This window comes from Sphaerodactylus townsendi, linkage group LG14 (assembly GCF_021028975.2).
Source record: "Sphaerodactylus townsendi isolate TG3544 linkage group LG14, MPM_Stown_v2.3, whole genome shotgun sequence".
Classification (NCBI taxonomy): Eukaryota; Metazoa; Chordata; class Lepidosauria; order Squamata; family Sphaerodactylidae; genus Sphaerodactylus; species Sphaerodactylus townsendi.
Genome location: NC_059438.1, coordinates 14,850,210 through 14,920,697, shown reverse-complemented (window position 1 = coordinate 14,920,697; position 70,488 = coordinate 14,850,210). Strand labels below are relative to the sequence as shown.

General features: G+C 48.7%; 2 protein-coding genes across 6 annotated transcripts in view; one reads left to right on the top strand and one right to left on the bottom strand.

The window, feature by feature from the left end:
- Positions 1 to 4,406, bottom strand: part of SNX20 (sorting nexin 20) — an 8,433-nt gene extending 4,027 nt beyond the window's left edge. The window contains exons 1-2 of the mRNA XM_048515971.1: positions 4,298 to 4,406; positions 408 to 577 (exon numbers count right to left, since the gene is read on the bottom strand). Coding sequence (XP_048371928.1) covers positions 408 to 570 — 163 coding nt within the window. The 5' untranslated portion in view covers positions 571 to 577; positions 4,298 to 4,406. The remainder of the gene's footprint in view (positions 1 to 407; positions 578 to 4,297) is intronic.
- Positions 4,407 to 10,217: 5,811 nt separating this feature from the next.
- Positions 10,218 to 39,723, top strand: CYLD (CYLD lysine 63 deubiquitinase). Of its 5 annotated transcripts, none has more exons than XM_048515963.1 (18): positions 10,218 to 10,353; positions 12,008 to 12,052; positions 13,233 to 13,899; positions 15,299 to 15,601; positions 16,797 to 16,902; positions 21,259 to 21,354; positions 22,647 to 22,763; positions 25,531 to 25,910; positions 26,490 to 26,655; positions 28,061 to 28,202; positions 31,205 to 31,327; positions 31,845 to 31,936; positions 32,822 to 32,888; positions 33,603 to 33,735; positions 35,920 to 36,028; positions 37,412 to 37,530; positions 37,707 to 37,923; positions 39,219 to 39,723. In XM_048515963.1, the coding sequence occupies exons 3-18, from the start codon at positions 13,396 to 13,398 to the stop codon at positions 39,401 to 39,403; spliced, it is 2,859 nt and encodes a 952-aa protein (XP_048371920.1). In that variant the 5' UTR covers positions 10,218 to 10,353; positions 12,008 to 12,052; positions 13,233 to 13,395; the 3' UTR covers positions 39,404 to 39,723. The 5 variants fall into 5 exon arrangements, with proteins under 5 accessions (XP_048371920.1, XP_048371919.1, XP_048371922.1 ...); XM_048515962.1 differs by having other exon boundaries at positions 12,001 to 12,052; XM_048515965.1 differs by lacking the exon at positions 12,008 to 12,052 and having other exon boundaries at positions 15,299 to 15,466.
- Positions 39,724 to 70,488: the final 30,765 nt, after the last annotated feature.

The following is a 70,488-nucleotide window of genomic DNA, read 5'->3' as shown; positions in this document are numbered from 1 at the left end:
AGTCTGTCGCTCATGTGGAGGAGTGGGGAAACAAACCTCGTTCTCCAGATTAGAGCCCACTACTGTTAGCTACCACATCATGCTGGCTGGATCTAAATAGTAGGTTGGCAGATTATGAATCTTTACTGTGGAGGAGGGAGTTGTTGTTGGCAAATGTATATTTTGGAGGCAGGACTTGAAACTCACTCCCCCCCTCCCCCCATGGTGAGTCTTGTTACTGGACATGTCATCTGTTTTGCTTGGTATTCATGTGAAACCATTTCCTTTAAGTTCCTATTTTCAGCTGCCAAATGGCAGGTCGCTCAGTGCTATTTCAGTTCTGATGATTTCTATTTGAGCGGAATTCAGTTTGGCGTAACTCAGGGCAACCAGCTGCAAAACCAGCCAGGCATATCTCCAAGGCTTACCTGCGAGATTGCGAGTTTCTCTCTGTTCCTGGTTTGGGTGAAAGAAAGTCAGGGCTTCGTATCCATTGTCGTCATCTGAGTCAGTAGCCGCAGCAGAATCGGGCGTGACCCCTGTTGCTTCTTCTTGGTGGCTTTCTTCACGGTAGGAATGACCTCCCTCCATGGCAGAGCTGTCCAAAAAGGAAGAGGGAATCAAAAGCACCTGTTAGGAAACCCAGCTTGGGAATAATGCAATTAAAATCAAGCAGGAAATAATTTCGGTTGATGGAGAAGAAAGGAACTGAACCTAGAAAAATGAGAACTGTAGCCACATGTTTTCAGCAAAGCCTCCACAAATGGGGAAGAAACACACTAGGGACAAAAAAAGAACAGAGATCTACCAAGCCCAGGAGTTTCCAACTGCGAGTTAGGGAATTCCTGGTGATTTGGGGTGGAGCTTGGAGAGGGTGAAGTTTGGCGTGAAGAGGGCATTCAATTGAGAATGTGATGCCATAGACTCTAACCTCTGAAGCTCCCCATCCCCCCCCTGAATGGATTTCTGTATTCTGCAGATATAATGCTGAGAGGTCCAGCCCTCCCCAGGAGGTTGGCAACCTTTACCAGGACATGTAGCAAAAACATGGATCAGTTAAGAAGAAGAAGAGTTTGGATTTATACCCCACCTTTCTCTCCTGTAAGGAGACTCAAGGTGGCTTACAAGCTCCTTTCCCTTCTTCTCCCCACAACAGACACCTTGTGAGGTGGGTGGGGCTGAGGGAGTTCTGAAGAACTGTGACCAGCCCAAGATCACCTAGCACCGTGGTGGCAAACCTATGGCACTCCAGATGTTCATGAACTACAATTCCCATCAGCCCCTGCTAGCATGGCCAATTGGCCATGCTGGCAGGGGCTGATGGGGATTGTAGTTCATGAACATCTGGAGTGCCATAGGTTCGCCACCACTGACCTAGCAGGAATGTAGGAGTGCGGAAACACATCTGGTTCAGCAGATAAGCCTCTGCCACTCAGGTGGAGGAGTGGGGAATCAAACCCAGTTTTCCAGATTAGAATCCACCTGCTCTTAACCACTACACCACGCTGGCCTCCAAGTTTAGTAAATACAACTGGTATAACTGGGTTGGAGTGGGTGTCGGATACCTGGAAAGACTCACCTCCCCGGAACGGAAGGAGGAACTATAACTCCTTGCAGCAAGTAATAACAAGAACGTATCAAACAAAATAAATAATAACGTATTTGTTAGATTTCTAGGCCACTCATTTCCACTGGGATAGACTCGGAGTGCCTTGCAACATTTCCAAACTCAGTATCACAACAATAAGGCCATTCATATAGCTATAAATTTAAAACCAATTTCCAGATTGGTGCCAATCGATAATCGAAACCCCAACAACGGTGGGGAGGGGGGGCAGGGAAGACTGAAGACAGTTAATATGCTATATTGGCAGCTATCAGCCAATCAGGGTAAAAGCCATGGGAAAGCAGTCAGGGCATAGCAAGTTCTGTAAAAAGCGGGAAGATGGTTGTGGCCTAAATTATGATCGGTTTATATATTTGGGTGCTTGGAATATTTTTAGGCTGCTCTTTCCATTAAAGAAATGCTCGAGGCGGCTAAGAAGCTTAGAAACATAAAACAATGTTAATTACGGCAGATTAAAGGGGGCAGGTCAAGTCCTTGAAAGCGGCAGATTAAAAAAGCGTTCAGTGGTGGAAAATAAACATCAAACGTATGCTGGAACAATTCAGTTCCAGTTCAGAGCGATAAAATGTGCTGTGGGGCGTACTATATAAACAGATGAAAATGGAGGTCAGAAGAGAAGACTTGAAAGAACAACAGGAGGGATGAAGAGCCCTGTTTCCCACTTCTGAGATTCCCCGACCAGCTACCGTCTCTGAAAGGCCACAGGGGCCTTTCAATGATTTATTAAAGGGCCACTAATCCCCACTCCTTTCTCATCACGAGGTTTGGACACTGGGCTGAGAGACACCGGCCCCTTCCGCCCATGCAGAATGATGCACTTCCAATCCACTTTCACAATTGTTTGCAAGTGGATTTTGCTATTCCGCACAGTCAAATCCAGCTGCAAAGTGCATCGAAAGAGAATTGAAAGCGCGTTATTCTGCATGTGCAGAAGGGGCCACAGGCAGACAAATGGACAGACACAGAGAACCAAGTCCCTTAGCTTTAAAAGGGGCTTGGACAGATTTATGGAGGAGAAGTCGATCTATGGCTACCAATCTTGATCCTCCTTGATCTGAGATTGCAAATGCCTTAACAGTCCAGGTGCTCGGGAGCAACAGCTGCAGAAGGCCATTGCTTTCACATCCTGCATGTGAGCTCCCAAAGGCACCTGGTGGGCCACTGCGAGTAGCAGAGAGCTGGACTAGATGGACTCTGGTCTGATCCAGCTGGCTTGTTCTCAAAACATTACAAAAGGTTTTGTTAAAAGAGGGTTTTATGAAGAAGATGAGTTTGGATTTATACCCCTCCTTTCTCTCCTGTAAGGAGATTCAAAGGGGCTTACGAACTCCTTTCCCTTCCTCTCCCCACAACAGACACCTTGTGAGGCAGGTGCGGCTGAGAGAGTCCTGAGAGAGCTGTGACCAGCCCAAGGTCAACTGGCAGGAGTGTAGGAGCGGGGAAACAAATCCAGTTCCCCAGATCAGAGTCCACCGCTCACGGGGAGACAACAGGGTGGGTTTTGTCTGCCTTTTCATTTTAACGCTTACCGGGGCTCAGTGAAATGGAAGTTCCGTCAGCTTGTTTTAGTAGACATAAGTAAAAACATTTTAAATTTTTAATGTATGATAGATATTTATACTGTGCTGTATGTTTTGTATTTCTATCATGTTGGAGTCCGCTCTGAGCCTGAGAGGGAGGGGCGGTGACGAAATTTAATAAAATAAAATTGAATAAATATGGGACGGCACTGAGGTCCCTGGACTCCATTCCCAAATCTCTGAGAGTTTCCCCAACCTGGGTCTGGCAACCCTATCCCGCTCCATCCCTCACTGGTGGCTAGCAGAGACTTGGAAACCCCAGTATGGATTGGAGGCTGGGTGTCCCAGATCTTAGTCCAACACACTAACCAGTATACGACACTGAGACCCCTTCCACACATGCAGAATAATGCACGTTCATGTCATTTTCACAATTGTTTGAAAGTGGGTTTTGCTGTTCCACACAATAACATCCAGCTTCAAAGCGCATTGAAAGTGGTTTGAAAGTGCATTATTCTGCATGTGCGGAAGGGGCCTGAGTAGAACAGAGCAAACGTCCATCTGCTATTTCTAAGTTCCCGTAAGAAACGATGAATGTGTGTGGGGAGGGAGGGAGCAGAAACGTAGCCCTAACTTTGTCCTGCTGCACCTTTGACTTATCTTATGAACAAAGCCTTCACACACACGAAAGGGATCAGTAGAGGCATTATCTCTGTGACCAGGAAGCCTTGCAAATGCGTGATAATAACCCTTGCCTTGATAATCCGTGCCCTTTGTACCCATTTCGGCCAGGTCAGCTCCAACTCCTCCAGTGTATTGCCACCCTTCCCTCGCCTAACGTGAATGCTGAAATCCTGCAGTGAAAACGGTGTGGAACATATTATGGAAAAGCCCCCTACCCCAAACACACGTAAATATGTACTGCTTTCCTACCCCGCTGCCTGTTTCCAGATATAACTAGCCAGATGCTTTTGGGAAACCTACAACCAGGCCATGAAAGGAACGTCTGCACCAACCTATTTGCTGTATTCTGAGGAACTCTTTGCAATATACAAGCCGTCGCTAAGCGCACACACCTCTCCGTTGTCATTTTTTCTTGGCCAGATCTAGCCCACAAAACCCATTGAATTGCCTATTTAATAATCTATAAAGCGACAAAGGAAACACTGACCTGTCGAGTTGAGCAAAATGGCAACGCTGCTTAGAAAGTCCCTAGAATTTGCCGATAGCGTTGCTTCAGGTTCCTCTGCACATTCTGAAAACAGGAGCTTTCGCTTTGCACTCACAGCTCCAGAAGGAAAAAGGAAGTGCCCTAGCAGGCTTCCTCGTTCAATTTATTTTCAGTGTTTTAAAGCGGGTGGTTATGTCATAAACGAGATTGAAAGGGAAAGCTTCCACATCAAGATCAGGATTCGAGGTCTGGTAATCTTTTGTGGGGATCTGAATGCTCTCTCTGTTTAAGCTGCAAGCTGCTTAATCAATCTTCTCTGTGGGCACCAGGGTTGCCAATTTGCCAGGGGTGGCCTGGAGATCTCATACAGAATTTCAAGTAATCTCCAGTTTTTCTGGAGAAAATGGCTTCTTTGGACTCTGCACCACTGTACTGTTCTGAGGTTCCTTTCCTTCTCAAACCCCTCCCATAGTTCCACCTCCAAGTCTCCAAGAATTTCCCCACCTGAAGTTGGCTGAGTTCAGGTTGGATCATTGGTCATCTGAGAAGCAGCCAAAAATGGAAGCAACCCATGGGAATAAAAATACAAAAACATGCATCTGATCTCTCTGATAGCACTCACAGCTTTGGCTACGTAAGTATTTTGAAGAAGAAGAAGAAGAAGAAGAAGAAGAAGAAGAAGAAGAAGAAGAAGAAGAAGAAGAAGAAGAAGAAGAAGAAGAAGAAGAAAAAGAAGAAGACAAAGAAGAAGAGCTTGATTTATACCCCATCTTTCTTTCCTGTAAGGAGACTCAAGGTGGCTTACAAGCTCCTTTCCCCTCCTCTCCTCACAACAGACACCTTGTAAGGTAGGTGGGGCTGAGAGAGTTCTGAGAGAACTATGACTAGCCCAAGGTCACTCAGCAGGAATGTAGGAGTGCAGAAACACATCTGGTTCACCAGATAAGCCTCTGCCACTCAAGCCCAGTTCTCCAGACTAGAATCCACCTGCTCTTAACCACTACACCACGCTGGCTCTCCACACCATGCTGGCTCTCTGGGTTCCATTTCTGCAATTTAATGTATGTCTTTTTGGTGCAGCTTAAAACTCACTTCAACTCAGAAAAGGTACCTTCCCAGCAAGTTCGCTGCTGAAATTATTGTATGTCTGCCCCCAACATTCACAGGCTCACAAATATTTGATATATTTCTGCCTAGAGCCGTGGTGGCGAACCTTTGGCACTCCAGATGTTATGGACTACAATTCCCATCAGCCCCTGCCAGCATGGCCAATTGACCATGCTGGCAGTGGCTGATGGGAATTGTAGTCCATAACATCTGGAGTGCCAAAGGTTCGCCACCACTGGCCTAGAGAAACCACCAATATGAAGTCTATGGCCGTGTACACACTGAAGCACATTTAATGAAAATGAGTTTGTCTTTCCTAAGAAACAATGAAACAAAAATATTGTTTGTGAATATGCCTGTGTAACCCCTATGCCCAGAATGGGTTGGCCCAGAATGGGTTGACCCAGTGGGGGGGTGGAGACTCGGAGCAGCGGAGAGGCTGCAAGAGCTCTTTTGCTGAAGAAGCAAGGCTACCAGACTCGGACCTTGATTTCTATAAGCCCTTAACACCTTGTTAAGGGTTTTCTTTTGTGGTTGTAATGGGTGAGAGTTCTCCTGGAAACCTTCATCATGTTGCAACCTGTTCATCAAGCCCTTGGAGTCTTCAGGAGCCAGCCAACTTGCAAGAAGAAATTGGACTTGGCAATATCAGTAGACTGTAAATAGAAGGACTTGAAATGCAACCTGAACAGGACCTTGAATTGTAACGTTAAATGTTGATGTTTAATGTTAATTGTAAAGAGAAGTAAACCATATTGTTGTTTAAAAATTGTTGTTGCAACGCATTCCAAGTACTGCCCCACAGAACTCACAAGCTGAGGTTACACCTGCAGGATACTTTTTTTGACATCTTGCAAGGTGGGCTTTATTGGCAAAGGACAGAGATGGAACTGTACCAAACAGTAGACCAGGAGACGTATTAGGGAGCAGGCCGTGATGAGTGTGCTTGACAGAGACATTATTTTGGGGTGCTGTGTGTCTTGGATACCTATATTAGGTATGCTGGATGCAAGATTGAGGTTCTTCTGCTTTCAATGCATCAGGAATGCCAGGATTCCTCATACAGTTCAAAAGCAGGGGACAGAAATTAGCTCTTTCCTACACCAGAAAACCTATCATGGTTCCTGATTTCAGGGGATTAAAGTAAACAGCAAAGGTCCAGGACCAGTGGAGCAGAATATACCCCTTGACTCAACATTAAACATGTGTCCATGTAATGAGCAGGAGACAGGGGTACAGAACAGCAAGGATTCAGTCTAGGCTCCCCACCCACCACAAGTGAATATCTCCGATAACCAGTATGACTAGTAGTAGGAGCCCATGTACATCTGTTTCCCGCCGAGAATAGTGTCACCATCAAGAGAATCTCCATTGTCATGTCTCCGCTTGCTGTGTCCTTCAGTGCAGATATGGGTCTTATTGAGAATCTCTGCTTCATTGTTCTCCCATTGTCTTTGCTGATGGTTGAAACTTGTTCTCTGTTTCTTCAACTGCTTTTCTCTTACATCCTCCCTCCACTAGTTTCTCCCTCGCCCCATCTCCTTTCAGTTTGCTTGGTGACAGACGGAATATTTTCCTACCCTCCATGTAACCTTGGCACCGTGGCCCCAGATCTTCCAGGTCTGTTTCTTCTTCCAAACACAGCTCAGAAGTACTGTTCTTTACGCTGTGCATCATAGCTGTGATCTCAAGGTTCTCATCCCTTAGCTCTGGGATACTGTTTGATAAGATATCATGAACCATCACGGGTTCCTGGTTGCGAGCACTCCACCTGGTTCCAGAAAAGAGCCTGTGTGGAAATCAGAACTTTATTATCAGGGGAAGAGCTGAATTGTAAGGAAGCCACTTCACCTTTCTTCTGGTATCTCAGGGTGGGCTAACATCATGGTCTTGCATAGCCTTTTTAGAATCATAGAGTTGGAAGAGACCAGAAGGGCCATCAAGTCCAGCCCTCTGCCATGCAGGAACACACAATCAAAGCACTCCCGACAGATGGCCATCCAGCCTCTCTTTAAAAACCTCCAAAGAAGGAGAATCCTCCACACTCCAAGGTAGTGCATTCCACAGCCCAAAGCCCTTACTGTCAGAAATTTTTTTCTGATGTTTAGGAGGAATCTCTTTTCCTTCACCTTCACCTTGAACCCATGACTTTTGGTCTAAGTCTCTGGAGCAGCAGAAAACAAGCTTGCTCCCTCACCAACATGACATCCCTTCAAATATCTAAACATGGCTATCATGTCACCTCTCCAGTAACACAGTGCTATTATAAACATAGTTAAAGACTTCTAACCCCATTGATTTAGAAGGATATAACCTTCTTTGGGATGGCACTGTTAAATTTCTTATGGGTATTGTCTATCTTAAGGCCTTAACGCCAAAGACAGGAGGTGCCACATTTTGTTAACAGTAAGATAGCCTTTTATTTTATCCTTGGCCCCTTCCGCACACGCAAAATAATGCATTTTCAAACCACTTTCACAACTGTTTGCAAGTGGATTTTGCCAGTCCGCACAGCTTCAAAGAGCACTGAAAGCAGTTTGAAAGTGCATTATTCTGCATGTGCGGAATGAGCCCTTGATTGTCTCTCTTTCCTTACTCTTCATGTGATCCTCCTCTGAAGCCCTGCCCAGGCTAACCTCTGGCTAACCTTATCTCATCAGATCCCAGAAGCCAAGCAGGGTTGGCCCTGGCTAGTATTTGGATAGGTGACCTCCAAGGAATACTAGGGTCGTGATGCAGAGGCAAGATTATGGCAAACCACTTCTGAAGGTCTCCTGCCTTGAGCACCATATTATGGGGTCACCATCAGTCAGCTGCGACTAGATGGCCCTGTAAGGTTAGGTTTTAACAATTCAAGGAACAGAAAGAATGTATACCTTCTTTTTGTTCTGAAACAGCAGAGACAGCAGAGGAGGGCCTCCCAGCATTTAGATATCTTCATCTCCTTCAGCCGCACCCTCCAGTGACTCTTGGGAACGCCAGTCAAGCTCCAGATTTAAACAAGAGGCACTGAGATTGAGGTGCTATGACCCAAAGTAAAGCCGGCCCCTTTCTGAATTGGACTTTTAAAATCCCCTTCTGCCACAGGTTTAGATTCTTGATTAGTCAGTGCTAAGGCTCTGTGATCCTATAATATGATTGTTCCAACTCAGGAGATGGGTGCCATCATTGTGACACCTCTCAGCCAATGCTTTCTTCCCACATGTCTAACTAATTTGCATACTAGCAGTGCATTGGTGGAAAGACTTGATTGCAGAAGAAGAGTGGGAAACCAAGCCAGGATGAATAGTAGAACTACTCCACAGATGTCACAGGATGGTCTCTTTGCATTTGTGATCCCAGTAATGCAAAACCGGTGAGAAAAATGAAGCTTTTTCTTCCTTCAGCCTTATGGAATTATAGACCTGGGAGGCTCATGTTTTAATTCTTCCATCAAAGCTCACTGGGTGATTTTGAACTGTTCTCCTTTTGGCCTAACCTACCTCACAAGGTGGTTCTTGTGATAAAATGGAGGAGGGGAGACGAATGTATGCAGCTTTGGGTCCCCATTGGGGACAGAACTGGCTCACCAAGTGATCTGCCATTGCCAAATGAGAATTTGAACCAAGGTCTCCTAGATCCAGTCTGACCCATTATCCACTAAACAACACCAACCCATTGAACAAGCAAAAGTCAGTCTGGGTTGCTGATAGTTGAGAGACAGCTCTGTTACTAAGTGAAGTATGTCCCGACCACGCCTCTGCGATCCATGGAGGCAAATCTTCTGGAGATTCCCAGCTCCTCCATGATGCGACTGACCTCTACCAGGGCTAGGGCTTTTACTGCCCTGGCCTCTGCCTGTTGGAATGCTCTCCTTCCAGCCATCAGGGCTCTGTGGGACCTTGGACAGTTCCGCAGGGCCTGTAAGACCCTGGACAGTTCCACAGGGCTTTTGGGGGGGGGGGGGAGGCAGTGCGATATAAATGCTAAGATTACATACATTGCATTAAAAATCTAATCCTGCCCATCTATACATGCATGCAATTGAAATATTGTGTAGCTGTTGGTAATATTCTTGTATATTCAACGAATCTTTGGGTGTTTGTGTATTATAGTTTAATTGTATGTGTGTTGCAATAATACTTATTAAAGAGTATATTTATCAGCAGTATAATAAAAATCCAAGTACTTTTAAAATTTAATCAATCCAAAAACCCAAGTACTTTTTAAATGTAATAAATTAAAGTCACTTTTCTCTAAAAATCACTCTTAATTTTGCAAAGTCTTCCCCCCCCCTCCTCCCGCCCAAAGTAGGGCAGTGCTCAATCATTAGACACAAAAATTAAGAAACACATGGATTTCTGCATTCTCTATTTTTCCCCCATGCTTCCCTAACCAACAGCTGACGAGGTAAACTTCAGAGATTTCAACCAATGGGAAAATCTCCTCTCGCTCTTTTCTCTCCGCCTCACCTCTTCCTTCTCCAATCATTTCTCAAAGATGAGCTAAGTGGGCGGGAAGCGGACGACGTACCCAATGAGATTCGGAGACGAGAAGGAGAGGGCGGGACCTGCCCTCCCTCCGCAGGCGCTAAGCGAGCCAGGAGACGAACCAGCGAATTATGCTCTGCCGCTCCCACCGAACTTGCTCGCGGGTGGAAATTCCCTCCCGAGCGCGAGCGGGAAGGGCCAGCGCTTGCTTTGGACGCGGGCCAATCGGAGAGGTGCGTGTCTAGCGCCGCGGGCTGCTATTGGCTGCTGCGGGAAGACCGGTCTGGCCTTGCGCGTCCTAGCAGGGTAGGGTGTGCGCCGCGAAGCTCTTCGTTTGAGCGTCTGTGTGGGGACGGGGAGGTGAGGCGGCTGCGGAGGGGAAGGGGGCGGCAGCCGGAGCTGAAGGGCCCCGAAAGGAAGGGAAGGCGGTTTGATGGAAGATGGTGGCCGGTCCTCAGTCGTTGGGCTGTGGGGGAAGTGGTGAGTAGGGGTGGGAGGGGGAATGCAGGTGGCTCTGGGGAGGACCTCCCCTGGGGAGGCAATAAGGGTCCCCTTGTGGGAGGGGGCAATACAGGATCTCCTATGGGGGCAATAAGGGGCCCCCTGTGGGGGGCAATGAGGACCCCCTGTGGGGAGCAATGAAAACCCCCTGTGTGGGGGCAATAAGGGACCCCCTGTGGGGGGCAATAAGGGACCCCCTGTGGGGGGGCAATAAGGGACCTCCTGTGGGGGGGCAATAAGGGACCTCCTGTGGGGGGGCAATAAGGGACCCCCTGTGTGGGGGGCAATAAGGGACCCCCTGTGGGGGGCAATAAGGGACCCCCTGTGTGGGGGGCAATAAGGGACCTCCTGTGGGGGGGCAATAAGGGACCCCCTGTGTGGGGGGCAATAAGGGACCCCCTGTGTGGGGCAATAAGGGACCCCCTGTGTGGGGCAATAAGGGACCCCCTGTGGGGGGCAATAAGGGACCTCCTGTGGGGGGGCAATAAGGGACCTGTGCGGGGGGCAATAAGGGACCCCTGTGGGGGGCAATAAAGGACCTTCTGTGGGGGGGGGCGTGCAATGAGGACCACTTAGGGTTCTCCCAATATTTCCTCTAATCTATTTCTATTTATTTATTATTGGATTTATCCATCACCCTTCCCTGAGAAAGGGTGGTTTCCACCGTCTGGTAAATATCAGTTCTTTGAAATTACACTGTAAAATATCAGTTCAGTTGAAAATAGATCAACATAGACTCCCGCAGGCTTCGTGACTTGAGAGCTGCAGGCTACAACTAAACAAATGAAGTGTCTTTTAAAATCCCTTTTAAAGTATTGGTTTTTTTGGTTTGTTTTTCCAGTATTTGTGTTGATTGTTTTAATATGTTTTATTGTTTGTCATTTATCTTATGCTGGTCTGATTGTAACAAATATTTGATTGATGATCAGACTTTCCCTTTAGGTTTATTTATTTTGTTTGTGTAATGATGCTCTTGTACCATGGGGATGGGTTGGTTTGAACTGGCAAATATTGCGTTGTGATTTTACATTTTATTATGACTTTTTTATTTTTTAAGGAATTTTTACTGTTATTGTTACAAATTATGTAGCATTTTAGGTTCTAGGGTTTTTTTGGGGGGGGGTGGAGGGATATTACAAACCTATTTCACGCCATATGGGGGTTTAATTATTTATTTTGTTTGATTATTTTATAATACTTATATCCTTTAGTAAGGGATTAATTTGAATTGACAAAAATGTATTTTTGATTGTATTGTGGCTTACATTTTTAAAGGAATTATTATCATTGGTCTTGTAATAATTGTTACAAATTAAGTAGTGTTTTAGGTTTTGGGGGTTTTTTTTGGGTGGTGCAGGGATAGGGATTTTACAAACATATTTCGTGCCTTATGGTGGGTTTGAATCTTTGTGTACTTTTTTATTTGTTTAACGGGGAGTTTAAATTGGGCCTTTGGGCCCTCAAGGATTCTCCTGAAGGGGTTTGAAATGTTATGTAGTCCCTTGAGTGAATTTGAGTGTGTTAATGACGGTTTTAAATTTGCATAGAAGGTTAAAGTTTGGTTTATGGGGAATTTATGTTTTATGCCTTCTTCTTCTGCCCTCCTGAATTCTTGGCCTGTTCGAGAATGAAGTCTATGCCTTGGAAACAATCCTCTTAGCTGCATGAGAGCTGGTTGGTGAGTAAAGTGCTTCCCACATGAATGAAGGGATGTCTGAAATGACTGAGCTATGTGAGTAGGGACAGTTGTGTGGGTCTTTTCAACGGAATGCTGATTCTGTGGGGGGAAACCTGTGTGATCAGTCCCCTGCATATGTTTTTGTCACTTTTTTTTGCATTCTTGCACTGTGTGGGAAGCACTTTCAGATAAAGCAACTCCCGTGCAGCTGGGAGAACATTTAAAGGGCATCAGTTTCTCTGAAAATAAAATTATATAACTAAAAAGTGTGATTCAGTGGATTGAGTTCTGCTTGAATCTGAAGCTTTTGGCTCAGATTCACACACCTGCCAGGGAGCTTAGTTTTCAGTTACATTTGTGGCCTCTTTGGGGAGTTTTTACAAATTCCTTGTTTTCTTTCTCAAAGCATGCCTTACGTCTGCACAATTTATAAGCTTGTGCACGAATCTGAAAAAAAGTAGCTAATGTTATTCAGATATACAGTGTGAAGCCTAGAGTAACATTTTCGGACAGCCCACCTATGTCATCAAAGTTGGATCAATGGTATTATAAAACATGTGTGCCAGCTTGCTAGCTGATTGCGTGCTTACAAGCAATTATATGTTCAGTCCTCCCTCCACCTTTTGTTAATCAGCCCAATTACCAAGTGCACTTTCCCCAGCTTAGCTGATTTCTGGTACTGTTGATTGGGATTGGTGGCATCCATTTATGGGGTAGGAGTTCAGGAAAGGAGTCAGAATTGCCAGTTTCACTTTTTGTTTGTTCAAAACATGTCATTTCTTTCATATAGCAGATATTGGATTCATCTTGCTTTATAGCAAATACTTGCAAGCTATTTTGTGATTTCTCATAGCATACCAGATGTGCATTTGTTCAAGGTTTACATATAGGCTGCACAGGTAAATAGTTTGTACTGGGCACAGCCAGTTGTATGAAATTACTGTTACAGAGATGGTGAATAAGAAGTTATAGGAGTCAGTGTTATCTGTCGGAGAAAATCCTCAGTGTGACCTTTCTGGCTACCTTAGAGGCGTTCTCGCTCTTGACAGCTGTTTGCTGTCATAGGTCTATAAAAATCAGTGATGATGTTTGCTTTCAAAATGGGTTTGTTTTCTTGTAGTTTACTCTTAGTACAGGTCCTTCAACCTCCAGTGATGCCATCTTTATTTTTGTGTCCCAGATCATCCGCTCCAGATTTAGCTCTCTCGAATATGAATGAAGAATCTTTAACTCGTTACTGGGGCCAGGCCTTCTAGTGGAATCTTCCAATTCCTTTGCAGCCATGCTGGCCTCTCGCCTGCCTTGAAGATCTCTCTTTGTATTTGTGTAAAGTTGGTGCCGCAATGAATTCAGGCTTGTGGAGTCAAGAGAAAGGCGGCTCGTCTTATTGGGAAGAGCGTATATTTTATTTGCTTCTCCAAGAATGTAGTGTTATAGACAAACAGACCCAGAAGTTATTGAAGGTACCCAAGGGGAGCATCGGCCAGTTCATTCAAGACCGTTCCTCTGGAGGACATACCAGAAGTATCCCTAAAAGTAAAAAAGTGCAAGTCGGAATCAAGATTTTGGAGCAGCCTCACGCCATCCTGTTTGTGGACGAGAAGGAAGTGGTAGAAATAAATGAGAAATTAGCAGAACTGCTCTTGGCAATTACCAATTGCGAGGAAAGATACAGTATATTTAAGAACAAGGACAGACTGGCTAAAGGTCTCCACATAGAGGGTGGTTCACCAGTGAGAGTGCAGCTGAGATCAGGAGATGAAAAATATCCTGGAGTTGTGCGGTTTAGAGGACCATTATTACAAGAAAGATCACTGTCTGGGATTTTTTTTGGAGTTGAGCTTCTGGTAAGTTCTTTGTGCGTATGTCTTAATTTTACAGAGGAAAGCATTTTGAAGAATGGACATGAGTCACAATTTTTTAAAAAAGTTTCTTCCTCATGGGGTGTGATATATTTAGTATTCCCCCCCTTCTTTTTTTTTTAATCTTTTCAACTTCCCTATGAATTAGGTTGTGGAAGAATAACTAGCGCAAGGTCACCCAGAACTGACCAGAGGTATGAATCTGGGTCTCCTCATCCTAAGAGGAGAATTACATTTCCATTGATAGAATGGATTTTTCTTGCCTTCTCCCTATTGGATTTTTTGGTGAATGTTAACGGTTTGCCTGGACACAGAAGCATGCGATTGAGTTCAGTAAAGAAAATCTTCCAAGAAATATATTGCAAAAAATAATAATAAAACTTTGCATTAGTCAAGTAGATTGTTCACATGCTCACATTCCGGTTGCAGTTGAAAGGAAGCAAGAGAGCCCTAATCCAAAGAGTACTTTCCTCTGTTTCAAGTGACTAGGTCCGTGGTGGCGAACCTATGGCACTCCAGATATTCATGGACTACAATTCCCATCAGCCCCTGCCAGTGGCCATGCTGGCAGGGGCTGATGGGAATTGTAGTCCACGAACATCTGGAGTGCCATAGGTTCGCCACCATGGGACTAGGTAATCTGGCATCATGTGTATAGAAGTATGAGGCATTGTTCCTATAGGAGAGACCTGTGACTTTATGAAGGCCCATGTGGAGAATGGAAAAAGAAGAAGAGTTTGGATTTATATCCCCCCTTTCTCTCCTGCAGGAGACTCAAAGGGGCTTACAATCTCCTTGCCCCCCCCCCTCACAACAAACACCCTGTGAGGTAGGTGGGGCTGAGAGAGCTCCAAGAAGCTGTGACTAGCCCAAGGTCACCCAGCTGGCATGTGTGGGAGTGTACAGGCTAATCTGAATTCCCCAGATAAGCCTCCACAGTTCAGGCGGCAGAGCTGGGAATCAAACCCGGTTCCTCCAGATTAGATACACGAGCTCTTAACCTCCTACGCCACCGCTGCTCCAATGAACAGAGAGAGAGAGAGAGAGAGAGAGAGAAGAGGGGGGGTCAGAGGATAGCTCCCAGTTGTAGACAAAGAGAGGCACATCCTATTCAAGGAAATGACAATTATACATCTTAGAGTTATGTAGTGTTCCCTCCACCCAATATCCTGGCATTCCAATTCTGCCCACTGATCTCCACAAAGTGCTGCTCCTTTGACAGTAGAGCACCTAAAAGATTGGCGTGAGAGGGTCTACAGGCAGAATCATTGGAAATTGCCAGTGTAGTCTGGATCCAACCAGTATCCTAGTTGCTGCTAATGTCAGTCCTGAATTAACTCCCTGTGTGGCTTTTTTACCCTCCTCGCCCCATGCTGAAATCTAGGAAGAAGGTCGCGGTCAGGGCTTTACCGATGGACAGTACCAAGGCAAACAGCTGTTCAGATGCGACGAAGACTGTGGCGTTTTTGTCGCCCTTGACAAACTGGAGCTGGCGGAAGACGATGACAATGAACTGGAGAATGACTATGCAGCTCCAGTTGATTCAATGCAGGTAGAACTTCCTCCTTTGGAGCTCAACTCCAGGGTTTCTGTGAAGATAGGAAAGAATATAGAGTATGGGACAGTTATATTCTGTGATGTCTTACCAGGAAACGAGAGTTTAGGATACGTGGTTGGAGTGGACATGGTAAGAACTTCATCTGATTCTTGTGATATTTTTTTTTTGCATGTGTGTTAAATGGAAGTACATGCAATACTGTGGAGGGTGGGTGGCGGGGAAGGGATCTGCCAGCTAGTCCACTTTAGGCTCATAACCAGTTATTCTCTTTATCGTATGCACTTGCTACATGCACTCACCATCCAGCAGCTTTTTAAAAACCACATGGAGTCAGACTCGCAAATAGCAACTTGCCTGATTTCTTGGGGGGTGAGTAAACCCTCCTCCATAGAATGTCAGACAACTGACCAAAGTTTTACTTCCTTATTGGTTCACAAATGATTACAGTGTAAACAGAGAGGCTAGTGAAGATTATTGTGGGCTGCTAATCTTTTTTGTTTAAGTCCCTATTAAGCTTAACTTGAAAATGATCATGTGAGGTTTCTGTATTCATAACTGCTTCTATGCACCCGCTTGCTGAGCAGGGTAACATTTCAGTTGGCATTACTGACTTTTTTCAGTTTTGCTCCGAAAAGGTCACCGTTCTGAGTTTTTTTTCCTCCTTCCAGTAGGAAGTCTATGAGGCTCTTGTTTAACGTGAATTCGCAGTTCCCAAAAGCACTTCAGTAACCCGTGCTATTCCACAACCTTACCCTTAGCTTGACATTGGAGTGTTTACTGGGGCTTTGTGATGAATGAAAATGAAGCCAAACTGTTAGGTTTTGATAGTACTAGCAGGTATTCAGTGTGGGAAAAATTATTTCTTTTGCACTTTTTAAAAACACGTGAATGAATGTGCTTGTTTCCCATGGCTGCTTAGCAAAGAAGCAAACGAGTCTTCTTTGTGCTGAAAATGACTCTCTGATACTGCAAGTATGAGAGCCATTCGTGTATCCGTTGTGGGGCTTCTGTGTTGCCAATGGATCTTGCCTGGCTTTTCTACTTGAATGTTGTAATTGTTGGTCCCTGAGTATCTGTGGCAAAACAAACAATATTTGCAGAATGCAATCCATCTTCTGTAAACATGGGAGATGGAATGATGCCCCTGATAGCTCTGCTCTTGAAATTCTGTTGCGAGGCAGTTGTGAAGAAGCCTGTTCTCGCCTCATCTAGTCTGCATGTCCCTGAGGCCTTTTACCAAAACCCATAGGTGCTGCTTGAATATCGTGTTGTCGGGCTTGACTCTTGGGGCAAGATGTAACCGAGTTTCTAAAATAATTTTTAGGACAATCCGATTGGAAACTGGGATGGAAGATACAACGGACAGCAGCTCTGCAGTTTTGCGAGTGTCGAAAGCACACTGCTCTTGCATATCAACGATGTTATCCCAGGTATTATTTGCATATGGTACTTAGAAAGTCACAATTTTAAGCAATCTTGAACTGTAATCTAATTGCAACTGTAATCTTGGTTAGGAGTTATGTCCTTTTATCTGTGTTCCAAACATAGCGGCTAGGAGGAAGGCCCATATGTCTACTGGCCGACTGCTGTTATGTGGTATGGCTGTGTCTCATTTTACTGGAATAGTATCTTTCATACCTGATGTTTTGTGAGCCTTCTTCAGGTGTGTGCACTGTCTGTGCTGGAGGCTGAGAAGGAGCTTATTAATACAATAGTCTTCATGCAGAGCTCAGACTTCTCAAAATGGCCAGAGGTTTTTTTTTTGCCTTAGCTAAAGGTCGCTGCCTTCAGGGCTCCAGTATTTTCAGCTTTGTACGGCTTGAAACGTGCAGGCTGGAATCACCATTGTCTGCAGGCGACTGGGAGAGTCAGGGTTCCAAAACTCAGTAGCAGGTGCCTCTATGGTGCCTCTGCCCCCAGATGCCTACATGAAAGAAAGAGACTCCTAAAGTTACTTGTTTATTGCCACTCACTTGGAAGAAGGGGAAGTCTCATTTTCCTTGTTCAATGGCATCTTGAGGAAGGGGTCGTTCTCATTTCATCCTGGGCTGTGGAGGCATTTGGAGTTGAAATGAGCATGGCAGTGGAAGAGCTGTGATAACATTTCCGTAGCCTACAGGAGATCTTACTAGCCTCTGGCTAGTTGGAATATATAAAGGACAATGTTTCAGTGGCAGAACATCTGCATCCAGGAAGTCCCAGGTTCAATTACGGCACCTCCAGTTAAAACAGGACCAGGCGTTCGTTAGATGTTATGAAAGATCTCTGTGTGAGATCACGGACAACGTTTGCCAGTTTGAGTAGACAGTACTGACTAAAACGGACTAATGGTTTGATTGCGTAGTTTGAGTAGACAGTACTGACTAAAATGGATTAATGGTTTGATTGCGTAGTTTGAATAGACAGTACTAACTAAGATGGACTAATGGTTTGATTGCGTTGTTTGAGTAGACAGTACTGACTAAAATGGACTAATGGTTTGATTGTGTAGCTTTAGACAGTGCTGACTAAAATGGATTAATCGTTTGATTGCGTAGTTTGAGTAGACAGTACCAAGATGGACTAATGGTTTGGTTGCATATAAGGCAACTTCCCGCGTACATGTGTTCAATTGAATCATGGGGTTGCAAATCTGGGGTTTATATGAGTGGAAATATCAACCCAGTCCCTCCTCCGGCTCTTTTGTATGAGTGAGAAAACTTGCATAGAGGGCCAGAGATGGTAGCAACCATAAACAGTTGCAAGACCTGCCAAAATTAGCAGACCCCAAGGGCAGCATGCTACATATAAACGGTAAGATACGGACATTACACCAGGAGAATCTGTCTGCAGGTCAAAAGGCTGAGTTCTGCAAGTTCATTGTAATCAAAGATCAGTTTCATCAGTGATCTTTCTGCGTAAAACCTAACCTGGCTGTGAACAGTGATGAGCCATTCAGTTCTGCTGTATTGATTAGGAGTGTTCCTGATCACTGTTTGCTGAAGGAAAGAGTTAGGGCGTCCCTTTCTTTGGGAAAAATTTGATGGAAAGTTTGCAAACCGGGACGTATTTTGGGAGGAAGTGGGGAGAGGTCTTGTTTTCTGCAAGGTCAGCGAGACGCTTAGACAGGAAGAAGAGGTTGAAGGGATAGGAAGTTAGACATGGAAGTGGAAATGTCTAGTCGGCGAAAGAAGACCCAAACTAGCCCTGCGAGGCTGAGCGGCTTCAGGAATTGTTGGCAGTGGGGAAAGAAAAAGAAGCGAAAACTCATGGGAGCGGCATGAAGTTCTTGTCATGATAGGCAGCATCACTGAAATAGCACAATGACAGAGCAGCAGTAGGTCAAGAAGAGTTTTGTGGTCAAGGTGAGTAGTAAGCCGAGAGCCGAAGGGACAGGGAACCATGGGGTGTGAATCGATGGTGAGGCCTGCCTCTCAGGGTTGTTGTGAGATGATCTGAAACCCCCTGCTAGAAGGGAGGGATAGAAACAAAATACTTTCTTTCAAAATAAAAAAAAGTAGTTTTATAGCTTTAACTGTACTTTTAATTGTTCAAGCGGTTTAATGTTTACATTTAGCACCTCGTGATCCTGATGCTGCGGGGAAGTTGCATAAAAATGTTTTAAATAAAATTAAAATGTGAGAGGGGATTTTCCTTAAAAGCATTTGAGAATGAAGGGGAATAGGCTCCTGGGGGGATGGAGAATTGCAGATGCAATTAAGGTATTTCCCTCTAGGTGGGACAGCAGTTTGTGTGGTATAAGGGCCAGGATCCAGCAAAGGATGTCAATTTCATGATCTATTAAAACATATAGGAAGATGAAAAAAATAAATAAAGCACTTGATGGACACAGAACTTGAAAAATACGCTTGGTGATGAAATGGAGCCCTAATTGTAAGACAGACGATAGTGTTTTCCTTTTGAACGTAATTCGCAGCTTCTAGCACCTTGAGGCGATGCTTTTTCAAGAAACAAAAAGTACTACTAGTACTTTTTTTTTCTTCCTTTGAAAGATTGGGTTTTTTTTTTCCAAGGGATGTGTCTTTCGCTGGCTGGGCAGAGATAAGCTAATGCACTCCAGCAAAAGTAACTGAAGTGTGCTAATGGCGTTGCTCCCAAGGGACAAGTTGGTTAAAATGTAATTGAACAGCTATATTCCGATTATGAAAGATGAAGGGACGTTTTCATTTGAGCACTGTTAATGGATATCTCGCTTGGCTAGGAATCCTCAGATGTTATGCGGAGGAAAAGGCAATTTTCTCTATACAGAAGTTTTGGTGAGGAGTCCCATTTACCAGCCAGCAGAAGAACTTTCATTGTTTACATTGAAATTATTGGCTATTATGTGTGCCAATTCCCACCTCCCCTTAAGATCCTTTTAAATTTTGCTCAAGATCTGACTACAGAGGGGGAAAAAAAGAGTTCTTTTATGCTGGTTATTAAAAGAAGACCTTTCATCTTGTTTCCCATTTGCTGACTGTCAGGCAAATTATGAGCCATAAACTAAACAAAAGGCTGAAACTGATTTTTGTTTTGAAGCATGTTAACTTGCTCTCAAACTGTGTGGTAAGCAAACAAAATAAATCTGAAGTGAAGGCTGGCTTTTGGACGTCTTGTACCTGTGGGGTTTTTTTTTTAGTGTTTTCATTTTGAAATCTCTGCCACAATTGACTGTTGGAGGGGGGATTATTTTAAACTTCTGTTCTATGTAACTTCACTGTGAGAACAAATTTGGCGTGTTTATATTTTGTACGGCTCCTTGGTTTGTGTAAATGTGGGCATATAATATTTAAAATGAAAAAAACAACAACAACCCTAAATGTTTTTGTTTCTGTGCAAGCAAAATAGTATGTTAGGATCTAAAAAGCAAGCCAACAATATCTGGCTTAGTTGTGCTTTCCATTAAAAATAAAAGGTGTAATTTTTAATTTTTAAAAGGTGTAAAAGGAAGAATTAGGACTAATAAAAGGAAACACTTCTTTACACAATGCATGATTGGTGTTTGGAATATGCTGCCACAGGAGGTGGTGATGGCCACTAACCTGGATAGCTTTAAAAGGGGCTTGGACAGATTTATGGAGGAGAAGTCGATTTATGGCTACCAATCTTGATCCTCTTTGATCTGAGATTGCAAATGCCTTAACAGACCAGGTGCTCGGGAGCAACAGCCGCAGAAGGCCATTGCTTTCACATCCTGCATGTGAGCTCCCAATGGCACCTGGTGGGCCACTGCGAGTAGCAGAGAGCTGGACAAGATGGACTCTGGTCTGATCCAGCTGGCTTGTTCTTATGTAATATGTTAACATGCTTCCTTAAACCCTACAGGGTCACTGTAAGTCAGATGGGACTTTGTGTTAAAAAAGGGGAAAGACAAACAGATTACGTCTTTTCCCTTTCCTGCATTTTATCCTCACAACAGTCCTGTGAGGTGGGTTAGCCTGAGAGGGAGTGGCTGGCTTAAAGTCAGCCAGCACGCTTCCATGGCAGAGCAGAGATTTGAACCTGGGTCTCCCAGATCTTAGTCTGAAAGTCTTACCACTGCCCTTACTACTTGCTTTCCCAGAATGGGATCCAGGCTTCCTACAGTGCAGTTCTCAGTCCTGAGAACACCCTTGCAAGAGGTGGTGGCTTGTGCCAGTATGAACGCTGAACCACAGGTGCATTCCTTGCAGGGATCTGCAGTTCTGTTACCTTGCGCTGAGCTGATGCTTTGAAGCAGGCCTGGGGTTACTCAGGGTCTTCTGTGGCACGTGCTTCCTTCTTTTGTAAAAATGTGAATGCAATTCTGTTCCTCTGCTCTGTTTCAGAAGCCGTGTCTCAGGACAGGAGACCTCCCAAACTTGCCTTTACCTCTAGAGGTGGCTGTGACAAAGGATTCAGTCACAGCAAGACGAAGTCTACAGGTACTTGTCCTCAGTTCGCTTAGTGAAGCATCAGTGGTTGGTTTGTCCTTTTTTCTGTAAGTGAGAATTGCTACATGCAGTCTCCCCGAGGGGATGGAGGTTGTAGAACTGGCTGCATGCATAGGTCCCTGACACTTGGGGGTATATAGCAAGCTGCCGCCTTGGTCTGCATCAAGGTCCCCAAAACAGTCCCTGTGTGTGCCGTGGTGCTCATCAACCCCTCTCCTGGTCTCTTCCTCCCACACACTCCCACACACGCCAGCTGGGTGACCTTGGGCTAGTCACAGCTCTACAGAGCTCTCTCAGCCCCACCTACCTCACAGTGTGTTTGTTGTGAGGGGGGAAGGGAAAGGAGATTGTAAGCCCCTTTGAGTCTCCTACAGGAGAGAAAGGGGGGATATAAATCCAAACTCTTCTTCTTCTTCCTAAGTATTTTAGAAAGTGGGTGGAGCCAGAGGGGGCTTATGCCCAACAAGGCTTCTGAGTGACCATTAGAAAATTGACCGGCTGTGCAGATTTTTAAAAAAATGTTGCTACGGCAGCAGCTGCCCCTGCAGCAGAAGAATCTTCATTGCGCAACTGGAGGTTAGCCGAGGTAACTATTTTGTGGCTGTGCTTACCATGCTATACCAGAACTCCAAGGGTGCCTGCACGCTCAGAAAAGGTTGGGGACCCGTGTCCTACATCGGCAGGCAATATTGTGCGCATGTGAACTTTGAGGTGTAAAGATTTCCTGGTTGGATAAAATTTTAGGAAGGGTTGCAAATTGCCAGATTCTTTCTCCTGCCCCCGGCAGGAGAAACTTAATTGCCTCTAACTTAATTGCCTGTAGATCTTGGGAGGGTGTGCAACCCAAATCACAGAATGTTAGACCCTGATGTGGGAAACGTGTTTACGTGATTTCTTGGCCACTGATTGTCCTTTCCTTAACCCCATCCCTCAACTTCAGCTACACATCCGTAACAGCAGTTATATACCATGGGGTAGCACTGTGTAGATAAACAATAGTTAAACATGTTGTGGAAATTAAGAGAGTCATTTAATTCTACACTTTGAGAACCACTAATTGATTTGGCTCTCTGATTTACTATCCTATCCTGACCAAAGCAGTTATAGGGTTTCTTTGTTTGCTAAAGACCGTAAGTTACTAGGGTTCATCTGTAGACTTTGCTGAGTGTTGAACAACAATAACAAGTCCTGTTTTAGAGGGCCTTGGGGCTGGCTTTTCATTAGTGTGACAATGCCTCCTTGCATGGCTTCTCTTCTTTTTACAACAACGGTTTGTGTCTTAGGTGCACTCTCTGAGCCTGGAAGCAGAAACAGATCAGAATTCTTCTACGCCTTAAATGGCTCTTCGGTGGATTCCCAGTCGCAGGCGAAATCGAAAAACTCATGGTATATCGATGAAGGTAACTAGAGGCTCGATGCCATTGCGTTCGTGTGCCTGTCCGCAGATTGTGGTCACGAACGAATACCTTGTTCGGATCATTTGGCGTTTGTACTTTATATAGGGAGTATAAAGGAAGTTTCATTTGGGGGCCCTTATGGCGTTGTGGAACAGCCTAAATAGCCCAGACGAGTCTGATCTCATCAGAGCTTGGAAGCTAAGCAGAGTTTGGCCTAGTTAGTACTTGGATGGGAGCCTATCGAGGAAGACCAGGATTGTAGTTCGGAGGAAGGAAGTGTTTAGCCATCTCTGCTCACCTCTTGCCTCGAGAACCTTGTGGTCCATCCGGGGTCACCATAAGTCAATTATGTCTTACCGTTAACTGTGTGGTGGATAAATAGCACTTCTGATGGACACCGTAGCATTTCATGATCTGTTTGTGAGGCACTGCATCTTTTAATGTAGTTGTCCTCTGTATTGACTAGAGTTCAAAGATCCTCTGAATTTAGGGGCTTTGTGCTTGACCGGGGGATGTGCTAATGATTGCTTTGAACAGTTGCACTCCCCCTATTGCAGTGATGGCGAACCTATGGCACGGGTGCCAGAGGTGGCACTCAGAGCCCTTTCTGTGGGCACGCACAGAGTTGCCCCCTCTCCCCCACATCTAGACTGACCTGGGCCTCCGGGCTCGATTATTACCATTAAACCTAAGACCAAGTTTTGGGGAAGCAGTGTAGGTAACCCTGTTAAGTGCTGTTAAACCCCACTGATTTTCATGCGAATAACTAAAGCGTGACCTGGGAGTAAGCTCGGTTGCTGGCAATGGGGTTTGCTTCTCAGTAAACCCTCCTAGGGTCATGATTCACCCGTTGGAAGAGTTGCATGGTTGCTTCAAAGCAAAGCCACCGACTACCACCAAGCTTATTCCCAAGTAATGCACGCCTTGGAGCCAACCGGTTTTTCAAAACTAAAACCTCAGTATTCAGGTTAAATTGCCGCATTGGCACTTTGCGATAAATAAATGGGTTTTGGGTTGCAATTTGGGCACTTGGTCTCGAAAAGGTTCGCCATCACTGCCCTATTGTATTGCAGAGTGTGTCTGAGACCCTCGGGTTCAATTGCAGTTGGCTGGGTTGGGAGAGACAGGGCGCTCTGTGAAAAACAAATCCCCCTTGGCTCAATGAGCTACTTCCCTGGTTCTTTGGATCGTGGCCAGCATGCGAGGCATTTTATTTGGCACATCTTCCCCTGTTAACTTGGGCTTTTGAGTCATCGTAGAGAGAATGTCTGAGGCAACGTTCTGTGAAAACTTGACTTTGCCCTCCTTATTAGACTATCTAGGATGCAAGCTGCTTATAAATAGCAACTTAGTCAGTGTGACCTCATGCGATGAACGTGACTCATGATTTATTTACATATCTTCAGGTAAGAGTGACTCAATGTTTTCCTGAACCCTCAGAGACCGTCCCTGTCTAGGTTAGATGTAGATGGAACATCTTGAATTGCAGATTTTTAAAAAACGGATTGCAGCAGTCGTTTTCAGATATTCCGTCTTCAAGGAAGCCTTCTGTCTGCTCAGCCTGTGAAACACACACAGGCTGTAGAAAGGGGAAGTTTGTGTTTCCTAGGCTACACACGCAGCTCATTCAGATCACTGGCCAATCATGTCTGGTCTTGTTGTCCTCTTCATGAACTGCAGCTGCAAACAAGTTTCCGTGAAAATGATTTTGGAGTGGAAGATGGGAAGTGGTAGACAAGTTGTCTTTCAAGAAAGCTTGCTTTTTACTACTGATGTTCTCATTGAGGAACCCCTTATTCAGCTCCCACAACTATTACATTTTTACGTACTGTATTAATTGTGTGTTATGGCGATGTCCAGTGTCACTCTGGTTTACCCCATAGAACATCAGACTGCAGACACAAGAATTGGTAGGCTGGGAAATGTACTTTGAGGAGCCATCCCAAGTAGAATTGCACCCTTCAAAACCTTCAGTGGGATGTTGTGGGGTTTCTGGGTTATATGGCTGTATTCCAGTAGCATTTTCTCTTGACGTATCTTAAGATCTTCAGAGGATGCCAGCCCACAGATGCAGGTGAAATGTCAGGAGAAAATGCTACTGGAACACAGCCATGCAGCCCGGAACCCCACAACACCCCAGTGATTCCGGCTATGAAAGCCTTCGACAATACAACTCCAGTGGGCTTTATTCTCATTTCAGGCTCATGTCTCTATTTACTGTCTTCTAGTCTGATGTTAGAAAAATGGCTGTCCCTTGTTGGTTCATATATCATCTGAGAAGTGCCCAATATATTGTATAAATGGGCCAATTTTCTTCATAGGATCTCAGCTAAGAGACTGATTGGTTGCTTATTTATTCTCTCTTTGCATGAAAATCAAAGGGCATTAGTTCAGGTACTTATTGATAGCCTGTGTGGTGTAGTGGTTAAGAGCTGGTGGACTCAAATCTGGAGAACTGGGCTTGATTCCACACTCCAACACCTGAGTGGCAAGCCCTTACCTGGTGAACTGATTTGCTTTCCTGCTCTTTCATGTGAAGCCTGCTGGATGACCTTGAGCTAGTCACAGTTCTTTGGAACTCTCTCAGTCCCACTGACCTCACAAGGTGCCTGCCTGTTGTGGAAAAGTGATGGGAAAGGAGTTTGCAAGACACCTTGAGTCTCCCTACAGGAAAGAGAGGGTGTGGGGATCCAAACTCTTCTTATTGTTTTTATTAAATGCTTATTAAACTCCCCAGATATGCTGATTTTTAAAATTTTAATTTCAACAGTTGCTGAAGACTCTGCAAAATCCCTTAACGACTCGTCTCCCGGGTTTGGGCATTCTTCGCCACCACTCCAGCCTCCTCCGACAAACAGTTTATCTGCCGAAAACCGGTTCCATTCTCTGCCTTTCAGCCTAACAAAGATGTCCGGCAGTAACAATGCTATTGGACACAGCCCTCTTTCTTTATCTGTTCAGTCGGTTATCGGAGAGGGGAATCCCGGGAACCCCCAGGACAGTCCGCCATCGACAGTCATGCCCGTCAACATGCATGGGCTCGAGGCAGGTTCCTTGGCCGAAGTGAAAGAGAACCCCCCTTTCTATGGCGTAATCCGTTGGATTGGGCAGCCGCCAGGATTAAATGAAGTGTTAGCTGGACTAGAACTGGTAATTAACATTTTTTAAAAAACTTATTGTTCTGGTCTATTTGCTGCATGGTATCTTTTGAAAACGGGACACCTTGTTTGGCTACCGTCCAGGATTTTGGAGCAGATGTCATTAATGGAATGGGTAATGGAATTGGGTATTAGGCAGTTCAAAACAAATTGGCCAAGTTGAAACTGGCAGGACAAATGTACTTTTCCCTAGACTTGTGGCAGTAGTGGAAGATACCATGTATGTTTCACTAGAGCAAGCAGACCTGTGGCAGCCCTGTGTCTGCATCTCTTTCCCTTGCTGCTGCTTCGTCAGCTCTGTATCTTTTCTCTTGGAAAGAGCTGTGTGGCCTTATCCCAGCCGCTTGTTTCGTGGTTTGGGGGGTAGAATTGGAGTTGTCATAGGTGGCACTCATCACAGCTGCTGTCCCAGCTCCATTTGCTTTGGTCAGAAGCACCACAGCGGATGCACCAGCAATGGCGCCTTGGTTTTGTGGCAGAAACTTGGTTGCTTTCCATGTTGGACATGGGATCGGGGTCCCTTCGTCCTCTGTGCCTTTTTGGTTATGTTCTTCTGTTTTGCTTCTTCCAGGAAGAAGAATGCGCCGGCTGTACAGACGGTACATTTAAAGGGACTCGATACTTTACATGTGCGCCCAAGAAGGCTCTCTTTGTTAAGCTGAAGAGCTGTAGGCCAGATTCCAGGTTTGCGGCGTTGCAGCCTGTATCCAACCAGATTGAACGCTGTAATTCCTTAGGTATTGTTTTGTAGCTTTCTTGCTTCTTTTTAAAAAAAAGTTCTTACGTTTTATTTCTTTCTAGATTTTTTTGGGCAGGGATGAGATGGGATATAGGGTATTTCTGTCCAGTCATAAAATTACAGTGACCTCTCTTGAAAAGAAAATGAAGAAGAAGAGTTTGGATTTATATCCCACCTTTCTTTCCTGTAAGGAGACTCAAGGTGACTTACAAGCTCCGTTCCCTTCCTCTCCCCACCACAGACACCTTGTGAGGAAGGTGAGGCTGAGAGAGTTCTGAGAGAACTGTGACTGGCCCAAGGCCACCCAGCAGGAATGTAGGAGTGTGGAAACACATCTGGTTCAGCAGATAAGCCTCTGCCACTCATGTGGAGGACTGGGGAATCAAACCCTGTTCTCCAGATTAGAGTCCACCCACTCTTAACCACTGCAGCACTCTGGCTCTCTTCTTCTTCATAGCTGCCATTGTTTCATAAGTGTCAGATATTATTTGGAATGTTATTTCTTACGATAGCGGTACGAACGGTGATGACACCAATTGCGAAGTTTAATGAATAAGGAATTCATGATCACGCAGCAATTGGCTGAAGCAATTTTCTTGCACAATTTTGAATGAGGAAATTTAAAAAATTAGACTGAGAATCCTGGCTTTGTTTTTGAACGGCTGGTGGCTCAAAGAACTTGCTGTGAAATATAAAATCTTCAAAATGTATTAATTGTAGGTGGGGTTTTGCCATTCCTGCACTGGCTGGAAGTCACTGCTCATAAAGCAAGGACTTATTTACGAAACAAACTGAAGATGAAAGTTAGTCCTAACACATAGCACTGTGCTTTTGTCATGTAAGAGCTATCTTGAAGTGGGCTTAATATCTGCAGTGTTGCTTCTTTCTAGGAAGTAACCTTTAGTCTGCATATGGAGAAAAGGTTATTTTCACTTTGTTGTGGTTTAAATCCAGACTGAGCTTCCACAGATGTAAGGATTTCTGCTTGCGGGGCACAGTTTTCCAGCCTCCCCTCCTGTGGCAGCCCGAAATCTTTTTTTCTGAGGGGGTATCTTCTCAAGAAAATTATTTTGAGTGGCATTTTGGACTGCAGGGTGAATGGGAAAATGGTGCTTTGTGAGCAAAGGTCTTTGTGTCTGTTGAGTGTGAATCCAGCCCACTATCCCAGGTGCTGCCAAGTTATTCTAACTGGAAAAGGAATCAGTGGGACCGAGACCACTGATATGGGAGAGATTTTTCTGCCACTTTTGTAGCCTCTAATGCTGGGCAGACCTGAAGCAGGGAGATCATGCCCCTCATTCCAGCACTGTGGGAAGAAGCTATCCCTATAGCGGAGCCACCCCTTTATTTCCCCTCTATTGTTACGGAGACCCTTGTGTAACTGTTCATATGTTGTTCTTCAGCTTTTGGTGGCTATCTGAGTGAAGTGGTTGAAGAAAACACCCCTCCAAAAATGGAAAAAGAAGGCTTGGAAACCATGATCGGAAAGAAGAAAGGAATCCAGGGTCATTACAACTCCTGCTATTTAGACTCCACATTATTCTGGTAAGTTTCTTGAAGCCCCATGGCTGAGAAAATGACACAAGTGTGCTGAACCTGCGCTCAGTAGGTGACTGCTAGCCGGGACATGTAGCCATGTACAGTGTGGAATTAGTCTGAACACAACAGTCTGCAACTGTAAATGTTCCAAATTCTCTCTCAGAAGAACTTATCCGTTGCACTAATTTTCAGTGAGGCTTGAATTCCGAAGTGTGGTTTGGGGCAGTGAAGGGGATGCTGGGAGAACACCTTGCTGACATCCTTATTGTTGGGTGAAAGGGTGAAAAAGTAGAGAGAAGACCATGAAACGTGGTGGCAGCACAGTTACCCCTATCTAGAGCCTGCTTGTGTGACATAGGAACCAACGTGGCTACAGTGTTAGTCTAGAACCTGGGAAACTCAGGTTTCAATCCCCACTGGTGCCATGGAAACTGGCTAGGTGACCTTGAGCCAGTCACACACTCTCAGCCTAGCCTAACTCACAGGGTTGGTGTGAAGATAAAATAGAGAAGAGGAGAACGATGGAAGCTGCTTTTGAGTCCCCGTTGGGGATAAACGCAGGATACAAATCAAGTAAAGATCTCTGTGGCAAGCGGCAATCAAAGCTCTGTTCACGGCCTGAGTTCAATCCCGACGGAAGTCTGTTTCAGGTAGCTGGCTCAAGGTTGACTCAGCCTGCGGTCCTTCTGAGGTCGGTAAAATGAGTACCCAGCTTGCGGGGGGAAGTGTAGCTCTCTGGGGAAGGCAACAGCAAACCACCATGTAAACGGAGTCTGCCTAGCAAATGTCATACTTTGATGTCACACTAGAGATCAGTCATGCTTGTACAAGGAATTACCTTTACAAATTAAGTAAAATAAACAATAAAATGAAATGCCTAGAGTCCGTCGCATGCCTCGACAGATCTAAAACCTAATCCTAACCGCTTCAGTTTCTTGCGGTGTCATGAAATCTGTGACAAAAGTATTGTGATATACAGTTGTTATCGCCACAACAAAAAGTTGACCTGGTATCCGTAAAACAAGCTTCTCCCCAGTTTCTGATAATGTTGTTAAGAATTTTAAAAGCTCCATTTGATTGAATGCTGGAACCAGCGTAGAGAGCGACCAATTCATTTGCTGCCCCGAATGGTGTGAAGTTAACAAATAAACAGGGACAAAACAGCTTGACTGGCATGTATTTTTATGTCATGTGACGAGACATTCTGAAAAATTATAGATAAGCTTTGTATTTCTACAGGGGATTGCTGAGTGGCTCTGCAATAAAGTGAACGCTGGAAAGACTTGGCACCAAAATGAAACTTATAAGCACCATGCTTTGCTGGCATCTGGGATTTGTCAAACCCTGGGATAGGGTCCTCTCTGAGGGTCCTCTCTGAGGGTCCTCTCTGAGGGCTTTCCATCTGTCAACTCATGAGCATACGAAGCTGCCTTATGGTAGTTTGGGCAAGCCAATATTTCCTACTCTGGGAGACAGTCATTGCCTGGGGTCTTAGGCAGGAGCTTTCCCCAGCATCTGCTGCCCCAGGTTCTTCTAAGTGAGAGATGCCATAGATCAGTGATGGCGAACCTTTTTGAGACCGAGTGCCCAAACTGCAACCCAAAACCCACTTATTTATCGCAAAGTGCCAACACGGCAATTTAACCTGAATACTGAGGTTTTAGTTTAGGAAAAACGGTTGGCTCTGAGGTGCGTGTTACTCGGGAGTAAGCTTGGTGAAGCAACTGTGCAATGCTTCGAATGGGTGAATCATGACCCTAGGAGGGTTTACTCGGAAGCAAGCCCCATTGCCAGCAACCGAGCTTACTCCCAGATCATGCCCAGGCCAGCCTAGGTGTGTGTGTGTGTGGGGGAGTGATTTTCCACCCCCCCAATGACAAACTCTCTGCACGTGTGCCCATAGAAAGGGCTCTGAGTGCCACCTCTGGCACCTGTGCCATAGGTTCACCACCACTGCCATAGATGGTGCTTGGGACTTTATGCAGGCAAGTCTCGTGGTTTTACATGGAACTGCACATTCTTTCCACACGTGGAATTAGTCCTGCAGGTGTGGGAATGGGTGGGTATGAAGTCCTCTCTTTTCCTTTGAGATACATATTAGTCCAGTTTGGTTTCTGTGTACCAAATATGGTAGCTGAAACATTGCTGATCTATTGCTGATACTCTACTTTAGACCCTCCACCCCCACCCCATCTTTGAGAAGTGAAGTTCTGTGGCTAAGGGACACGGAGCCTCTTCTGTCATAGCTCCCAGAAGCTTAAGTACCATTCTCAGGCCTACCATTCTCCCAGAAGCTTAAGTACCATTCTCTGTTGATCAGATGTTTGTTTGTTTTTTGTTCTGCAAATACCCAGGCTGAATTCTGCCCTTTACTGTTGTTCAGTTAGCGGTTCTTCATTCATTGTTAGCTCTGCATATTTTGTTTTATCCTGTAGGAGTTTTTCAACTTCAGTTTGTGGCTTCCTTGGAGGAAAGCTGGGTACTGATTTCTATTAAAATGCTATGAAACATATGCCGCTACAATGGTAAACTTGAGTCCGAAAGAGCTCCAAGCTGATTCTTCAAATCCCGCTATCACCCGTGAGAAATGGGTTGGCAATTTTTGTTTTGCTAAACATACAGTTTGTGGTGGTAGAAATGAATGATAATGACCTTGTAGGGTTTTCAAAATGAGATGTTTGGACATGGCTTGCCAATACCTGACTGCGACCCTGGATTCTTTAGTGGCCTCCCATCCCATTTGGAGGACATTGATTCATAGGGCCTCCATGAGTCGGAAATGACGTGACGGTGCTTAACACACAACACTCCCGTCCCGCTACGAACCGGGGCCAACCCTTCTTAAGCTTCTGAGATCTGACGGTGTCGAACTTGCCTGGGCCATTCAGGTCAGGGCAAACTGTGAGAACCAAATAATTCACCACACTTTTATATTCCTTTTTTAAAAAAAACACAAAAAACCTTCCTGCCAGCTTCCAGGGTTGAAAGTATTTTCTCCTTTCTTTCAGCCTGTTTGCGTTTAGCTCAGTTTTGGATACTGTTTTGCTTAGACCAAAAGAGAAAAACGATGTAGAGTATTATAGTGAAACTCAAGAGCTTCTGCGGACAGAAATAGTCAATCCTCTCAGAATGTAAGTAAAGGAAAATGAATCCTACTAAAAAATTTTTGCTAGGAAACTCATCTTTGCTCGCTGCTACCAATCATCCCCATGTGATTGCCGTTGCGTGTGTGTGTGTATCGGTGGGAGGGTGTAGGAAGTTTAGAATGTGCTCTCAGTTCATGCAGCTTAGGTTGACGGTCCCTAAAACGGTGGCCTTTCCACAGCTTGGTCCCACTGAGGGTTGAGTTCCACCAGACTGCAGTGATGTGACAGGAAGTCATGTGCACACAAAAAAACCCCATGTGACAGGAAGCAGAATTACAACCTCAATAGTGTTCAGAACATGATTGCGGGTGGCAGACCAAGAGAGGCAGGAAAAGAAAATACACCTGGTGAGGAGAAAGCTGAGGGAAAGAGCCTTGAAGGAACCTCTAAACTGGGAAATTTGTATGATGGGAGGCTCATAGATTATCTTTTGACAATGTGTTGCCTTTATGAGCAGCCTCCCTTTTTGGCTCAGCCTGTTTTCTCCATCTTTGTGTTGTAGATATGGGTATGTGTGTGCAACAAAAATAATGAAGTTGAGGAAGATTTTAGAAAAAGTGGAAGCTGCTTCTGGATTCACTTCTGAAGAGAAAGGTAATGAGAAGTTTTTTGGAGCTTAGCTCTGTGGATGGTAGTAATGAGAAGAGCGTGGAAAGGAACTTTGGCTCATTCCGCGCATGCAGAATAATGCACTTTCAAACTGCTTTCAGTGCTCTTTAAAGTTGTGCAGAATACCAAAATCCACTTGCAAACAGTTGTGAAAGTGGTTTAAAAACACATTATTTTGCGTGTGCGGAAGGGGCCTTTGTTTCATGTTTCTCATTGGGGGAAGGTTAACTAGTGTCATGGTGTTTCCAGACTGTAAGATGGGAATTGACTTTGGACATGTTTGAGGGTTTAAAATAGCGATCTTTATGAAAAGGTAAATCTGTGTCTGGGTGCATAAATATTACATGAAATGTTCTGAACAGAGAATGCTTCTAGAACACGGCCACACAGCCTGGAAACCACACAGCACTCCAATGTTCTGAATGCTGGCATTTCATCTTTCCTTACAAATAAGTATATTTGTATATGGAAAAGACGAGGTTAGAACTGTGCGCCTCCCCAAAACAGCTCCACTTCTCCTTCTTTTTTTGTGCTGAGAGCAATGTATACTCATTTGATCAAGTGATCCTTCTTTGGTGAGAAGTGAGCTTTAGCAAGTGGTTTAGTTTGCCTTCAGTTGTTTGAGAGGTCTATCTGCAGAAACCTTTTGCGGAACTTCTGCAGTATTCCAATAGAATTCCAGTTACTTTTGGATATTGTAGCTGTTGCACATTGGGTTAGCATACTGGGTTAGTAGATGACCCATTCAGTGCTTTGGGACCAACTTATCAACTTTTTTGATAACGTGAGAGATATTTGAGCTTAAGAAGTGTTTTTGCAGAGCGGCTTTGGTTGGTATCCTGATATAACTTCTGTTTTCTTTCCCTACAGATCCAGAAGAATTTTTGAATATATTGTTTCATCATATTTTGAGAGTTGAGCCATTATTAAAAATCAGGTAACATATTCCTATGCTATGTAATTTTATAGTGAAATCAAGAGGGTCCTTCTTTCTTATGTGGTGGATGTGTAAAGAAGCTAAGTTTTGGGGGGATATAATATTAAATGATAAGATTCTGAAGGCAACAGTCTTGATAAAACCTGAAGCTTTGGGAGAAGATATCACTAATCAGTACTGATCTCTATTTATGTACATGTCTATGGCAGCAAAGATTTTATATACACAAAAATGGAGAGGCGAAGGAGGACTGGATTTTGAAAATCACAGAATACTCAGAAATGGCAAAACTGACGTCACTATTAAGGGACAATAGTATAGACAACTTTTTAGAACATTGGAAACCTTTTACAGAATACCTTTTGGAAACCTATTCAAACAGAGAAACAAGAGCAGAGTTTGGGATTTTAAAAAAGGCAGCAGAGTGTAAATATTAGAATACTTTTGAAGCAAAAATAATTGAGCTAATGTTTTTAATTATGGGCATGAATCTTGAGTTAACTTTCAACCAAAGATTAAATAGCCTGAAGTCATTGTAGAGTGTGTAGTGGGTTATGATTTGTTTTGTGTGTGTGTGTGTGTCTGTTTTTAAAGGAGAAAAATAAAAATCATTTATATTTTAAAAAAAGCATCTCTTGCCTCACATGTCTGTGAAGTGCCAAGCCTAAATGCTTTTCACTGGAAACTGTTTTTAAAATGTTCTCTTTTCCTTAGATCAGCAGGTCAAAAGGTACAAGACTGTTACTTTTATCAGATATTTATGGACAAGAATGAGAAAGTGGGCGTTCCTACCATTCAGCAGTTACTGGAGTGGTCTTTCATCAACAGTAATTTGAAGTTTGCAGAGGTTTGGAGGATTTGCTTGTTTTCACTTTTTATTAATTGGATTTTTTTTTCACTTGTTCTGAAGAAAGCTGAGGCATACTGTTGGAAGCACTGGAGTATTCTATAAGGTGCATACTGGAGTAGGAGTCAAAAATGTTTACTTTTCACACCTATGCTATTTCACATAACAGCGTGGTGTAGTAGTTAAGAGCAGGTGGATTCTAATCTGGAGAACTTGGTTTGATTCTCCATTCCTTCATCTGAGTGGCAGAGGCTTATCTGGTGAACCAGATGTGTTTCTGCATTCCTACATTCCTGCTGGGTGACCTTGGACTAGTCGCAGTTCTTTTCAAACTCTCTCAGCCCCACTCACCTCACAAAATGTCTGTTGTGGGGAGAGGAAGGAAAAGGGGCTTGTATAAATCCAAATTCTTCTAAGAAGAAGGGCATCCCTGCTTCATATTATCAGTGGGTACCTGTTTGTGTGAGTGATGCTGTGTGAGTTGAGACCTTTTGTGATGCTGCCGTTCAGCTTTCAAGCCTGATTAAAAGCCATACACCTGAATACAGCATGGTATAGTGATTAGAGTGTCAGGCAAGGATCTGGGAAAGCTGGGTTTGAATCCTAGCTTTGCCTGGGAACCTCACTGGGTGACCTGTGGCCATTCTCCCACTCTGAACCTTAGCTACTTCACAGGGTTGCTGTGAGACTGAAATGGAGGAAAGGAGAAGGATAAGAACATAAGAACAAGCCAGCTGGATCAGACCAGAGTCCATCTAGTCCAGCTCTCTGCTACTCGCATTGGCCCACCAGGTGCCTTTGGGAGCTCACCTGAAGGATGTGAAAGCAATGGCCTTCTGCTGCTGCTGCTGCTCCTGAGCACCTGGTCTGCTAAGGCATTTGCAATCTCAGATCAAAGAGGATCAAGACTGGTAGCCATAAATCGACTTCTCCTCCATAAATCTGTCCAACCCCTTTTAAAGCTATCCAGGTTAGTGGCCATCACCACCTCCTGTGGCAGCATATTCCAAACACCAATCACACGTTGTGTGAAGAAGTGTTTCCTTTTATTAGTCCTAATTCTTCCCCCCAGCATTTTCAATGAATGCCCCCTGGTTCTAGTATTGTGAGAAAGAGAGAAAATGTTCTCCCTGTCAACATTTTCTACCCCATGCATAATTTTATGGACTTCAATCATATCCCCCCTCAGACGTCTCCTCTCCAAACTAAAGAGTCCCAAACGCTGCAGCCTCTCCTCATAAGGAAGGCTTCTAGTCCCTCGCCAATCATCCTTCGTTGCCCTTCTCTGCACTTTTTCTATCTCTTCGATATCCTTTTTGAGATGTGGCGACCAGAACTGGACACAGTACTCCTTGGCGCGGTCACGCGATCCAATGGCTTTTATATAAGGGCATGACAATCTTTGCAGTTTTATTCTCAATTCCTTTCCTAATGATCCCCAGCTTTGGGTGCCTGCTTTGGGGGGTGGGGGGAAGGTGGGGTATAACTGAAGTAAATAAATAGTGACCAAGGTGTGAGTTCCTGTGGTACTTTTTCAAGCATGCTTTTGGAAAACTAAGGCTGCAGACATCATTTATAACAGAGTAAGTCCACTGAACACAGGAGGAACTGCGTTCCGCATAAAAAAGCACAGGATCTGTGTCTATGATGCCCTGAGCTCACAGCTCTTTCCCACTTCCAGATTTTCTTGTCGCTGTTGTTAGATTACTCTGGAGGTCATCCAGCTGTGCAAGTTTCTGCTGGTTTCGTTCAAGGAGGTCAGAGTAATGCAGACTGGCGACACCTGTTTCGGTTTCTCTTTTTATCTCGTACATTTTTGAAAACTCCTCCTTTTTCCACAAGGTCGGGGGGTGGGCCTTGTTCTCTGTTCCTTTTGTGAAACAACTCTGGGAAAGTAAGTTGCCTTGAGAAAGGCTATCCAGTGAACTCTAGCCCCAGCATGTATTCTAATCGGAGTCCAGCATCATCACGGTACTACTTTGGTTCCTTCTGTCCATCTGTCCCATTTGTACGAAATAGAGATCCAGTTGTGTCCCTCTTGGGTTTGAAATGCCCTCCTTGTCTTTGAAAAGCCCTCTGGTTGCTTAGCACCACTGCCCTCAGCAGTACCTGGAGGTAAAACTACTCATCGGTCTGTGACTGAACTAAGCAATGTATTTCCTCTCTCTGCCTTCTTATTTTCAGGCACCCTCCTGTCTGATCATTCAGATGCCTCGATTCGGAAAAGACTTCAAAATGTTCAACAAAATTTTTCCTTCTCTGGAGTTGAATATCACAGACCTGTTGGAAGACAGTGAGTATAAAATAACTTGGCAGACCTGACCATCTGTGGAAACTTCATCCCATCTGACATTTGGGTAGGGATGAGGCATTTTGATTATTTTAAGAGGCCATCTGGTTTTTTTTATACATTATTTATTAATCTACGGTTTTAACATGTTATGGGCATTTTTATAATTTAAATGTTATTGCGGTATTTAAATGTTTTATTGTGTTTAATTGTTGTAACCCGCCCTGAACCTTTCTGGATAGGGCAGGATAAAAAAGTGACAAAATAAAAATAGATAAACAAACAAACAGTCAAGCGAACAAACTCAGGGCAAATTGTATTAAGCTCCCCCCTTCTCCTAGGGCAAAATGAATTCTGCTTGTTCGTTCTTTTCTCATTCTTTTCTCCTCACTCCTGGAAAAAAAGTTTGCAGAAAAGAGGAACTTTTTGGAAGCAGTAGGTGGAAGCTCCTTTGTTTGGGTTCAGCAATCTCTCTATATAAAAATCTATCAGTGCGTTTTCCTGCTGACAGGTAATCTCCCAAACTACTGGACCGATTGCTTTGAAATTTTCACACAACGTCGCATTTGCGTGCAGCCAGGTTTCCATACTGTTTCCACACCACCTGTTGTGTACATGTCACAATTGTGCCAGTTATTGTGTACATGCCACACCTCTGACAGTTGGAACCACAGTTCTGTTACGTAACAGCGCCATCTGCTGGCCGTCAAAGCAACACCCTCTGATACAAGGGAAACAACCATGCCTTCCTTGAAAACCGCTGCCATCTGGAGTGAAAAAGATGGGGTCTGCCATCTGGACATGGCCCACCCATGCTAGCGGGGGAAGATGAGGGAGGGTCTAGGGGTTTGCTGGACCAAACGCTCTGAAATTTGAACACAACGTCGCTCATGCCTCCCAGCGTGTTTTAAGCTAGGTAATTCGCCTGCAAGGGAAGGGAGTGAAAGAGACAGGGTCTGCCACCTGCACATGGGCCACCCACCCTAGCAGAAGAAGGGGAACGTTAGGGAGGGATGGGGCGAGGGCCATGCAAGGGAACGGGAGAGAGGGAGGGTAGTGAGGGGCCCCTTGCCCCTCCCCTCCCTTGCAAGCATTGTGCAATGACACATGTTCGAACCGTTCGCTTCCCCCTTTCTTTCTTTTCCACTTCACCAGACTGAGCCACAGCAACACGTGGCTGGGCCCGCTAGTACTTTATAAATGACATGAGGTTTTTTTGCTTTCTACACAGCAAACATAAAATATTTGTTACCAAAAGCAATTCTGATTAATGTTTGGCATGTGGAAGTTTGTAGGCTGGGGTAGTCGAATAGATCTGGTCCCTGTTTAGGGGATGGCTTTGCTTTACTGAGTGATGATCTGTGACTTTGTTTTTACACCACGCAGCTCCTCGGCAGTGCCGGATATGTGGAGGGCTCGCATTGTACGAATGCAGGGAATGCTACGAAGATACAGACATCTCTGCTGGCAAAATCAAGCAGTTTTGCAAAACTTGCAATACACAAGTAAGCTTGCTCTTTCAGAGAGGTCCTGGCACTGGCGTGGGTTCAAATTTGGTGGCAGAAACCTTTTGGGAGGGGGGGGGTTTAGGAAATTTAAATGCCTTTAAGGGACAGAATTAAGATGCCTTTACCAAAGGGAGGGATTCTTTAATCACTGTTTTTAACCCTTTTGGCTGTAGGTTCACCTTCATCCCAAAAGGCAGAGTCATAAATTCAATCCAGTGTCTCTTCCGAAAGACCTACCTGACTGGGACTGGAGGCACGGCTGCATACCTTGTCAGAAGATGGAGCTGTTTGCTGTTTTGTGTATAGAAACAAGCCACTATGTGGCTTTTGTTAAGTATGGCAAAGGCGACTCTGCCTGGCTCTTCTTTGACAGTATGGCGGATCGGGATGGTACGTCTTTTTCTCATTTGACCCTCTTTCTCTGTTTCGCGTTTCCACCCTGGCTTAAGGGATCTTATAATGCTGGCTCAGCCTCTTGGGCTTTGCATGGTTGCAGCTCTTCTTGCCCCATATTGGGCCCTCCCTATTTTTGGAAACGATGCCTATATAATAGCATGGAAATATTACAAAGTGATCATCCAAAAAAGAGGAGTCTATTGAGATAACAGAAGCTCATTTGTGTTTCCACACTCCTACATTCCTGCTGGGTGACCTTGGGCTAGTCACAGGTCTTCAGAGCTCTCTCAGCCCCACCCACCTCACTGGGTGTTTGTTGTGGGGGGGAAGGGAAAGTCTCCTTACAGGAGAGAAAAGGGGGTGGGTGGGATATAAATCCAAACTCTTCTTCTTCTCTATTACATTGTGTCCAATATAATAAAGCATGATTTACCACTCAACAGTTTGCGGTGTGTTCAGTGGTAAATCGTGCTAGTATAATATAGAAATCAGCCCTTGATTTCTTTTCTGTTTAAAATTCGATCCATTTTACCAGTCTTGCTATATCCCATAACTTTTTATGGGGTAGTTTGCCATTGCTTTCCCCGACTATTCTTCATCCACTAGCTATGAGCTAGGTACTCATTTACTGACCAAGAAATGGATGGATGGCTGAGTTGACCATGAGCCAGCTTCCAGGATATCTGATCCACAGGGGGCTCGAACTCCTGACCGTGTGAGTGGCAGTGCAAGCACTTAACCACTACACCACGTGGCTCCTCTATATCCCATAACTTTTTAAAGCCTCTCTATCTTCGTTTGAACATGCCTTGATTTCCACTTGCTTGCTAGTGTCATCCTCGCCATCATTAATAGATTTAAAATCCCTTCTTGCGCCATTGGGCCCACCTCCTTTGTGTAATTAAGCAGAGAGGCCTCAGATGAGCCTGCTGTTACCTCAGTAGCCCCATTTTTTTGGATGATCATTTTTTAAATATTTCCATGTTATTATATAGATTGGAATGGAGTCAAATCCCTGCTGTTATCCATTCTGATGTACTCACAGCAATCTTGGGTCCACCTAGTTCAGGGGTCTGCAACTTGCGGCTCTCCAGATATTCATGGACAACAAATCCCATCAACCCCTGCCAGCATGGCCAGCTGGCCATGCTGGCAGGGCTGATGGGATTTGTAGTCCATCAACATCTGGAGAGCCACAGGTTGCAGACCCCTGACCTAGTTTGATGAGGTCAATTATCTGTACTTGCCCTTCTTTGTAATGTCAATCTTTTCTTCCTTTCCCTCCAAAGGAGGCCAGAATGGCTTCAACATTCCTCAGGTGACTCCATGTCCAGAAGTTGGGGAATATTTGAAAATGTCTCTAGAGGAGTTGCATTCCCTGGACTCGCGGCGGATTCAAGGGTGTGCGCGAAGGCTACTTTGTGACGCTTACATGTGCATGTATCAGAGCCCGACCATGAGCTTGTACAAGTAAAAACTTGTCGTCTGGGAAAGGAGGACTCGGGCTTTTCAGTGGCCCCCGACCCTGGCGCAAGAAGGCTCTGCAGCGCTGTCCGTTCAATTGCTGGCACGTCTGTTGCTGGCGGTGGATGCTTCACGACGGTGGAAACAGAACGTCTGCAACGAAAGAAGCGAATATTTAAAGAGAGGAAGAGATCTCCTACCAGTGACGTTCTGTTACTGAAGTACTTAAGCATTTTGCACTCTAGGAAGTGTGTCTGTGTGCGTCCGTGTGTGTGTGTGTGGTGTTTTTAATAAAAACGTCTAAATGAAGCTATGAAAATATTCAGGCTACAGTTTGGAGGCACTGCAGTGTTTGTGGAATAACGTGTACTTGTCTAAATTGCCATGTGGCTCATGGCATTCTCATGTGAGACATTTAGGATAGATGACCTTATATTCCAGATACTTATTTCCCCGCCAGCATGGCCAATTGGCCATGCTGGCAGGGGCTGATGGGAATTGTGGTCCATAACATCTGGAGTGCCAAAGGTTCGCCACCACGGATCTAGGAGAACCACAAAACCTTTCCAGGGTGCATGTTTCTTAAACATTGTGCAGGTCAGACAGTTAAGGAACTTCACTTTCCTGGGTCGCTGAATTGTGATCTACATCTCAACACCCACATTTTTTTTACTGGCTTTAAAAAAAAAGCAATCATTGTTAATAAAGCTAAATCGCGGAAGTTTTAATTTTTTCTGCCACGCTTTTATGAGAGTGTGTAAAATGCACATCGGTGGTGGGATTTCTCTGTTCCATTCCTGTGGACCAAGAATGATCTGTGTTCTTCGTGGGCCTAATGGCTGCCTTCAGGGAAATTTGCCAGAGCTAAGTTGCAGGGCCTTTCCAAACAGTTTCCCCACGAGGCCGACGCATAGAGGGGTTTCATCGCAGGGGTCCATCCAGTCCGCAGAATATTCAAAGAAGCCATCTGCGAACAGGTGGTGTGGATGCGTCATTTTTGGGAAAACAAGTTTGCAATGCGTGCACCTGCACGGAATCACTCTGAAAGGCCGTTTAGCAGCCGCAAAACGTTCTGTCAGCACTTTCTCCAGGCTTGGTTTAATCTGTTGGTGTCTCTTCCCCCAGCCCCGTTCTCACGTTCAAAACTCCTCAGCAGATACCCCGCATGCCTTCTCTTATGAATTTCTCTCCTCTTTTCAGAAGCTGCACCAGAGTTCCAACTCCATAGTTTTGCTTGCTTGGAGACCGAGGCAACCAAGGCTAATTCAGGTTGCTTCAAGAATATCAGTAGAGTTTTGCGGATGGCTCTGTTTTTAGTGTCTTTTTCTACATTTGGTTGGATGACTGTGTATGCATGTGAAACAGAATGTGTGAATGCTTGCATAAAGGAAAAGTCTGGGGCGCAGAAGGAGTCAGCCCCTTAGAGAACATGAATTGTGGGTCCTACTTGAAGGTGGCAGTGCTTCACCCATTTGACTGAGTTGTTAGCCACTTGGAAACTCTACTGCCAGTTTCTCTACTGTTTGGGAAATCAGTGATCCAGGTAGCCCAGGCCCCGCCTTGTCTGCTTTGCTTATTCCACTCACCTGTGGATGGCATCCAGGTGCAGTGTGCATCGGGGAATAGGTTTTGGCAGCATTGTGCAGGGCTGATTTGAAAGTATAATCCTCGAAATACCTCAGATTATTGGGGTGAGTGGTCCCCTACAAACCGTAACTCCTGTCTGTGCCATACACAGATTTCTGGGACCCAAGAGGGCAACCTTAATGTTGTGTTAGCTTTTTGCCTCAGGGAAATGTACCGTAATTGAAGGAAATTGCTAGTCTGTTCAGGAGAAGCTGTTGCGTTTGACCCCCCCTCCCCCCAAATCCCAATCGGAGTATATATGCTGTGTTGATCATTTTGGACTTTGTTTTTTTTAAGTATTGCTAATGTTTTTTTTTAAATCTTCCAGGATTAAATCGGATCAGTATGTAGTTAAATCGGTCAACCTGCCTTTCAGTTCATATTTAAAAAAAATAACTTCAAGTTTCAGTTTGAGTTAGAATATTGAGTGCGTTCTTTTTTAAACAAACCTTAAATCCAGTAGCTCTTTGCAGTGGAGATAATCAGAGGTGGGATCCAGCAGGTTCTCACAGGTTCCCGAGAGTAGGCTACTAATTATTTGTGTGTGCCGAGAGGGGGTTACTAATTGGTGATTTTGCCACATTATTTTTGCCTTAGTTACACCCCTCCTCTCAGCAGTAGCGTGCAGAACTTGAAGCAGTCTAGCAGGAGGTGCACCGGTGTGCGTGGCAGCCTCCGGGCCATGCAGGCATCCCTTCCCTCAGTACCCAAGGACTTACATGAAATGGCCAAGCGCCCTTGCCACAGCCCTCGCCTAGGAATGCCCTGCACCCCAGAATGTCTGCCACGCCCCCCCGTCAGGCTCCCCACCCCAGCCCCATTGGCGCTACGCCACAGTTTGAATCCCACCACCATGGGAACCTGTTACTAAAATTTTTGGATCCCACCACTGGAGATAATCCTGTTGCAGTTGTCTTAAGCATCTTTTAAAATAACTTTTTGAAAGAGAAGTCAAATCATACATCCAGTTGTGAACTAAATGTGGCTGTTAGATCACGTGCTATGTTGCAATAGCATGCCAATAGCTTTCCATTCATGTGGATGTGGGAGGAGGCAGGTTTTTGTGAGTAGTTGTGTCTTGATCGCCTTGCTGTGCGGATCATGATGGAGAGAGTAGCAGTTAATACATCCAGGGCTTGTTTCTATGAGCTGCATCCAAAGTGTGCAGTTGCAACGGCACATTTAGTATCCCAGTGTGGATCCAGGCCTGCTGTGTTGAATCCTGTTACTTTCTTATGAGACTGCTTCGCTCAACAGAAGGGAGTCATTGCCATCAGTCTGAAGTTCCTGTTGGGCTTACATGCATAAGGTTCAGTTTGTTTGGACCAGAACTGGCTGGCCTAAAAATGCTGTCAGCATCTTTGAGGAGTGTTGTGCTTTACATGATAAATATTATAGGCCTGTCGCTTACAGATCTTACAGTTTAAAGTTTGAAATGTAGAAGACAAGAAAAGGTAGAGGGAAAAGGTAGGGATGAACAGGAGAAGAATACGTATGCACTGCAGTTATGCATCCTGGACTTAGTTTTAGTAGGGAGGAGAGGCAAGGAAGTATGCTCAAAGCCTTGTGAAAAATCCAGCATTTTGTTCTTCTGCATCATGTTACGGGATCCTAACCAGGCCTTGTTTTGTCGCAGTACAGCCAAGATGCACCAAGGTCTGGAGACTCGGAGTTGAAAAGCGGCAGGCACTCATTCCTAAGCCCATAGCATCTGCTGATCTACTAGCATTCCATTTCTGAACTACTCCTGGACAGCCCCTGACTTCTACTCCCTTCCTGAGAGCCAGCGTGGTGCCGTGGTTAAGAATGGGTGGGTTCTAATCTGGAGAACTGGGTTTGATTCCCCACTCCTCCACCTGAGTGGCAGAGGCTGATCTGGTGAACTGTACAACACAGTTTATGGAATCAAAATGACTCGATGGATGACCCTTCCTCTCAGCTGGAGAAATGGTGAAGTTGTGTGTAAAATCTTGCATGGTTTTCCAATGGTGAGTTTGCCCGACAGGTCATTGTGGGTTAATGGCTCTTGATGCTTGTTGCTGAACTTTGCTGGAGGGACAAAGCAGGCAGCCATTTCTACAGATCAGCCAGAAATGGGTTGCCTAGTACCCGACTCCTCAGTCTTTTGCCAACAAGCTCATCCTTCACTAACAACTCTGCCACTGGATTCTTCCCCAGACTATAGCTGCACCGGCTATGTGTGATTGCTTCTGTTTCTCTGGGATTTTTGAGATCTGTCAATATGGTGTTCCCTTACCTGGGTAGCCCCTCCTCCCAAGCAGTGTTGCGTTGCTGCATTTTCACAGTAATTTGGTTAGTAATGCATTTTACCAAAGAGCCAACATGGTGTAGTGGTTAAAAGTGGGTGGATTCTAATCTGGAGAACTGGGTTTCATTCCCCACTCCTCCACCCGAGTGGCGGAGGCTTATTTGGGGAACCAGATGTGTTTCCACACTCCTACATTCCTGCTGGTTGCCGTTGGGCTAGTCATAGTTCTCTCTGAACTCTCTCAGCCACACCGACCTCACAAGGTGTCTGTTGTGGGGAGAGGAAAGGAGCTTGTAAGCCACCTTGAGTCCCCTTACAGGAGAGAAAGGTGGGATATAAATCCAAACTCATCTTCTTATCAGTTTAACAGATCTGGGATGCACAGTAGAAAATTTTCATTGCAAATGCATATATTGACAATGAGTCAGTTATCTCTAGTGCACAGGTGTCAAACTCGCGGCCCTCCAGATGTTGTGGACTACAGTTCCCATAATCCCCTGCCAGCATGATGGGAACTGTAGTCCATAACATCTGGAGGGCCGCAAGTAGCGGAAGTATCTCAGTTGTGCTATGAACAATGGACCTTGCCAAATTCTGCCTCCCCTTCTTTTCTTTTAAATTGAAAGCCATGCCATCTCCTGAGTTTAAACTTGTGTATGAATGCAAGAATTGAATCAAAAGTGGATCAGTGTAATCATGTCTTGTCAGACCAGACATGTGAGGGAGGGAGAGGAGAATCTGTCTATTGGATGGTGTCTTGAGAATTGTCTTTGGTGTGTTCTGTATTCTACATGATGGGACACTTTAGTTCTGTTTTTGTTATCGATCTGAGGCCTTGGAATGCAAAATATTGCAAATTTTCGATGGCCCTTCATATCAAAAGGAAAGCTTTATAAACTGTTGAACATGAACAGGGGTAGGTGTTTGTATATGGGTGAGGTTCTGAGCAACAAAACTCTCACTCAGCTCTCACCCCCACCCCACCTCCTCTGCTGGAAGCCCGTAGCGGCGAGATAATTCCTTCCTCATAGATGTAGGGTCACCTCAGTCCGCAGGTAGTGGAGTTTCCCTTCTAGGAACAACTCTTTTTAAAAATTTATTATTTTTTCACAAAACATAACAAAAACCCAGGAAGACAGATGAGTGTCTGAACACACAATAGGTGGATCTGCATTGATTATCAGTTATAGTAAAGGAACATAAAGTACAATCTAAAATAAAGCTAGGGACAAATCTGGAATTCTTTTCCTTGCACTTCCAGTCCTAGTGAGGGAGGAGGAGGAGGAGACTTTAGTCTGAAAAGTTTAGCCTGATGGTTGCCTCTTGTTCTGAGGTCGTTGTAACATGCCGTGCTTGCAGTTTTAAAACACCGGTTGCATTCGAGTATCATTAGCCAGTGGTGGCGAACCTATGGCATGGGTGCCAGAGGTGGCACTCAGAGCCCTCTCTGTGGGCATGCACAAACAGAGGCCCCCCCCCCCCCCACATCTAGGCTGGCCTGGGCCACTGGGCTCGATTATTAGCATTAAACCTAAGACCTAGTTTTGGGGAAGCAGTGTAGGTAACCCTGTTAAGTGCTGTTAAACCCCACTGATTTTCATGCGAAGAACTAAAGCGCAATCCTTTACCTGGGAGTAAGCTTGGTTGCTGGCAACAGGGCTTGCTTCTGAGTAAACCCTCCTAGGGTCGTGATTCACCTGTTGGAAGAGTTGCATGGTTGCTTCAAAGCAAAGTCGCTGACTACCACCAAGCTTACTCCCGAGTAACGCATGCCTTGGAGCCAACCATTTTTTCTAAACTAAAACCTCAGTATTCAGGTTAAATTGCCGTGTTGGCACTTTTCAATAAATAAGTGGGTTTGGGGTTGCAATTTGGGCACTCGGTCTTGAAAAGGTTCGCCATCACTGTCATAAGCCGACTGAGACTGAGATGGAAAGTCCTTAAGCTTGTGTGCTCCACTAGCTTGCTGAGCTGAGAGTGAAAATTTTGAAGAGCTAAAAGTAATTGCAACTTGGGGGTGGTTTCCAAATCCAGCATTTTTTAAAAATGTGGCCTTTTAACCGGCAACCGGGGTTCTAAGCCAAATAGTCTCAGATTCAGATGTCATACAAACTCAGTTCTAAACCAGCAAGTCTTAACCTTTTGGCCCCGTTACTGCCCCATTATCATAACAAAACAAACCACAATTCAAATAGCTTTTTGTACTTCTGGAAAGTATGGCATTTCAGCTGGAAGGAAATCCCACCATTTGGAAGTTCACTCGATGCTGTTCTTCCTGGTGAGGTGGTGATGGCCACTAACCTGGATAGCTTTAAAAGGGGCTTGGACAGATTTATGGAGGAGAAGTCGATCTATGACTACCAATCTTGATCCTCCTTGATCTCAGATTGCAAATGCCTTAGCAGACCAGGGGCTTGGAAGCAGCAGCAGCAGCAGTAGAAGGCCATTGCTTTCACATCCTGCATGTGAGCTCCCAAAGGCACCTGGTGGGCCACTGCGAGTAGCAGAGAGCTGGACTAGATGGACTCTGGTCTGATCCAGCAGGCTAGTTCTTATGTTCTATGTTCTTGCTTGTGTGAACTCAAATGCAGAACGGGCTCCATCTTTCTAATACTGTCCCTCTTTCTGTTTTGTTTGGCATGATGTTCTGGCATTCTGATAGTGTGCTTAATGCTTTCACGTGTTACTCAACAACATTAACCTGAATCGAGCAGAGCAGATATTGATAGGTATAAAATAGTTTAGTTTTAAGGTGGTAATTCACTCTACAGTAGCAGGACATCTGAACGTCAGTTCTGTGTTTCGGGTGTGGGATTGAAGAACTGTGGTTGAGTGCATGGGAAAGCTGAACGTTATTTTTTCCTTTAAATCTTAGATTGCCTGTTTTAAGGGTTGAATCTATCTGTTTGCCACTGTAATGAAGTGTGTTTTGCATTGGTTTGCACAGTTTGTGGTATTTTATTAAATAAACTGCCTGTGTCTGTGCAGTGTGTCCTCAATAGATTTGCTTCCACCAGGATTGGAGGGAGGTCTTCGATAGCAGGTTGCTGTAATACAGCCTTAATTTTCCCAGAGAAGGAAATTACCATATCCTGTTTCTGTATTGATATTTATTAAACGTTCTGTTTTTATGACTCTTTCATTTCTTTGAGAACTTGGAAGGCCCACAGGTGACTGATTTGTTAGGGCTGTCCATGGTGTCTGTGATACCTTTCCAACAACAACTATACTTAACACCATTTCAAATTGCCACTTTTCTTGAAGCCCTTACATTTAATTTATCTTCCTGGAATTAGGAAGATTTGCATTTGTGTTTCTGCACGAGCCGCTTCAGGTTGAAATGTATGTGTAAGCTGCCATCTTGTGGCAGATGGACACAATTTCCAGTTCGCCTCTTTTTTAAACAACCCATAATTCTGTAAAAACAGTTAATAATGTAGCTTTTCATTCATTTATGTGCCCTAAATGAATCTTATATGTTGTATACGAGAAAAAGTTCTAAGTGCAGATTTTAAAGAAAAGATATTCAATACCTTTTGTTTCATTAATGTCCTAAGGCAGTGGTGGCAAACCTATGGCAAGGGTGCCAGAGGTGGCACTCAGAGCCCCCCCCCCCCCAATCTAGTCTGGCCTGTACCGCTGGGCTCGATTATTAGCATTAAACCTAAGACCTAGTTTTGGGGAAGCAGTGTAGGTAACCCTGTTAAGTGCTGTTAAACCCCACTGACTTTCATGTGAAGAACTGAAGTGCGATCCTTTACCTGGGAGTAAGCTCAGTTGCTGGCAGCGGGGCTTGCTTCTGAGTAAACCCTCCTAGGGTCATGATTCACCCGTTGGAAGAGTTGCACGCTTGCTTCAAAGCAAAGTTGCCGACTACCACCAAACTTGCTCCCGAGTAACGTATGCCTTGGAGCCAACCATTTTTTCCTAAACTAAAACCTCAGTATTCAGGTTAAATTGCTGTGTTGGCACTTTGCGATAAATAAGTGGGTTTTGGGTTGCAATTTGGGCACTTGGTCTTGAAAAGGTTCACCATCACTGTCCTAAGGTGTTCACAACTTTACATGGGTTGAAAGAACAGGCATAGCTATTTTTGAACACATGTCTTTTCTGAGAAGGGTTCATGGCAGAACATAAGCTTTGCTTGTCTCCTAACCTGAAGAGTCATTGTGGCATAATATGGAGGGCTGAGCTAAATTCCATGACTTGACTGTATATATTCAAATAATCTTGGAAGTTAGACTATAGTAGAATAATAATTTGGAGAGGCCAAGTAAGCAGAGATATGAATACAGTTCTCTTCCAGCAAAGTCCAGAGATGGCTCCCTCCTGCACGCAGACATTATTGCTTTTTTATTTGTGTTATTCTAAGGAGCAGTAAGAAGACATCTGGAAGACTTTGCTTATAGAAGAAGTGGTTGAAAGCAGGTATGTATGAGACAACTAGACCCCTCTGTACTTGAACATCATGCAGCTCTGGTGTACCTTCCTTTAAGCACTGTTGTTCTCCCCAATGACATCCAAAATGGCTTACATAGTTCTCTTATTGTCAAAACAATCTTGTAAGGTAGGTTAGGTTGAGAATGTGACTGGCCCAAGGTCACCCAGCAAACTTCCATATCAGAGTGAACTTGGCTCACTAAGATCCTACTCTGACACCTTTACACCATACTGGCTCAGTAGTCTAATGCTCTTCAGCATTTCCACACCTGGTACCGAGTTCCAAACATGAGATCAGGGTCATGTGACAGGAAGAAGTGGGAGGCCTGGAGTTGTGTAACCACCAGCATCAGAACTAGGATTGTGGGCTAGGACTAAGAAAACTGGAGATGGAAAATGAAAGCCGAGCAAATGGAAATGACTTACAGTGAATCGCATTTCTGCCTAGCCCTTTAGGAACTCTTTAAAGCCCACTGTTCCCTTCTAGAAGAAGATGAGTTTGGATTTATGTCCCACCTTTCTCCCCTGTAAGGAGACTCAAAGGGGCTTGCAATCTACTTTCCCTCCCCCCACCACAACAAACACCCTGTGAGGTGGGCGGGGCTGAGATAGCTCTGAAGAACTGTGACTAGCCCAAGGTCACCCAGCTGACATGTGTTGGAGTGCACAAACTAATCTGGTTCACCAGATAAGCCTCCACAGCTCAAGTGGCAGAGCGGGGAATCAAACTTGGTTCCCCACATTAGAGTGCACCTGCTCTTCACTACTATGCCACGCTGGCTCTCTAGTTACAAATGCTTCTACTTCAGGTATCTTGCGCTTTATCTTTTGAAGACAGAGTTAATGAATGGAGCTCCATATCGCAGAATACCTACCGGTATATTTTCCTTGTACAGTGTGGATTCAGCAAGTCCTTTTGACCAGTTGGATCTTCTACAGAGTGAATGCTTGACATGAACCCGTAATCTGATGTTCACATCCCATACCAAACTACCTAATCGTTCACAGATTGATAACGCTGTCATCTTGGAAATGAAGTTTGCAATCAATGTGAATGTAATCTCTGTTGTTCTGGTGCCACCCTGGATTAGTCATGTCACCCACTGACCAGTAGGAGGCAGGCAATACCAAAGAACATTCTGGAAGGCACTGCTTAGGACACGCCCCTCTCTTCAGGATCCAGGTGGGTTTTTACCTCAACCATACTGTTCCAAAGCAAAGACTGATGCTTTGTTCTGCTCCAAAGGGGAGAGAGGAGCATGCAATGCAGGAACACACAATCAAAGCACTCCTGACAGATGGCCAGCCAGCCTCTCTTTAAAAACCTCCAAAGAAGGAGACTCCAACACACTCCAGGTAGTGCATTCCACTGTCAAATAGCCCTTACTGTCAGGAAGTTTTTCCTGATGTTTAGGTGGAATCACTTTTCCTTCACCTTAAACCCACCTTGAACCATGACATACCTACCAGACCACGGCCACACAGTTCGGAAAACCAACAGCAACCCCACAAAGAAGTTGACAACACTATCAGGAGCAGCAGCGGCGTAGGAGGTTAAGAGCTTGTGTATCTAATCTGGAGGAACCGGGTTTGATTCCCAGCTCTGCCTCCTGAGCTGTGGAGGCTTATCTGGGGAATTCAGATTAGCCTGTACACTCCCACACACGCCAGCTGGGTGACCTTGAGCTCTCTCAGCCCCACCCACCTCACAGGGTGTTTGTTGTGAGGAAGGGCAAGGAGAAGGGGAAGGGCAAGGAGTTGTGGGGAAGGGCAAGGAGATTGTAAGCCCCTTTGAGTCTCCTGCAGGAGAGAAAGGGGGGATATAAATCCAAATTCTTCTTCTTCTTCTTCTTCTTCTTCTTCTTCTTCTTCTTCTTCTTCTTCTTCTTCTTCTTCTTCTTCTTCTTCTTCTTCTTCTTCTTCTTCTTCTTCTTCTTCTTCTTCTTCTTCTTCTTCTTCTTCTACTACCACTACTACCACTACTACCACTAGTAGTCGTCGTCGTCGTCCTTAAGATCAAGGGCTGTTTTGAGGCCAATTTTAGGCTGGCAAGATTTGGCACCCAGATTGCCAGTTGCGGCTTTCACTTATTTCCCCGCATGAGTGTTTGTAAACACATGTCTGCCTTGCTCTTTCTCGTGTGTAGTTTTGCAAAACACTGGGGTCTAGCAAGTGAACGCCCTGCTCCCAACTAGCCTCTGTTTCCGCGAGCGAAGCTACGCGGGTCAAGCGAGAAGGCTTGTTTTCGAACGTCTGGTGAGTAAAATTAATTAAAATCTCGTTTCGGCGTCCAAAATGCATGTTGATTCAATTCATAACCAATTATGCTGGAGCCGAGGGAGCGTTAGTCCGACGTGAAAGGAAAATCGTTTTTATTGAAACAGTAGGCCTTGGATATGCGCCGTTGATTCTGAAAGCAGCAGAGGCCTGTAATGAAGCAGCGCTTCTGGTAGCCCTCAATGGCCGGGCTGAGGCTGTTTTGTACTCGCTGCGATTGTATTGATTGTTTGACAGACGTTTATTTTTGTGTAGCCCTCCCCCTACGGCATCTCTGCCAAGAGGGCTGTACCTGTTGGACTGCTGCCTGTCACATTTGTTTCTAATAGCACAGCAGCTTTGCCAAGCAAAAAGAACAAGAATAGATTTTATTTCTATTTTTGGTTGGAGAGTGTTGTTCGGCTTTCCCGTCACTTCGGGACGGCTGGTGGACGTCTGGATTGTATTTGTTATGACCCGAAAAGTGGGGGCTGTCTGTTGGCATCTGGAGCACACATGCTTGGCATGTGGAAGGTAGGGTTGCCGAGTCTGGATTCAGAAATACCTGGGCATTTTGACGGTGAAGCCTGGGTAGGGTAAGATTTTAGGAGGGGAGTGACCTCGACCGGGTACAGTACCATAGAGTCCACTCGCCAAATCAGCTGTTTTCTTCAGGGAAACTACCCTTGGTTGCCTGGATATAAATTGTAATAGTACTGGCATATCTTGGGGGGAGGGTGGGGGACTCATGACATATACTCCTATTGATACAGCCCAGAAAGCCAATGCGATTCTGGGATGTATCAATAGGAGTATAGTGTCTAGATCAGGGATCTTCAAACTATGGCCCTCCAGATGTTCATAGACTACAATTCCCACGAGTCCTACCACTTGGCCATGCTGGCAGGGGCTGATGGGAATTGTAGTCCATGAACATCTGGAAGGCCATAGTTTGAAGACCCCTGGTCTAGATTGAGGGATGTAGTTGTACCTCTCTATTCAGCATTGGTTAGACCTCACCTAGAATATTGTATACAGTTCTGGGCACCGCAATTCAAGAAGGACATTGACAAGCTGGAACAGGTCTGGAGTCCATGCCCTACGAGGAGAGACTTAGGGAGCTGGGTATGTTTAGTTTGGTGAAAAGAAGGTTAAGAGGTGACATGATAGCCATGTGTAGATAGTTGAAGGGATGTCATGTTGGTGAGGGAGCGAGCTTGTTTTCTGCTACTCCAGAGACCAGGACAAGGAGTCATGGGTTCAAGGTGGAGGAAAAGAGATTCCACCTAAACATCAGGAAAAACTTCCTGACAGTAAGGGCTGTTCGACAGTGAAATGCACTACCTTGGAGTGTGTTGGAGTCTCCTCCTTTGGAGGTTTTTAAAGAGAGGCTGGATGGCCATCTGTCAGGAGTTCTTTGATGATGTGTTCCTGCATGGCAGGGGGTTGGACTGGATGGCCCTTGGGGTCCCTTCCAACCCTATGATTTTATGACCCAGGCACCACTTGGATTCATCATGGATGGAACCAGTGGTGGGACTCAAATAATTTAACAGCCGGTTCCGGTGGTGGGATTCAAATAATTTAACATCTGGTTGTTTACAAGCACCATTTTAACAACTGGTTCTGCCAAAGTGGTGCGAACCTGCTGAATCCCACCACTGGATGGAACACATTTGGTCACTCCTCCCCCCCCCCTCCATCTGCCCATTGCTTTGGGCTGCTGCTGCAATGCCCACCAGGCACGGCTTCTTCCCCCAGTGGCTGGCTTGCCTCTTCCCAGCAGCAGCAAGCAGAGAGGCCGAGGACTGCATTGAGCTCCAGGAACGTCCCAGCCAGGGGGACTCCTGGCGAGTGGGAGGTGAGCGTTGCCTCGGACTGAGACATTCAGCATCTCCTGTTGCTTCCTGGCAGCCACATCTCTGGCTGACTGGGCTGGAGGAGCTTGGTGGGAAGACCGAACATTATTATGATCTGCCTTTGTGGGAAGACCCAACATTATTATGATCTGCCATTATTGAGATCTGCCAATCTTGAACCAATCTTGATCCTCCTTGAGCTCAGATTGCAAATGCCTTAGCAGACCAGGTGCTCAGGAGCAGCAGCAACAGAAGGCCACTGCTTTCACATCCTGCACGTGAGCTCCCAAAGGCACCTGGTGGGCCACTGCGAGTAACAGAGTGCTGGATTAGATGGACTCTGGTCTGATCCAGCAGGCTAGTTCTTATGTTCTTATGTTCTTATGCCTCTGAAGATACCAGTCATAGATGTGGGTGAAACGTTTGGGGTGAAAACTACCGGACCACAGCCACACAGCCCGGAAAACCCACAACAGCCAGTTGATTCTGACTGTGAATGTCTTCGGCAATACCTACGGAGCAGTTTTGCAAAAGAGAAGCCTGTTTCCCAGCCTTCTATTACGACAAATCAGGGACTCGAGAGTGTACATAATGCAGTGTTTACAGGGGTAATGAGATGGGCAGCTGATCCTAATGAATGCAGAGTGATATGCCCAAAGGTGAACGAGCTCTTCCTATCACCCTCCCCTTCCAAGCCAGGTGACGATCTTTGGAGGATGGTGAAACCTACCAGCTGCTGCTCATGCAAATGAACCCCCTGACGGCTCCTACCCAGCATGCTCTTCTTCAAGTCTCATTAGCACAATTGCATTATTGGCTGCTCCCCGACTCTCCCCCCCCCCCCCGAATATCTAAAGATGTAGGAATGTTGTGGTATTGATTATCTTTAAAATGCAGTTTCCCGTGAATGAACTGCTCCTTTATTGATTGCATTTATTATATATAACACACAGACGTCGGCCTAAAGTTATATTCACGCCACCGTGCAGCGACTGGTTCTTGGGAGTGGGCCGGAGAAGAAGGCATCGATAGGATGGTTGACCTATTGCCCTAGGGAGGTTTTGTAGCTCAGTGGCTCAGTAACTGTTTTTGCTCCCAGAAGGTGCCAGGTATCTCCCGTGTAAAAAGGACCAGGTGATGAGAAAAACCTGTGACCACGGAAACCAATTGTCAGTCAGGCTAAGGGGACATTGATAAACTTTGGTATAAAATAGCTCCTTGTGTTCTGAGCAAACGGATCAGAATGGCTGCTGCAAAAATAGGGTCTGAGATGCAAAGCTATTGCATGAGAGCATAAGAACATAAGATGACCACGGCTGCCTCAGACCATTTGTCCATCGATACCCTATTCCACATAAAGACCAAATTAAAATTGTAGCTTCATCCACCATTTCCTCCTGCCCCCCCCATATGTTCCACACTGTCCATATCTTCCATGCCCCGCCCCCCACTGGACAGCCAGCGTGGTGTAGTGGTTATGAGCAGGTGGATTCTAATCTGGGGAACCAGGTTTGATTCCCCACTCCTCCGCCACTCAGGTGAACTGAGTTCTGGTGAACCAGCTGTGTTTCCGCACTGCTACATTCCTGCTGGGTGACCTTGGGCTAGTCACAGTTCTCTCAGAACTCTCTCAGCCCCACCTACCTCGCAAGGTGTCTGTTGTGGGGAGAAAAAGAGAAAGGAGCTTGCAAGCCACCTTGGGTCTCCTTACAGGAGAGAAAGGCAGAGTATAATTCAAACTCTTCTTCTTCATCGCAGCCTGGTCTGGACTAGATGACGAGTGGAAGGTGTGGAGCACATGGGGTGGGGGCAGAAGGTATTGGTGGATGAAGTTACAATTTTACTTAGGCCTTTATGTGGAACAGGGCATAGTGCTGCATCCTTGGGAAGATGGGAAGCAACAAAGGAAGGTGGTTTCTTTGGCTGTTGTCCCAAGGGTGAGAGATTAGAGAGGGGCAAAGAGGAGGGAGAAAAGTGCCAGAGGCCCACAGGTGCCACCTTGAAAAGGCATCTGCTGGGCGGGTAGACCAGGCCTCTGTAGGAATTCCCAGGAACGGCACAACGAGGCAAAGAGCACACTGCGAGGCAAAGAACTCCGGTGATAAATAGACCCGTGCATATTTCTTTCGCCTCATTCCTCACTTGCCAAGTCGGATGCTATTTTCATTAGGTCATGTTACCCATCCATGTCATTTTATACCAAGGTGCCGTATATCACAACTTGGGGGTGGAGGTGCTTGTAGCAGAACACGAATGAGCTTGTAATGGTCCATCTGCTTTGATTTTATTTAGTGATCCCTCAAGGGCTGAGAGCTGAAGCGAGAATAACAATGCTCCATCCCATCTGCTATTGTAGTATCAGCTCCAGTTTGAATTATCACATGTTCCGAGTGGCTGGCATATGCGCTCACATAAAGCTACCAGGAAGTGGGGCTTTCCAGCTGCTGTGTTGACATAGTTTTCAGCCAGCCGTTAACTTCAGCTCAATAACTGGGGTGGGGAGAGACGGGAAGGGGCTGCCTGTGAAACTTGACTACAACGGTATATGGACGACCGATCGCGACAGAAAGTTCACGCTTCGGTGGGAGGTTTTGGGACCTGGACGAGTTCGTTGTTCCTCACTGTCTCTCATTGAAACTGTCAAATCATAGCAATAAATCAGAAGCAACAGGGTCTTATTCCACCTGTGGTATTTTGTGGCTTTTTTGTTTTTTTAAAAAAGGGTGCCCTGCAGGAATTGGTGTTCAGAGTGAATAGTGGTCCTGGAAACCAATCATTTGTAAACTAGGCGCTAGCGAGGAGCTCTCAAACTGAATGCAATCCTTGTAAAGAATGATGAAGAAGAGTTTGAATTTTTATATCCCACCCCCATTTTCTCCTGTAAGGGGCTTACAATCTCTTCCCTCCCCCCCCCCACAACAAACACCTTGGGAGGTGGGTGGGGCTGAGAGAGCTCCTAAGAACTGGGACTAGCCCAAGGTCATCCAGCTGGCATGTGTTGGAGCGCACAAACTAATCTGGTTCACCAGATAAGCCTCCACAGCTCAAGTGGCAGAGTGGGGAATCAAACCCGGTTCTCCAGATTAGAATGGTGAAGTTGAGTCCTGGAGTGGTTGAATAAAATGCCTTTGAGCATGGGTGAAGTGTATTTCATTCACCAAAATGGCTGACTAGATGGACCACTGGTCTAATCCAGATGAACTATTTTTAGGTTCTTATGTCTAGATGGACCACTGGTCTGATCCATTAGGACTCTTCGTATATCCTTATGACTAGATGGACCACTGGTCTGATCCAGATGGACTTTTATCACATTCTTATGACTAGATGGACCACTGGTCTAATCCAGATGGACTACTTTTACATCCTTAAGACTAGATGGACCACTTGTCTAATCCAGATGGATTCTTTTTAGGTTCTTATGACTAGATGGATCACTGGTCTGATCCAACAGGACTCTTCTGATATCCTTATGACTAGATGGACCACTGGTCTGATCCAGATGGACTTTTATCACATTCTTATGACTAGATGGACCACTGGTCTAATCCAGATGGACTACTTTTACATCCTTAAGACTAGATGGACCACTTGTCTAATCTAGATGGATTCTTTTTAGGTTCTTATGACTAGATGGACCACTGGTCTGATCCAACAGGACTCTTCTGATATCCTTATGACTAGATGGACCACTGGTCAGATCCAGTTGGACTTTTGCCACATTCTTATGACTAGATGGACTACAGGTCTGATTCTGCTGGGCTCTTCTTATGTCATGATAATTTGATGAACCACTGGCCTGATCCAGTAGTGCACGTCTCCATGTAATTCTATTTATGGAAGCACTTATGAAATGTAGTAATTGCTAGACTGTCATAGTAGGAACTCTACTATGGTATCAACTCTACCATGAAGCTTCTCATTAGCTCTCAGGCTGAACTAACTCACAGATGTGTGGGGAAATCTGCACATTATCCTGAGTTCTTTGGATGGAGGATGGGATAATTAATGTTCAAGAAATTTATGAATGGAAACGTGCGTCTCAAAGAACGTGTCAAAAAACGGACCGGAAAATATAATACAAGACACACGTATGCTGCTAAAGTGGCATTCAATGTATTACCCTCTTATATTTCTAATCTTACAATACATGAAATACAAGTGCAACAATGCTTATAATATTACTATTCCAAGTGGACTTCCTTAAAAGGAGCGCAAGTTCTTCCTAGATGTAAGCCTAGATGTAGTTCTTCCTAGATGTAAGCCTTCCCCCTGTAGTAATGATTTTGTTAGTATAATGAAGATTTTGTTAGTAAGTGTATACCTATATGGTTTTACAACTATGGTCATCCTGGGAATGAATATTTTCCCAGATGACATTCAGGTCCATTCCAGCCCTACCTCTTTGGACACCTTGAAGCAATCCAGAGAAAGCAGACACTCACCAAGCTTCCCATTTCACAATCAGCAACAAATGTTTGCCAACAGAAGCACAGCTACCATAATCTGTTTCACATAAAGATGCTACTTTGGTCAGTTGAGGTTCAGCGGTTGAGAAAATCGTATCCTTCCACTTTGGAATATAATTCCAAATGAATATGAGAATCATCATTCGTTTTTATGCACTACCTTTGTCAAAACCATTATTCTGTCCATTTTGGAACATGATACTTTGATACCAAAGCATTTATGCCAAAATGTTTTTTTTTTTACTTTCAAATGGATGAGGGGAGCAGAGCTAGGTAAGCACTAGGACCCAGGCCGAGCTTCTACAACAAAGGAGATCCGGCATGCTTTGTTCCGTAGCGGAGGCAGAGGTGGGATCCAGCAGGTTCTCACAGGTTCCCGAGAGTAGGTTACTAATTTGTGTGTGCTGAGAGGGGGGTACTAATTGGTGATTTTGCCATGTGATTTTTGCCTTAGTTACCCCCCTCCTCTCAGCAGTAGCGCGCAGAACTTGAAGCAGTCTAGCAGGAGGTGCACCGGCGCGCAGGCACAGCCTCCGCGCTCAAGGCGCAGACTGGCTCTCACTAAGGACCGCCATGAAATAAGCCAAGCATTCCTGCTACATCCCCTACCTAGGGAATGCCCTCACCAGGAATGCCCTCACTGAATGCCCGGACACGCCCCCATTATGCCCCGCCCAGCCCCATTGGCACTATGCCACAGTTTGAATCCCACCACCATGGGAACCTGTTACTAAAATTTTTGGATCCCACCACTGAGCGGAGGAATATACAATCTACTAACATCTTTATGTGAAACAGAATATATTGATGTGTTCCCCCTCCCTTTTTTGCTTCCTGCGTTCTCTCTCATTTGCCTGTCATGTGCCAAACCATTGTTTTTGTTTTGTTTTGCACCCCTTGGCATGTAAGGTTGCATGACTTATTGTGAGAGTTTTAAGCTAAGCGCCAGGGCTTCTGAATTCTTAGATATTACATACGCTTCTGCTTCTCTTGCAGTTATAAATAGAGGCAAGTTTATGTTGAGGAGTTGCAATTCAAGAGGTTTATGTTTCTCATTGTGTCCCAAGACCTGCGGGTACCAGCTGTCTATGGGGCTGGTGCCGTATTCCGATCCCTTGGCTAACATATGAATTGTTGATTAGATTCTCTTTTGATTCAGTTGATTACCATGAATAATAGGGCCAGGAAGACCGTCAGCATTTTGACTTTAACTATAACTGTTACAATTAATTATGGGTTTAATTAGCATACATGTCTGGCGGCAGAGAATATAACACTTCATAGTTAACAGATGACCCTGCAGCTGTACCGCAAAGTATGATACAAGGCCCAGGGACAGAGAGAGTTATTAATAAATGGCTCCCATTGTTTGATGCCCTTATTTATACAAATTAGTAGGCACTACATAATCAACTTAAACTGTATAATTTATAATAATTGATTTCATTTTGACTGACCACCGGTCAATTCCTGGAAGAAAAATGGCCCTATTAGGATAGGTTTAATCCTAAACATAGCTAATGAATCCTATTACTTTAAGGTCATATTTGAAGCTTTTGTTAATTGTCAGAACCATTTTAAATTGATTAGAGTTAAATTAAATCAATGTAATATTTAGAAAAAACAATATTTCTAATGGATGAGGCTGGGCTGACCTCAAATAAACATATTTATCAACCGATTTCAGTGAATGAGAAGGCTAACAGCTGAGCTCATAATTCACAATTGTCTATAATATGGGAAATGTCACAATCGAGGCAATTAATTATGTCAGGTTATAAATCTGTTGCTTACCGTTAACCATTTGCCAGTTGGGGAGGTTGACAGGCCTTGGAGCAAGTTGAAAAGGGGTTAGGAGCTATCCTAGCTCAACCTTTACTTAAGAGAAATTATTGAAATATAAATGCAAGTATAAGAATGAAATCCTCAAGAGTCCCTAATCTGTTTCCCAACAGGCCAGGCCTGTATTGCCTTAAGCCAGGGGGGGTCAAACTCGCGGCCCTCCAGATGTTCATGAACTACAATTCCCATCAGTCCCTCCCAATGTGAGCATTGGCTGTGCTGGCAAGGGCTGATGGGAATTGTAGCTCATGAACATCTGGAGGGCTGCGAGTTTGACACCTGTGCCTTAAGCTCTGGGCATGCATAAAGTTGCTATTTCTGCTTTGGGAAATTCCTGAAGAAGAGGAAGAGGAGTTTGGATTAATACCCCACCTTTCTCTCCTGTAAGGAGACTCAAGGCGTCTTACAGACTCCTTTCCCTTCCTCTCCCCACAACAGACCCTTGTGAGGTAGGTGGGGCTGAGAGATTCCCAAAGAACTGTGACTAGCCCAAGGTCACCCAGCAGGAATTAAGAGTACGGAAACACATCTGGTTTACCAGATAAGCCTCTACCACCCAGGTGGAAAAGTGGGGAATACATCCCAGTTCTTCAGATTTGAATCCATCTGCTCTCGGAGGTGAATCCTCGGAAGGGATTAGTTTGGAAGGGGAGAGAGCTCAGTAAACCTGTGATGGGGTAGGGCAAGCTCTCTTAAGCTGCTATTTCTTCTGTAGGATCTGTTTTCTGTAGTCTGGAGATCAGTACCTAGTGGTTGGTATCCTGAGGTGGGCACCATGCTTTTAGCATACGGTGTCTGCCAGGTGGGCACCATGTTTTTAGCATATTTGGGGTCTTGACAGGCCCTCAATTGTCAGACTTCTTGGTGGCAGTTCAGAGGAACTTCTTTTTCTTGGCAGGGTTGGTGCTAAAATTGAGTCAACTCATCTTGGCCACTGTCATTGGGTGATTAGACAAGTTCATGGAGGTAATCATGTATTTTCTGTAAGTCTAAGGCCACAGTAAATCTGAATCTGATTCATGGAGTATCGGTATATCAGTGGCTCCCAGTCATGGTGACTAATGGGAACCTTTGCATTCAGAGGTGGTAAACTTCCAAATACCAGTGGCAGGAAGCAACATCAGGGAAAAGCCTTAGCTTTTGGGGCCTCCAGAGGCACCGATTGGCCATGGCGTGAGACAGGATCAGAGGTGGGATCCAGCAGGTTCTCACAGGTTCCCGAGAGTAGGTTACTAATTATTTGTGTGTGCTGAGAGGGGGTTATTAATTGGTGATTTTGCCACGGGATTTTTGCCTTAGTTATGCCCCTCCTCTCAGCAGTAGCGTGCAGAACTTGAAGCAGTCTAGCAGGAGGTGCACTGGCGTGCGTGGCAGCCTGCCTGCGTGCATTCGTTTCCCACCCAAGGACCGGCGCAGCAGCTGCGTCCTTGCCACAGCCCCGCCCAGGAATTCCCTGCCCCTGGAATGCCTGGCCATGCCCCTGTCATGCCCCGAACAGCCCCATTGGCGCTACGCCACAGTTTGAATCCCACCACCATGGGAACCTGTTACTAAAATTTTTGGATCCCACCACTGGACAGGATACTGGACTAGATGAACCACTGGTCTGATTCAGCAGGGCTCTTCCTATGCTCTTAACCTGATATGACTTCAGAATAAGCTCTCCTTCTTTGGAGGTTTTTAAAGAGAGGCTGGATGGCCATCTGTCAGGAGTGCTTTGATTGTGTGTTCCTGCATTGCAGGAGGTTGGACTTGATGGCCCTTGGAGTCTCTTCCAACTCTATGATTCTAAGCTAATCCAGTAGTTTTCTGAGTAGAAGATCCAAAGGCTTGATTATAATGGAAAGGCAGTCCAATGTTGCACAGTGGAGTGTGCCTAACCTCAGACCCCACAACCCAACAATACTGGCAGAGACATGGTAATGTGGTTGCCCAACCTCTGAAGATGCTAGCCACAGATGCAGGCAAAACATCAGGAGAAAATGCTACTACCCTGTTTTCCCGAATATAAGACATCCCCGGAAAATAAGACGTAGTAGAGGTTTTGCTGAAGTGCGAAATATGAGGCATCCCCCAAAAGTAAGACATAGCAAAGTTTTTGTTTGGAAGCATGTCTAACGAACAGAATACAGAAATATAAGACATCCCCTGAAAATAAGCCATAGTGCATCTTTGGGAGCAAAAATTAATATAAGACACTGTCTTATATTCGGGGAAACACGGTAGAACACAGCCGTACAACCTGGAAACCCCGCAACACCCTAATTGCGCTTCCTGTTTAGCTGTTTTGCTTTGTGGGGAAAAGTGAAGTGACAGGACAGGTCGCATTTTGCCAGCGTTTGGAAACTGCACAGCTTCTTTGCTCTGCCCCGCGGTGGCTTTGGAAAGGGCAAAGAGAAATACATAACGGAAAGGTAAGCTGGATATGAAACAGAGCCCAAGTGCATAAATAGCCTCTATCAGAGTTTTCCTTTCATTGCTTTGCTAACGTACACACTGAAGGAAAGCACCAAGAAAACAAGTTGCTCCGCATTGCATTTAATGAATAAAAGTTTGCTTCCCTTGACTTGAGGGAAAATTGCTCCTCTCAACTGCTTTTCAAAACATAATAACTTTTACTTGCAAGCAAGTGACTCAGACCCTGACTGGACCTTGAATTATTAGCGTGAGATGAAACATTTCTTTAACAAAACCGAGTCCTTTAATATCTCCCCAATCTCTGTTATTAGATGGACAAATGAATTTCACTTTGAACATAACATGCGGCATTGTCTGAAAATTGCCGGTATGAACTGAAGTTGGCAGGTATTTTCTTGCTCCCCTCGTCAGTGATTGTCATTTATTATATGTTGCACCTTTATCTGTCAAACGTTGCGGGCGTGTGATATTGATTTGTGTCTACTTGCAAAGCAAAGGTCACTTTGATCAACATGCCACAAAACCAGAAAAAGTAGGGTTCTGACATTTCATTACCTGGGAGAGAGAGAGGCGAGGAAGAAAGAGAAGCCTAAAATAAATAAGAATATGTTTGAGAACTGAACGCTTTAATATCAGACTGTGGAGTAACTATAATTAACCAAAGGGCTGCCCTGTTGAGGTTACAGAGTTGGGGGGGCGGGGGTGGCGCAAGCAGGAGAATGCGCGGGGCTGGGCTGTCCACAGCCGCTGCTGTAATATTGTATCTGTGATCTCAAAGAGGAGATGCATTTCTTGCAAATAAGGTAGAGAGTTGCTCCTTGCAGGCAAGCTTTTTTGATCGATACAACCTGAACAACACTTTCTGAGAGTTTGGCAAGGGATCTTTAGTAGTTCGGTTCTGAGAATTCTGGACAAACGAGCTTGAAGGAGAGAAGATCTAAGTCACAGGTGTCAAACTCACTGCCCTCCAGATGTTATGGACTACAATTCCCATCATCCCCTGCTAGAATCATACTGGTAGGGGATGGTGGGAACTGTAGTCCATAACATCTGGAGGGCCACAAGTTTGACACCTGTGATCTAAGTGAAATCCTAACATTTACATAAAGTTGGTGTTGTTCCGGGGTGTGTATACCACCTCGAGTCTCCTTACAGGAGAAAAAGGTGGGGTATAAATCCAAACTCTTCTTCTTCCTTCTTCTATAAAAAAAAGGTAAAGTTTCCCCTTCAGTCGTGTTTGACCCTGGGGTACCACTGCAAGCTGTGATTTCATAGGCCTGTGGTGGCAAACCTATGGCACGGGTGCCAGAGGTGGCAGAGCCCTCTCTGTGGGCACTCGCGCACAGAGTTCATCATGTGGGAGGGGGTTGGAAAATCATTCCCCCCCCCACACACACACATCAAGGCTGGTCTGGGCATGATCCTTTACCTGGGAGTAAGCTCGGTTGCTGGCAATGGGGCTTGCTTCTGAGTAAACCCTCCTAAGATCATGATTCACCCATTTGAAGCTTTGCACGGTTGCTTCACTAAGCTTACTCCTGAGTAACGCGTGCCTTGGAGCCAACCGTTTTTTCTAAACTGAAACCTCAGTATTCAGGTTAAATTGCCGTGTTGGCACTTTGCGATAAATAAGTAGGTCTTGGGTTGCAATTTGGGCACTCGGTCTCGAAAAGGTTCGCCATCACTGTCATAGGCAAACCATTTTTGTGGGGTAGTTTGCCATTGCTTTCCCCCAGCTATTCTTTACCCCCTAGCTATGTGCTAGGTGCTCATTTACAGACCAAGGAATGGATGGATGGCTGAGTTGACCATGAGCCAGCTGCCAGGATATCTGACCCACAGGGGGCTCGAACTCCTGACCGTGTGAGTGGCATTGCAAGCACTTAACCACTACGCCATGCAGCTCCTCCTTCTTCTATAGTCCAATCCTATTTTGCAGGGGATTCCTACCAAAAAATATCCTCGTCAGTGGAATTGCTGGGGCCTGCACTGGTGCCCTCCTGCTTACAAAGCCTGTGTTCTGCCACTGAACCATGACCCTCTCCTGCACTGCGACCCACCTCAAAATACATCAATGTACCACCCAAGAAGAGCCTCTTTCGCCCCCTAGCCCCTTCTGATGGAGGCAGAGGGAGCAGCCACCCTCTACGGAGAAGCGACATCTTGTCACTTGAAATGATGGTGGCCGTTTGTTTTGCCTGATTAATTAGACCGAAGTTTTCAAATATCACCCCCTCCGTGCATACACATTTTTTTTGAGCGACATGGAAGCCGCTGGGGCGTGCGTCAATCATATCGTATTGGCTCTCCCAACTTGTAAACAAAGACGTGCGACAATTACAGGTTCGATACTATCGCCGGTTCTGCCAAGACCTGCCAATTATTCTTTATGGTTCAGGAGACAGAGGCTTGCCAAAAAGAGCCATACTGAGAAAACGAGCCTTTTCGCGCGAGAGAGGAAGGGAGGGGTGGAAAAGTACCTAGGAAGGAATACTGGGTTTAAAACGGAAACCAATGTCAGCTCCCTTCACCTAATCAGCTTCATAAGGTTTTGTGCCGATAAAATAAACTGTGAATCTCTGAAACGTGTTGTATCCTAAGGAGAGCTCTTGGAAGGATACATTTTTAATGAGTTTTAATAATTTTTGGAATGTTCAGTGGCTTTGGCCTCTGTCAGAGGGCAGATTATAAACTTCAGATCCTCTGAAGATGCCAGCCACAGATGCAGGCAGAACGTCAGGAGAGAATGCTGCTAGAACACGGCCATACAGCCCGGAAACCACACAGCACCCCAGTGATTCCGGCCGTGAAAGCCTTCGACAATAGATTATAAACAGTTTGAGGCAGGGATGTTGTTCATGTTTGTTTCTGCTATCTTGCAAAATGCTGCATGTGTTGTGGATCACAGGGTTTGATAAATCCGTGGTGTCAGAAAGCCTAGAATTGTCATCACGGCATTTAGGCCCCTTCCGCACAGGCAGAACAATCCACTTTCAATGCACTTTGCAGCTGGTGTTTACTGTGCGGAAAAACAAAATCCACTTGCAAACAATTGTGGAAGTGGATTGAAAGTGCATTATTCTGCATGTGCGGAAGGGGCCTTAGTGGTTTCCCCAGTCCCTTATTGTAAGTGCCTCTGGGTGATCTTCAGTAGAAGTAAAAACTTTATTTAGGCGAGGGATAAACTTTTTGTCACGGTGATGACCAGGATTATCCCCATCTACAACACTTTTGTTACGGCTTTTAAAAAACGTCAAGAAACTGTGGTGGCGACAGTGTGAAAATATGATCATTTCAATGTAAAGCTCTGAAGTATAAATCTGGCTTCTAATTTTTTGGGGTCAAGGTTACTTTTTATTTACTGATGATTATTTATTATTACATCATTGACTTGTGGAACTCGCTGCCGCAGGATGTGGCAGAGACCACCAATTTAATTTTAGAGAGCATTTAAACAGCTAGATGAACTGTGATTAATCAGACCTCCGTGTGACTCTATGGCCCTTGCCACAGGGCCAAATACAGCATCCCTGGGAGACCGTTCGCATGGCCGGCGCTGCTGCATTGCAGGTTCGCAACTCCCGAATGGCACGAAGCCACTGTTTCTGGTTTTTCGGAAACAGCAGCTTTCAAACTCTGCCGTGCGAACGGCAGCAGCTGGAAGGCGCCATTTCCCCCCCTTCCCCGAATGCCTTACCGTCCCTCCGGCCTTCCGGCACGTTGCACAGGCCATGGGACACGCCCCTCTGCCCTGCCACTCCAGAGTGTCCCCTGGCCCGTGCCGGAGGGACGGTAAGGCATTTGGGGGATGGCGCAGTCTCTGCACAGGCTGCATCGTCTTCCCCACCCCTACTGGGACCGTCCGTGCGAACGGTCCCGGGGGGGTGTCAGTGTCATTTAGGCCGACACCCCCCAGCAGCATGGCCTTGCTGAAATGGCCTGTGTGTGACTCTGAATGTTAGTTGTTGGTAGAGGGCAGCAGAAGTGGAGTCTTTGACCTCTTTGAGAGCCAGCCTGCTGGGTGACCTTGGGCTAGTCACAGTTATCTCAGAACTCTCTCAGCCCCACCTAGCTCACAAGATGTCTGTTGCAGGGAGAGGAAGGTAAAGGAGTTTGTAAGCTCCCTTGAGTCTCTTTACAGGCGAGAAATGTAGAGTATACATCTAAACCCCTCTTCCTTTTCCTCCTTTATCTTCTCCTCTTCCTCTTCCTTTTCCTCCTCTTCTCTTTTTTCTCCTTCTCTTCCTCTGTGGGGTTTCTGGGGCATGGGGGTAGGTATTTCAGGAAATAAGCATCTTGGCAATAGATCACTGGTCTTATTCAGCAAGGCTGTCTTAAGACCATTATCAATATGAGCAGTGGTGGGATCCAAAAATTTTAATAACAGGTTCCCATGGTGGTGGGATTCAAACTGTGGCGTAGTGCCAATGGGGCTGGGCGGGGCATGATGGGGGTGGGGCATTCTTGGGCGGGGCTGTGGCAAGGACGGTCCTTGGGCAGGAAACGAATACACGCAGGTGCAGGCTGCCACACACACCGGTACACCTCCTGCTAGACTACTTCAAGTTCTGTGCGCTACTGCTGAGAGGAGGGGCGTAACTAAGACAAAAATCACGTGGCAAAATCACCAATTAGTAACCCCCTCTCGGCACACACAAATAATTAGTAATTTACTCTCGGGAACCTGTGAGAACCTGCTGGATCCCACCTCTGAATATGAGTAATCATGTAGCAAGATCAGCAGAAGACGCCAATTTAAAAGTCATGGCAAAAGTGTGGCAGATCGACAACTTAGGGGTCTGCTTCTCCCCTCCTTCCCTTCTGGAGAACATGTGATTTCATGTGCAGTTCCCCCCCCCCCTCCACCCCTGCATGTATTAAACAAATTGCACAGCTGTTGGGGGGGGGGGGGGGTGGGGGGGGGGGGGGGGGGGGGGGGGGGGGGATGGGGGGGGGGGGGGGAGGGGGGGGGGGGTGTGTGGGGGGGGGGTCTGGGGGGGGGGGGGAGGGGGGGGGCGGGGGGGGGTGGGGGGGGGGGGGGGTGGGGGGGGGGGGGGGTGGGGGGGGGGGGGGGTGGGGGGGGGGGGGGGTGGGGGGGGGGGGGGGTGGGGGGGGGGGGGGGTGGGGGGGGGGGGGGGTGGGGGGGGGGGGGGGTGGGGGGGGGGGGGGGTGGGGGGGGGGGGGGGTGGGGGGGGGGGGGGGTGGGGGGGGGGGGGGGTGGGGGGGGGGGGGGGTGGGGGGGGGGGGGGGTGGGGGGGGGGGGGGGTGGGGGGGGGGGGGGGTGGGGGGGGGGGGGGGTGGGGGGGGGGGGGGGTGGGGGGGGGGGGGGGTGGGGGGGGGGGGGGGTGGGGGGGGGGGGGGGTGGGGGGGGGGGGGGGTGGGGGGGGGGGGGGGTGGGGGGGGGGGGGGGTGGGGGGGGGGGGGGGTGGGGGGGGGGGGGGGTGGGGGGGGGGGGGGGTGGGGGGGGGGGGGGGTGGGGGGGGGGGGGGGTGGGGGGGGGGGGGGGTGGGGGGGGGGGGGGGTGGGGGGGGGGGGGGGTGGGGGGGGGGGGGGGTGGGGGGGGGGGGGGGTGGGGGGGGGGGGGGGTGGGGGGGGGGGGGGGTGGGGGGGGGGGGGGGTGGGGGGGGGGGGGGGTGGGGGGGGGGGGGGGTGGGGGGGGGGGGGGGTGGGGGGGGGGGGGGGTGGGGGGGGGGGGGGGTGGGGGGGGGGGGGGGTGGGGGGGGGGGGGGGTGGGGGGGGGGGGGGGTGGGGGGGGGGGGGGGTGGGGGGGGGGGGGGGTGGGGGGGGGGGGGGGTGGGGGGGGGGGGGGGTGGGGGGGGGGGGGGGTGGGGGGGGGGGGGGGTGGGGGGGGGGGGGGGTGGGGGGGGGGGGGGGTGGGGGGGGGGGGGGGTGGGGGGGGGGGGGGGTGGGGGGGGGGGGGGGTGGGGGGGGGGGGGGGTGGGGGGGGGGGGGGGTGGGGGGGGGGGGGGGTGGGGGGGGGGGGGGGTGGGGGGGGGGGGGGGTGGGGGGGGGGGGGGGTGGGGGGGGGGGGGGGTGGGGGGGGGGGGGGGTGGGGGGGGGGGGGGGTGGGGGGGGGGGGGGGTGGGGGGGGGGGGGGGTGGGGGGGGGGGGGGGTGGGGGGGGGGGGGGGTGGGGGGGGGGGGGGGTGGGGGGGGGGGGGGGTGGGGGGGGGGGGGGGTGGGGGGGGGGGGGGGTGGGGGGGGGGGGGGGTGGGGGGGGGGGGGGGTGGGGGGGGGGGGGGGTGGGGGGGGGGGGGGGTGGGGGGGGGGGGGGGTGGGGGGGGGGGGGGGTGGGGGGGGGGGGGGGTGGGGGGGGGGGGGGGTGGGGGGGGGGGGGGGTGGGGGGGGGGGGGGGTGGGGGGGGGGGGGGGTGGGGGGGGGGGGGGGTGGGGGGGGGGGGGGGTGGGGGGGGGGGGGGGTGGGGGGGGGGGGGGGTGGGGGGGGGGGGGGGTGGGGGGGGGGGGGGGTGGGGGGGGGGGGGGGTGGGGGGGGGGGGGGGTGGGGGGGGGGGGGGGTGGGGGGGGGGGGGGGTGGGGGGGGGGGGGGGTGGGGGGGGGGGGGGGTGGGGGGGGGGGGGGGTGGGGGGGGGGGGGGGTGGGGGGGGGGGGGGGTGGGGGGGGGGGGGGGTGGGGGGGGGGGGGGGTGGGGGGGGGGGGGGGTGGGGGGGGGGGGGGGTGGGGGGGGGGGGGGGTGGGGGGGGGGGGGGGTGGGGGGGGGGGGGGGTGGGGGGGGGGGGGGGTGGGGGGGGGGGGGGGTGGGGGGGGGGGGGGGTGGGGGGGGGGGGGGGTGGGGGGGGGGGGGGGTGGGGGGGGGGGGGGGTGGGGGGGGGGGGGGGTGGGGGGGGGGGGGGGTGGGGGGGGGGGGGGGTGGGGGGGGGGGGGGGTGGGGGGGGGGGGGGGTGGGGGGGGGGGGGGGTGGGGGGGGGGGGGGGTGGGGGGGGGGGGGGGTGGGGGGGGGGGGGGGTGGGGGGGGGGGGGGGTGGGGGGGGGGGGGGGTGGGGGGGGGGGGGGGTGGGGGGGGGGGGGGGTGGGGGGGGGGGGGGGTGGGGGGGGGGGGGGGTGGGGGGGGGGGGGGGTGGGGGGGGGGGGGGGTGGGGGGGGGGGGGGGTGGGGGGGGGGGGGGGTGGGGGGGGGGGGGGGTGGGGGGGGGGGGGGGTGGGGGGGGGGGGGGGTGGGGGGGGGGGGGGGTGGGGGGGGGGGGGGGTGGGGGGGGGGGGGGGTGGGGGGGGGGGGGGGTGGGGGGGGGGGGGGGTGGGGGGGGGGGGGGGTGGGGGGGGGGGGGGGTGGGGGGGGGGGGGGGTGGGGGGGGGGGGGGGTGGGGGGGGGGGGGGGTGGGGGGGGGGGGGGGTGGGGGGGGGGGGGGGTGGGGGGGGGGGGGGGTGGGGGGGGGGGGGGGTGGGGGGGGGGGGGGGTGGGGGGGGGGGGGGGTGGGGGGGGGGGGGGGTGGGGGGGGGGGGGGGTGGGGGGGGGGGGGGGTGGGGGGGGGGGGGGGTGGGGGGGGGGGGGGGTGGGGGGGGGGGGGGGTGGGGGGGGGGGGGGGTGGGGGGGGGGGGGGGTGGGGGGGGGGGGGGGTGGGGGGGGGGGGGGGTGGGGGGGGGGGGGGGTGGGGGGGGGGGGGGGTGGGGGGGGGGGGGGGTGGGGGGGGGGGGGGGTGGGGGGGGGGGGGGGTGGGGGGGGGGGGGGGTGGGGGGGGGGGGGGGTGGGGGGGGGGGGGGGTGGGGGGGGGGGGGGGTGGGGGGGGGGGGGGGTGGGGGGGGGGGGGGGTGGGGGGGGGGGGGGGTGGGGGGGGGGGGGGGTGGGGGGGGGGGGGGGTGGGGGGGGGGGGGGGTGGGGGGGGGGGGGGGTGGGGGGGGGGGGGGGTGGGGGGGGGGGGGGGTGGGGGGGGGGGGGGGTGGGGGGGGGGGGGGGTGGGGGGGGGGGGGGGTGGGGGGGGGGGGGGGTGGGGGGGGGGGGGGGTGGGGGGGGGGGGGGGTGGGGGGGGGGGGGGGTGGGGGGGGGGGGGGGTGGGGGGGGGGGGGGGTGGGGGGGGGGGGGGGTGGGGGGGGGGGGGGGTGGGGGGGGGGGGGGGTGGGGGGGGGGGGGGGTGGGGGGGGGGGGGGGTGGGGGGGGGGGGGGGTGGGGGGGGGGGGGGGTGGGGGGGGGGGGGGGTGGGGGGGGGGGGGGGTGGGGGGGGGGGGGGGTGGGGGGGGGGGGGGGTGGGGGGGGGGGGGGGTGGGGGGGGGGGGGGGTGGGGGGGGGGGGGGGTGGGGGGGGGGGGGGGTGGGGGGGGGGGGGGGTGGGGGGGGGGGGGGGTGGGGGGGGGGGGGGGTGGGGGGGGGGGGGGGTGGGGGGGGGGGGGGGTGGGGGGGGGGGGGGGTGGGGGGGGGGGGGGGTGGGGGGGGGGGGGGGTGGGGGGGGGGGGGGGTGGGGGGGGGGGGGGGTGGGGGGGGGGGGGGGTGGGGGGGGGGGGGGGTGGGGGGGGGGGGGGGTGGGGGGGGGGGGGGGTGGGGGGGGGGGGGGGTGGGGGGGGGGGGGGGTGGGGGGGGGGGGGGGTGGGGGGGGGGGGGGGTGGGGGGGGGGGGGGGTGGGGGGGGGGGGGGGTGGGGGGGGGGGGGGGTGGGGGGGGGGGGGGGTGGGGGGGGGGGGGGGTGGGGGGGGGGGGGGGTGGGGGGGGGGGGGGGTGGGGGGGGGGGGGGGTGGGGGGGGGGGGGGGTGGGGGGGGGGGGGGGTGGGGGGGGGGGGGGGTGGGGGGGGGGGGGGGTGGGGGGGGGGGGGGGTGGGGGGGGGGGGGGGTGGGGGGGGGGGGGGGTGGGGGGGGGGGGGGGTGGGGGGGGGGGGGGGTGGGGGGGGGGGGGGGTGGGGGGGGGGGGGGGTGGGGGGGGGGGGGGGTGGGGGGGGGGGGGGGTGGGGGGGGGGGGGGGTGGGGGGGGGGGGGGGTGGGGGGGGGGGGGGGTGGGGGGGGGGGGGGGTGGGGGGGGGGGGGGGTGGGGGGGGGGGGGGGTGGGGGGGGGGGGGGGTGGGGGGGGGGGGGGGTGGGGGGGGGGGGGGGTGGGGGGGGGGGGGGGTGGGGGGGGGGGGGGGTGGGGGGGGGGGGGGGTGGGGGGGGGGGGGGGTGGGGGGGGGGGGGGGTGGGGGGGGGGGGGGGTGGGGGGGGGGGGGGGTGGGGGGGGGGGGGGGTGGGGGGGGGGGGGGGTGGGGGGGGGGGGGGGTGGGGGGGGGGGGGGGTGGGGGGGGGGGGGGGTGGGGGGGGGGGGGGGTGGGGGGGGGGGGGGGTGGGGGGGGGGGGGGGTGGGGGGGGGGGGGGGTGGGGGGGGGGGGGGGTGGGGGGGGGGGGGGGTGGGGGGGGGGGGGGGTGGGGGGGGGGGGGGGTGGGGGGGGGGGGGGGTGGGGGGGGGGGGGGGTGGGGGGGGGGGGGGGTGGGGGGGGGGGGGGGTGGGGGGGGGGGGGGGTGGGGGGGGGGGGGGGTGGGGGGGGGGGGGGGTGGGGGGGGGGGGGGGTGGGGGGGGGGGGGGGTGGGGGGGGGGGGGGGTGGGGGGGGGGGGGGGTGGGGGGGGGGGGGGGTGGGGGGGGGGGGGGGTGGGGGGGGGGGGGGGTGGGGGGGGGGGGGGGTGGGGGGGGGGGGGGGTGGGGGGGGGGGGGGGTGGGGGGGGGGGGGGGTGGGGGGGGGGGGGGGTGGGGGGGGGGGGGGGTGGGGGGGGGGGGGGGTGGGGGGGGGGGGGGGTGGGGGGGGGGGGGGGTGGGGGGGGGGGGGGGTGGGGGGGGGGGGGGGTGGGGGGGGGGGGGGGTGGGGGGGGGGGGGGGTGGGGGGGGGGGGGGGTGGGGGGGGGGGGGGGTGGGGGGGGGGGGGGGTGGGGGGGGGGGGGGGTGGGGGGGGGGGGGGGTGGGGGGGGGGGGGGGTGGGGGGGGGGGGGGGTGGGGGGGGGGGGGGGTGGGGGGGGG

Bases quoted from the DNA above. Each gene is read 5' to 3' on its own strand.
- CYLD (XM_048515960.1), top strand. From the start codon at position 13,396: ATGAATTCAGGCTTGTGGAGTCAAGAGAAAGGCGGCTCGTCTTATTGG. The intron at 21,355-22,646 runs GTACTTGTCCTC...TTTGTGTCTTAG, and splicing joins CAGCAAGACGAAGTCTACAG to GTGCACTCTCTGAGCCTGGA. The intron at 37,531-37,706 runs GTAAGCTTGCTC...TTTTGGCTGTAG, and splicing joins GCAAAACTTGCAATACACAA to GTTCACCTTCATCCCAAAAG.